The 72,089-nt window shown below is 45.2% G+C and overlaps 1 protein-coding gene and 1 long non-coding RNA gene across 5 annotated transcripts; both read left to right on the top strand.

Moving 5' to 3' along the window:
* Positions 1 to 815: 815 nt before the first annotated feature.
* Positions 816 to 42,053, top strand: WIPF2 (WAS/WASL interacting protein family member 2). Of its 4 annotated transcripts, none has more exons than XM_073572610.1 (8): positions 816 to 940; positions 14,696 to 14,833; positions 15,672 to 15,804; positions 19,973 to 20,104; positions 20,286 to 20,906; positions 21,022 to 21,222; positions 37,845 to 37,946; positions 38,862 to 42,053. In XM_073572610.1, the coding sequence occupies exons 2-8, from the start codon at positions 14,771 to 14,773 to the stop codon at positions 38,900 to 38,902; spliced, it is 1,293 nt and encodes a 430-aa protein (XP_073428711.1). In that variant the 5' UTR covers positions 816 to 940; positions 14,696 to 14,770; the 3' UTR covers positions 38,903 to 42,053. The 4 variants fall into 4 exon arrangements, with proteins under 4 accessions (XP_073428711.1, XP_073428712.1, XP_073428714.1 ...); XM_073572611.1 differs by having other exon boundaries at positions 940 to 968; XM_073572613.1 differs by lacking the exon at positions 816 to 940 and adding an exon at positions 1,150 to 1,263.
* Positions 42,054 to 50,677: 8,624 nt separating this feature from the next.
* Positions 50,678 to 52,228, top strand: LOC141086502 (uncharacterized). The gene is made up of 2 exons (XR_012231601.1): positions 50,678 to 50,771; positions 52,068 to 52,228. It is a non-coding gene; the product is annotated as an uncharacterized lncRNA (long non-coding RNA).
* The last annotated feature ends 19,861 nt before the right edge of the window (positions 52,229 to 72,089 follow it).

The following is a 72,089-nucleotide window of genomic DNA, read 5'->3' on the forward strand; positions in this document are numbered from 1 at the left end:
GGCAGTGATAAATGGCTGATTTTCAGGCCATATAGTCTATGTGTAGAATGGCTAGCTATTAGGATTAATAAATCTTCCTCTCATCTATTTTAAGCTGCGGTCAAACTATCAGTGTTTTACCTCAGTGTCTGTAAGCCAACACCAGGAGTGGGTGATAATAGAGAAGAGGTGACGGGTTTCTATCATACTTTTCCTCTGACTGTTCCACTCTTGGTTTTGTCTAACAAATACTGAGGTAAAATACTCTCTCACATTACAATTGTAAGGGCTCATACCCGCTTGCGAGAAACAAACATTCCGTTTTCATGCGATTTACATGTGATTTTTAATCGCACCATCCATTTTACATCCGTTTTTCATCCGTATGCAATGCGTTTTTTTTCTCTGCAACTATTTTTCTACAGTCATTTACAGGACCATTTACAGTGCTCTACGACACAGAATGGTAATGTATCCGTAAAAAATGGATTGTCCATTTTTCACCCCCATTGACTTGCATTGGCGAGTCTCATCCGAAAATCGCAGCAAATTGCAGCATGCTGCAATTTTTTTTCTCTGTACGATTTCAGTTGAGAAAAAAAATCGCAAATGAGATGTCACCTATTGAATAACAATTTTTTATCGCATTGCACTCGTCTGTTTTTCTCTCCAGTGTGTACGAGCCCTAAGTGTGACCGACTTTAGCCTCCCATTTGCGGAGTCCTGACTTAGCAGCAGCACAACTGACCTTCCCAACATGGCAGCAATCACAAAACACAACCCTGACCTTCCCAACATGGCCGCGCTGGTTACCCGCAGGCAGGAGGCGTGCGACGCGCTGACGTCATTCAGCACAGGGACACGCCCCTTGCGGTGACTCCATTTTGTGCTGGTGGAAGGAGCTGCTGGTTGTATTTCCGGGTTGTCGGAGACCAAAACCGGAGGGAGCGGCGGAGAGCGGGTAAGGGGCGGCTCGGAGCAGGCTATCGGTAGGGCTCGGAGCAGAGGGCTGGTGCCACACCGCAGTGACCCGGAGAGGGGGGCGTGTGCGGGCTGTGGATGACAAGCAGCAAATCACGGCTCCAGAAGCCTCAGCTGCTGAGGAACTACAAATCCCGTCATCGCCTGTCAGCACAGTGAGGAGGGGGCGTGCTGGGACTTGTAGTGCCACCCTCGGATGATGCTAGGGAGCGGGATGTGGACGGCTCCAGCTCTACAGAATGGCAGGGCATGCTGGGAGCTGTGGTGCTTCTGCAGCTGGAGAGTGACCGGTGGCAGAGAAGTGTAATGTTCCCAGTGTCTGCCTGACTTAAAGGGGTGCTCCACTATAAAGGGGAGGTGTTGTGTGAGGCTCAGGCACACATTGCTCCAGTGTGGCCCATTCTCCACTTCTGATCATTTGTTGCAGTGTGTCAGTGCGGGGTCCGGGCTGAGCTGAGGCAGCTGACTGGTCGCTCTGTTCTCCCTTTCGGTGGTCTTGCTTCATGTGATTCCCATTATGACACCTGCCATACCTCAGTATGAGTGGGGAAAAAGAAAAGTTCCCGATCCAGCGCAGGAAGAGACTATGGCTCCACCAAATGTGACTGTATCCCGGATCCTTTCCTTATTCTTCTAGCAGCGCTCCCGCACAGGCATCGATACACAAGCAGAGGGACCGCTGCGGTCTGTGATTGGCTGCAGCTGCCTGGGAACCAGTGCATTCTCAGAGAAGTATCCGATGATGCGCTCTTCAAGTCAGCTGACCGCTGCAGACAATCTCTGGACGCAGCAGTCCCGCTACTGGGGAAACAGTCATGTACAATAATGTCTCCTCCTGTTTCTGAGCTGGATCCAGGTTGATGCCGGTAGGTGAGTATCACTCGCTCACTTTTTTCTTTACAGCTCAAAAAATGTTGTGGGCCTTTTTTTTGGCTCAGACAACCCCCTTAATGTGGGTTCACGCTGGGAAAGCTCCTAATATGATTGTCAGCTGCATGCGGAGGCCGTAGACTACTGAGGGGTCAGGTTAATTGTGCGTTATTTTCTGATGTATCTGTCACACTGATGCCATTGTAGTCTAGGGTGACAAACACCACTGCTGCCATCTGTAACGCAGCCGTCATCCACAGGCTACAGTGGCATCGGGGTAGCAGACCTGTAAAGCCATTGTAGCCCGCACACTCCCTGGACTCTGCGGGAAGCCATACTGCAGTCTACTGCTTCTGTTCCTTACATCTTTTTTTGGGACTGGTCTTCAGCAGGGGTTCCCAGCTCCAGCCCTCAAGGTCTTCACCTAGAAGTCTTGTTCTCGGGCTTCTCTTAATAATGCACGCGTGATAACTCCATTGTCTGCAATACTAAGGAAATCCCGAAACAGAGATGATGTAGTGGAGCACGGGACTACAGATCACACCCTTACTGCCCTCCATCAGTAGAGCCCTATGGGATTGATAAGTAAATACATAACCTATGCTAAGCCTAGGCTACAGATGTCATGTGGACAGGACAACAATGGGGTCTACTGGACTCACGCTGAGGATAATATGAACACGTTGACAGGAAACAGAGGTCTTTAAAAAAAATACTTCCACAAATTTACTATTTGGCGTCTGCCTACAATCTGGCTGAAAATGAAACAAGAGAAATAGTGTCATTGCGGTGCGTCGTACTTATACGGGTTAGTCGTGCCCATTGGAATAGGCTCAGAATTGGCTTAAGACAAACATCTGGAATCAAGGCAAGACTACTCACAGGTGCATGAGGAGAATAAAGTCTGTTCCTTCCTGTTAGTTGCACGGTATCTGCCGATCATGCACATGGCTATAAGAAGTTGTCCACTACTTGGACAACTTTGTCTCATACCCCTCACTTGGCCTTATAACATAAAGCCTATACTCGCCTCCATTGTCGGCGCCATTCCCACAGTGTCGGCACTAACTCTCCCCAGGGCTCTTGTGTGGTGTTGTGACACTTGACCCCAGCACACAGTCAGCGCTGGCGTCACCGGCCCCAACTTTGGACGTTTTGAGCAGGAAGAGGGATCAGGGATCAGCTGCAGCCTGGACTGCCTCTTCATGTTCAGTTTGTCCGACGGTGGGGGTAGTGACGCCAGCACTGATTCGGCATCGGTGTCTCAACACTGCACCAGAGATGAGTACCGACACCGTGGGAGCGGCAAGGACACGGGAGGTGAGTATAGGCTTTATGTTATCAGGGCCAAACATTTCCATCAAAAGGGGGTTGTATGAGTAGTGGACAACCCCTTTAAGGGCTGTATGGCGTCAGAATGTCATGGGGGATTTTGGATGGTGTTTCACACAAAAAAAAGTCAAAGACAAGTCTGTTTTTTGATCTGCACCACAGATCACAATCACCAGTGCATGTCTGTGGGTCCTGAAACGTCACTGACATCACACGGGTGACACCGATCTCCTCTCTCTCCAGCCAGTGATGGACCTCCAGTGGAGGAGGTGGTGGCATGTGTGGTTCGTCTCCATTCGTTGTTATGGGAGTTTTCATTCTACAATAATTGAAACATTCTTCTAGATGTTTTACAAGGTGTTACAAGACAATGAATAGGTGTTGAACAGCTAGGACCCTCTCTTTTTTTTTTTTTTCATTATAGAATTAGAATTCGAGACCGAAAATACAGTCATGTCTGAGTTGCCAGCAGTAGTCAGCGAGCCAAGGGTTGTTACCATAGTATTATAGAGCCGTAGATGTGTCCTGGTGACACGTGTGACATTTGCAGCCGCTGGGGTCTGCGTTGTATCACTCCATCAGGTCATAGGGGAATGGGGGCTGATGGTTCTCTTACCACCACCTCTGCCAGTCTCCTTTTACCTCTATGGAAAGTAAGATGTCGCTTTTACATCTGGGAGCTGTTGCAGGCCACGGAGTTAGAATATTTTAGCATGATGACTCTTGTGTGTGCTACCTCACCCAGCCTTCTAGTAAGGTATGATAGGGGAGCAGGAGCCCCGGGGTGTGACTGCATAGCTCTGCCGCATACCTTTCTGGAAGGAACATACAAAACCTCTAAAAATGTGGATTGTCCAGAAAAAATGATTGTCCCTGCATCTGGATCTGCTGCTGAGGGTTGCCCTAGGGCACACCTTTATATTACATTAATAAACATGGGGGTGGTCTGACTTTCCCCTCAATAGCTTACTATGTTCTCTCCATTTACAATACATACATGCTTAGCCGAGCAACATGTGTAGGAAGTGTCAGAGTTGACAAGTTTATGACCAGCTTAAAGGGGTTGTACACTACTGGCCGCCTTAAAGGGAATCAGAATCAAACCACCTAAGCCATCTATATGGGCATAGGAAGTCGAACAATTTAGTACCTTGATATCTGCAATCTGATGTCTAAAGGTACTGTCACACTTAGCGATGTACCAGCGATCCCGACCAGCGATATGACGCGGTCAGGATCGCTGGTACATCGCTAAGTGGTCGCTAGTGAGCTGCCACACAGGCAAATCTCACCAGCGACATCGCTGGGGACGGGGGTCGCTACTTACCTGTCACACTAGGCGCTCCTGTGTCCTCCCACCCGGCTCCACGCCTCACTCGTCGTCACAGCAGGAGGCGCCGCAGGAAGCTGACGACGAGAAACAGTCCTGGACGTTCTCGCGCGATCAGCGATAAGCAGCGGGGGAGCGGGTTGTAGGTAAGTATCACACACAGTGATATCGCTAGCAATATCGCTATAACGTCACAAGTTATAGCGATATCGCTTAGTGTGACATGCCCTTTATTCCTGAGGAAATCCACCTTTTTCTTATATGTAAATGAGCTGTTCAGGGCTATGGGCGGGCACTGATTTGTATTCCAGAGATATTAACTGACAGGAGTGTTGCCAGTGTGAGACATATAGATCAGGAGAGCAGACTGTCAGTCATTACATGTCACACTGGTAATTCCCCCATTCATTTAAAATAAGCTCCAGAGGCAGATTCTCAGGAAGACCTATGTCCTGCTCATAGATATTAATGTCTCATTTACATATTAAGATGTGGAGTTGTCTGTAATAAGGCATCGGATAGCAGATATCAAGGTATGATTTTATTCAGCTTCCTATGATCTACATGGCCATATAGATGACTTTAGGAGGGTTGATCCTATTGACAGATTCCCTTTAAAGAGTAGCCGATATTTTAATTTTTATTTCATAAATTAACAGTACAGATGAAAATAAACAATTTTGTAATATGTTATCAGAGAAATCTGTTTCACCTCCTGGACTGATCAATCACACTCAATTCAAGGGTAACATGTGGAGACAGACTTTCCCATTACTGAGGTAGATGGCAGCTGCTACTGATGACATTCTGTGTAGACTTGAGAAGATGGGGGCAGACAGACATTCTGCTGCAAGCTCACCTGGTTACAGTTCTCCAGAGAATCTTATGAGCACCAACTGTCATCTCCTATGTCTGTGTAATGAGAGAGTCTATATTTATTAAAGACAGATTTTACCCAAAAATTGAGAAGGAAAGATCATTCCGAGGAGACAGAAACAAATAAGCATAATAACATATATTGCAAAGTTTGATTTTGATGTCTTATTTATTTTCAGATAAAATATTAGACCGTTACGATTTAAAGGGAGTCAGTCACCAGATTTTTGCTACCAGCTTAATGTAGAGAGACCTGTTGCCCAAAGGAGCATTCAGCCAACTGCTCTGTTGGGTGTATGTATGGCTCTCTTAAGGTGTAGTATGCCATTAGATAAACATGGATGGCTTTTCCTTTTATCCAGAGACGACGCCACTCTTGTCCATGGATATTTCTGGTATTGCAGCTTGGTACTATTGAAGAGTATAAGTTGCAATACTAGATAAATCCTATGGACAAGAGGTGCTGCTTATGGAAGAGAACAGCTATGTTTTTTCTTATACCTTAAAGACCCTTATAAAAATTAGCTTAGCCCCTCTTTTGTTATTTGGATTCCTGGATTACAACTCTCAACATTAGTCACCTAACACTGATCACCTCTCCAACGCCTCCATAATCGCTGAACAGGCAATAGTACACACTGCGGCATGTCTTCTGGGCAAATTTGCAGGTCTGAACCCTGGTAAAGTTGGGTGCTACTTAGTAATGAGTGAACGTTCTCGGATAAGGTGTTATCTGAGCATGCTCATGTGCTGAGTGTCATTGGCGTGCTCGTAACATATGTTCGAGTCCCCGGGCCTGCATGTCTCGCAAAAACATGCGGGGATTGCCGAACAAACCGCAATGAGATATGCAGGCACAGGGACTCGAAAATATGTTATGAGCACGCCAAAGACACTGTTAGCACATGAGCATGCTCAGATAACACCTTATCTGAACACGTTTGCACATCACTAGTGCTAAACATATTTGTGTTTACAATAGTAAAAGTTGTCACCAGCATTCCTAGAAATTGAGACGGGTAAAGGAGACTCCAGGACTTTACAGGCTATTTACATAGCCAGAAGATCTGCGAGTTTATGGAGAAGGTGTGATACAGATTTGTGGAATTCATTTTCAGCACTTCCTGAATGTGGAGGTGGTGGAGCAGCAAACAGTGGAGAGATGGAGGTCGGGTTATGTAGGGCGGTATCTGTGCTATGACAGCAATGACTGGCATGGCCGCTTTATCTGTATATAGGTGTAGTGTCGGATGGGATGTGCACCCAGATTGTAAAGGGATGTGTAACACAAAGGTGTCCTGGCACAATCAGGAGGAGCCAAAGGAGGACAGAGATGTGATAAATTTTAATGAAGGTGCAGAGATGAGATGGTTGTAGTGTGGTTCTGCTGAAAATGAAGATATCTAGATGCCATTTTGTTTGTAATTCCGTTTTACCTCTATACCTGCTTAAAGAGGTTGCCCACTACAGAACAGCCACCTCTTAATAGCTCCACAGCCCATCCATACAGTAAAAACCCTGCATACTTACCTCCAGGACTGGCGATGTGTACCCCAATTGTCACGTGGCATAGTGCCACATGACTTCTGCCCTGATGAAATACTGAAGGCTGCAGTCGATCAGCATCCACTGAGTATCTGTAATGGTCATGTGGCGTATTGTCTTGACCACTGGTGGCACATCTTTGGTTGGATGAAATGTGGTGGTTTGGGAGATAAGTGAGCAGTGGTTATATTTTATGTTTGGCTGTGGAGCTATCAAAAGGGTTGTCCAGGCTTCGGACAAAAATCTGCAGACTGCTGAGTCATGACAGTATAAGGCTGGTTTCACATTAGCGCATTTTCAGCGCGCGCACGGCCGGGGGTAGCTCCGCCCCCGATCCGGCTCTCTGCCCGGCGTGCCCGCCCCTTCCTTGTAGCGCCGCCTCCTAGCGGACAGCGGCGCCTGCGATCGGCGCACCCTATCTTTAGCATAGGGTGCGCAGATCGTGCGCAGGCCGTGCGCTAGTTGCGCTTTGACCTGCGCTGCGCACTTTTGACGGTGCGCCGTGCGCGCCAAAATCAAACTTTTCGGATTTTGGCGCGCACGGCGCACCGTCAAAAGTGCGCAGCGCAGGTCAAAGCGCAACTAGCGCACGGCCTGCGCACGATCTGCGCACCCTATGCTAAAGATAGGGTGCGCCGATCGCAGGCGCCGCTGTCCGCTAGGAGGCGGCGCTACAAGGAAGGGGCGGGCACGCCGGGCAGAGAGCCGGATCGGGGGCGGAGCTACCCCCGGCCGTGCGCGCGCTGAAAATGCGCTAATGTGAAACCAGCCTAATAATGATTTTTATTTTACAGTGCCAACATATTCCACAGCACTTGACAATTCAAATGGGACGTGTCAGACAATAAAGACATCACAGAGTAACACATTCATCACCCACCAAGAGGAATGAGGGCCCTGCTCTCAAGCTTACAGTGAGGAAATAGGGGAGACACGAAAGGTGGATGGTAAATGGTTTATATTGTACGGTCCAGCCATAAGTACATAGACGATGTGTAAACGATACACGGGACCAGATTTGGAGGAAAATCTTAGAAGGTCAAAATGGGAATAGTTAAGGGCCTGGTATCCAAGGTAAACAGCGGGTAACTAAGCGCACGCGGTGCTTAGTTACACACTGTTTACCTTGGATACCAGCTCCCATGTCTGCTTACAGCGCTGGGAGCTCGCCGGTCGTTGGTCTCCCGCTGCCACACGGGGGGGGGGGGGGGGGGGCGCGGTTGCTGATGCGTGCCACGCACAGCGAGATCGCTGATGCGTCACAAAATCGGTGACGCATCAGTGATCTCATTAGCGATCTCTCTTAGTGTGAAGTACCCCTAAAGGCCCCGTCACACATAGCGATCTCGCTAGCGAGATCGCTGCTGAGTCACAATTTTTTGACAGTGATCAGCGACCGTCCCCCCTGCCGGTATCGCTGATCGCTTCAGGGAAGGCCAGGAATTTTTTGTTTTGGTCACTGGTCTCCCGCTGGCCAGCACGCATCGCTGCGTGTGACAGGCGGGAGACCAGCGATCTGCTGGTAACTAATGTACACATCGGGTATCCAAGGGACGCACGTCCCTTGGATACCCGATGTGTATGTTAGTTACCAGCTTCCTGCATCAGCGCGCTGGTTACTAACGTGCACAGTGACGCCGCGCGCTCGGCGTCGCTGTGCTGATCGCTGGTGAAGCTGTCTGTTTGACAGCTCACCAGCGATCACATAGCGATTCACCAGCGATCCTGACACATTGATATCGTTGTCAGGATCGCTGGTGAGTCGCTATGTGTGACTTCAGCCTTTCTCTGCATTGACATTTTAGAATGTCGGTGGAGAGTATAGTGTGGACTGACCAGATGTAGTCTAGATAGATAAATGGATTGGCGTGCACACTGTGTAAATTTCTGAGGTGCTGGTGTAATGGACCCAAGGCCCCAAATCAATAGGATTAATGTTCACAGCACACTCAAGTGGAATAACTTGCATAAAGAGTAAATTTATTGTGATACACAAATCAAGACAGGGAGCAAATTTACAAATGCGATTACAGGTGTGACGTTTCGACCATGCCAGGGTTTTAATCATATATCGCTTAAATTTCAGTGCATACACGAGATAAAGCACAATTTTGCAGGGAGGGTACCAAGCGATCCCACAGGCTAATGGAGTGAGGAAGGTGCCAGAGTAACGCTGTTCCAGCACTAAGCTGGTTCTTGGGCGCTTTATGTAGTGCAGGACCTTGTCCCACTGTGTGGCTGAGCGGCGCTCCCGCGCCTGGCTGTGGCAGTGTCAAGTCACACCTGTAATCGCATTTGTAAATTTGCTCCCTGGCTTGATTTGTGTATCACAATAAATGTACTCTTTATGCAAGTTATTCCACTTGTGTGCGGTGAACATTAATCCTACAGATGTAGTCAAGGGCAGTGCAGAAGTAGTTAAAGGGTAAATAAATTTTTATATATGTATGTATATATATATATATATATATATATATATATTACAGCATGTGAAGTTATTAAAAATATCAGTTCACTTTATTAGTAGATTTTGGCTTTTTATCTGGTCAAAAGAAGCCCTAGTGTACCCTCTAAACCTGTTTTTTTTCCCCTGTCTACTTGACTGGCTTCAATTGTTCTTATTCGTTATACATACTTCATCTTTGGAGAGTATACTCACTTTCTAGTGAACTAGTGCAGTCACTTGGTCTTGTGCTTTGTGACTTTATATGAGCCTCAAGTGCTTCTTTCTAGATGATGTGCTCAAGTTATTGAAGGATTTTCCCCTAAATTTTGAGCTTTTCCCATAGCCACAGGATAGGAGAAAACTTTGATTACTTCTCGTCTGAACACTTGATTCTCCCAGCAATCTTCAATTGGTCGCTGGATCCTGAAAACTGAGCTCTGTAGAACTCCTTTATGAGTGGCGCAAAGGTCCACAAGCTCGATGTCCGCTCCATTCAATTTATGGGACTGCTGGAAATAGTGTAGTGCTGTACTTGGCTTTCTACAGCAATGCCATAGTTAATGACTACAGTGGAAGTTGAGCATGCGCACCTCTACTATAGTCAAAGTGCTATGCAGAGCCCAGTTCCCAGGACCTCTGTGGAGTACAAATGTAGGGATCAGTAAGTTATTCCCTACATTGTAGACAGAGGATAACTTACTATTTGCTACAGTGTACTTTTGATCAAGACTCTGATGTAAAATTCAAGTACTGAAGATCTCTCCATTTGAAAGGGGTTGATTGTCAACTTACATGGGTAGAATTTGTCAAATCTTTGCAATCAAACTGTTATTGAACAGTCTTTCATTTCTCAAGAATGAGGGATTTTAAATTTTCATCTGTACTGCTCTGCTGGTTTCCTAGGTTCCCAGCCACTGCTGCTGTCCATCAGCGGTGGTTGGAGTCCAGCATTTAGGCTGTGTGCCCATGTAAGCGTTTTTGAAGCGTTTGTCCCTGTCAAAACGCTTCAAAAACGCATACAAGAAGCATCCCATTCATTTTAAATGAATTCTGCACTTTTTGTGCACATTGATGTTTTTTTCCACGCAAAAACGCTTAGCGGCAAAAAACGCAGCATGCTCATTAATTTTGCGGAAAAGTCAGCGTTTTTAGCTATTTTCTATGAGTCAGAAGACGCACGGAAAAAAACGCATCAAACACGCGGTTTTTCCTCAAAACGAGCGGAAATCACGCACAAAATGCACGGAAATAAAGCGTGCGTTTTCTGGGAAGGAGTCCAGTTTTGTAGCAGAAATTTTCTGCATACGTGGGTACACAGCCTCATGATCTGACTTCTTTGCAATACAGCTGTCTGGATTGCTTGATCTGGTCACCTTCAGTACTCCTTCGATGCAGTGGAGTCATAGCTCCCCTCTCCAGTGCTACAAGCAGAGGTACACTTGTAGACAGTGGTACAACGATACTGCAGGGCTGAACTCTCAATCATTAGGTACACACTGCCCGCAGCAAGCAGGAAACTGAGAGGCTGGGGAGCGGTGTGCTCCTGATGCCAGAACGTGAGACAGCACCTTTGATTTCCAGCTTATTGAACGATAACTTTATGCCTTATAAGGCCATGAGGCTCTTTTGTTTTTATTTTCTTTTTAAAAGTAGACAACTCTTATTATTGAATTATTCATTAGATGGCTCTCACTTTTAGGCTGGTCATTTTTTTTTTTTTCTGCTTTAAGGCCATGTTCCAGATGTAGAGGTATTGTGTTTAGAGAGATTTTCCATCTTTGGGGAGATTTTTTTATTTTTGTATTTGAAGCTAAAAAAAAAAAATCATTTTTTTTGCAATTGTGATGCATTAAAGAGGTTGTCCACTATATTCTATCATTCCTCCAACGCTTTAAAATTTGTAAAGAAGTATTTTTGTAAATGCCTCTTGTTGCCATCTGTGCCTGTGAGTGGCGCTATTGCGTACCGCTCACTCTGCATCACATGACCCCGGCTGCAGCCGCCGCTGCTGCTGACACTTAAAGCTACAGAATCCCTTGCATCACCCAGGCATGACCCAGTCACGTGCACCCCTCCTGATTGACTGGGCTCAGGGCGTAGTTTCACCGCATGTCACAGCCCACTATCCAGCGAGTGCTTTCCCTCTCTCCTCTGCTTTCATTAGCCGCAAGCGCTCGCTGTATGACTGAGCTTTGGGCAGTGTTTCACCGCACGTCACAGCCCAGTAATCAGGAGGGGTGTGTGCAACTGGGTTACGCCCGGGTGATGCAAGGGATTCTGGAACTTGACGTGACATCAGCGGCGGCTGCAGCTGGGATCACATGATGCCGAGTGAGCGATCAGCGATACCGCTCTTCACAGGCACTGATGAAAACAAGAGTTATTTACAAAAATACTTCTTTACAAGGTTTAAGTCCGTGGAGGCATTAGAGTGTAGTGGACAACCCCTTTAAAAAAAAATTGCACAGTTTTGGCTTTTGCAACCTTTTTTCCCTGCACATTCAACTTTGATGTGGTCACAAATAAGCTCAAAGCAGCTCCGAAAAAGGCAGATAAGGGCGCAGTCAGACGGCTGTGTAAATCGGACCAAGTTCGGATTACAGTGCGCGGACTGGCTGGCGGTTCTCCCAACCCAAGTGTGACAGTGGGAGAGCCGCCGGCCAGTCCAGCCCTAAAGGCCCCGTCTCACTAAGCGACTTACCAGCGATCCCGACACCGATATCAAGGTGTCAGGATCGCTAGTAAGTCGCTATGTGATCGCTGGTGAGCTGTCACACAGACAGCTTCACCAGCGATCAGCACAGCGATGCCGAGCGCCCGGCATCGCTGGCCATCCTGTAAAAAATAGAATCAAAATAAAAAATATAGTTATTCTCACCATCCGATGTCCCGCGCAGTCTTCCGGCCTCTCTCCACGCTCCGGTCCCAGTGATCCTTTGCACGAATGACCGCGAGATGTCACGGTCTCGCGGGATAACAAAGTCTCGCGGTCATTCGTGCAAAGGATCACTGGGACCGGAGCGTGGAGAGAGGCGGGATGGCTGAACGGGACATCGGAAGGTGAGAATAACTATATTTTTTATTATTTTTTACACCTGATCGCTGGTCTCCCGCTGTCACACACAGCGATGCGTGCTGGCCAGCGGGAGACCAGCGACCAAAGAAATGTCCAGAGATTTCTTGCAGCGATCAGCGATACCGGCAGGGGGGCCGCTCGCTGATCGCTGTCACACACCGCAATCTCGCTGGTGAGATCGCTGTTACGTCACAAAAGTTGTGACTCAGCAGCGATCTCGCTACCGAGATTGCTTAGTGAGACGGGGCCTTAAGAGTAGCAAACTCCCTGTCAGTCATAGCAGTCTGACTGACAGGTCCTCAGATGACTATACCCAATTGCAGAATACGTTGGTACAACACAAAGGCTACAGGAGGCAAATGGTGCAACATTTTGAATGAAACCCAATTGCAAAATAACTTTTTGCCAAAACTACTTGCATATAAATAATTTAAAAATAATTCTCCAAAGTTGGACAAACCGATCTTATTATAGTGTCAACGTAGTTGCATGCTATTCCCGCTTTCCTTGGTTTTGTTTCTTATTATAAATACATAATAATCGGTTCTCTTTATTACAATTATTTCAGTCATAAGATAATATGCTAATTTTGCAGAAAAAGTAGCATAATTTGCTAAAAACAATGCCCTTTGGCTACATTAATGGTGAGGTGAAGTACAGTAGTGTAGCTGCCCCTTATGGACCGAGCGATCATATGCTCGCCAGTAACCGGATGTCACTGTGGAGTGTGTGGTGGTGTTTTTTTTTTTTTTTTTTTTCTGCAACCTGTCAAGTCACTGCTGGTATGTTCACCTTCCCTGGCACTAGTTTTTACTGTTAAACAGGTAGTTAGCTGGTGCATCCCATTTAGCTTTTTTTCCCACACCATTGTCTAGATATGACAGTGTGCCGGATGAGGTTTCTGTAATTTTGATGACGAGAATAGTGCTTGCTGTCGAGTACCTCTATATAATAAAACCCCTCTACACGCTCAACTTGCCCTTATAGATGCAGTGCCAAGTGGTCGACCCCCCCCCCCCCCCCTCTACTAGCTCAACTTGCCCTTATAGATGCAGTGTCATGTGGCTGACCTCTCTACAAGCTCAGCCTGCCCTTATAGATTCAGTGCCATGTCGCTGACCCCTCTACAAGCTCAACCTGCCCGTATAGATGCAGTGCCATATGGCTAACCCCTATACCAGTTCAGCCTGCCCTTATAGATGCAGTGCCATATGGCTGACCCCTCTACAAGCTCAGCCTGCCCTTATAGATGCAGTGCCATATGGCTGACCCCTCTAAAAGCTCAGCTTGTGCTAACAAGACGTAATGCAGCACATCTGTATCTCTGTTTCCTAGATTTCACTAATGGACGTTATCCAAACATTTTTCATTGCAATGACAAAGGAAGCTCATGACGACACATGCTAACGTTAGAGCTTAAGAGGGAATTCTCATCTCTAATTTGGGCCCTGTATAGAGTGTTATTCCTCCTATGCAAGCCACAGTGTTAAAGGGGTTGTTCATGTCTTTCATATTGATGGCCAACCTTAGAAAGCACTGTATGTGCTTAGCATCAAACTTTACAACATGGTTTTAAACCGGTTGTCCATTCTTAAACTACAAGTCTGCAGTCCCTCTATGTGACGGTAGACTTGTGATTACTTACATCACGCACACTGCGCTCTGTGAGAAGTCTCTGGCGCTAGGAGCAGACGTGCATGTGTGCATTATGCACATTCTGACTAGACATTTTCTGGTCTCGCTGAATGTGCTTGAATTGAGCGAGACCGCGCACATCTAGTTGGAATGTGCCAGGAGTATGCATAATGCATACATGCGCTCACATGACTGCCGTTCCTGGCATCGGAGGTTCCTCACAATGCGTAGTGTGCGCAATGTGAGGATTAACAAATCTGCAGTTATATAATGGCTTAAATTTTAAGACTGGACAACCCTATCAAATTGTTCTCCTTTCAACCGTTGCCGGAATGCATGATCTCCACCATTGCATATGGAAACATTATCTTGTCCTGTAGCCACAATAATTATGGCTACCCGCCAGATCCAAGGTGGCTCGTGGATGGGATCACTGGGGATTGGCCTTGGTGTAGCAGAGCAGAGTTTGATAGGTAACAATAAAGTTGTTGAATTTTATGCACATACAAGACTAATATATCTGTAGCCTTTCCATTCTCATAATACAGACTGCCATAATCCTTGTATTTCATTCACAGAAGCTTGGTCTGAATATTAATGCGACTCTGCTGCTTCTTCCATACAGTATTCGTGTGGTCCCCACCCCATATAGGGGCTGGTTGCAGGAGTCAACAGTGAATTGGTAATATCACTAAGGAAGATGCCTATTCCTCCTCCTCCCCCACCCCCACCGGGACCTCCGCCGCCTCCTACCTTTTCCCAGGTAAATGCATAAAACAAAGCGGGCTTGACTTGAATATTCAGGACTACATACTAGTGATACTAGAGCGGTTTATTCTCGTCTGTGCTACTTCCAACATACAACCTGTATAGATCTGTTGTAAAAGGGCTTGTTAATGGATTTATTCATAGGGTGGGGTACAATGTATGATGTGTTCTTTCTAAGGGTATGTTCAGATCAAGCTAAAATGCGGCAGATTTTCCATCCAGACTTGCAACCAGTGTATCTGCAAAGTCTGACTTTTTACCAAATATTTCTGCAGATTTTTTCTATTGTGTGGATTTTATCTTTTGCACAGCAAATTGGCATGTAATCCATGCAGATGTACAGTATATTGCAATGGTTTTGTTTTGTGAACTTTATGGGTGGGTTCATACTGTGCAGTTGCTGTGCTTCTTTTTTTTTTTTTTTTTTCTTCTTCTTTTCTCTCCAGTGTAAAAAATCTTGAGGCTCTTGCTTTGGTTTGCTGAAGACCTAATTTAGTAAAGTAATACACTTTTATGCTTAATCACTCAATCCACATTCTGGAAAGCAAGAGATGGATATGGGAGGGAGATCTATTCACACTGGGGTGTTTAAAAACTCTCTTGCCTCATTTCTGGATGGAATTTGCATTTAGTTTTCTGTCTGAATTGTGTTGGGATGGTCGTGTCACAGGATTATTCCCCATCTCTTACCAGTCCAGGTATTGCAGGACAGTCAAGGGCTCTCGGTGTTTGTGGCAGTAAGCACATTGTTATGGTTTGATATCATATTGGCAAAATATAATACGATATATGAGAATGTTTGTTACAATGTTCTCTCTAACTTTTGTCTACAGGCCAACACTAAGCCCCCTAAACTTTCCAACGAAGAACAAAGAGGCCGAGGGGCTCTACTCAGCGACATCTGCAAAGGAGCAAATCTAAAGAAGACCTCTGGAGTGAATGACCGGAGTGCTCCCATATTAGAAAGTATGTATTGTGTGACCTGTATGTAGTGAATGTGCGGAGCAGGAAATTGTCATGCAATCTCTAGGCACTCCCTTTCTATATAAATATTGACTGGTATGAGACGACTGGGTTTAGAAGTTATAAAAATTTACTGAACTCTGTACTTTTCCCCTGCCGCTAACATTACAGAAAGGAAGGAAGATGCTTGTTGTTTTGCAAAGGGGATATGTGTAAGTGAATCTGTCATCAGATTGCACTTACCTCACCGCTCCTCAAAATTACTTATATGGTCAGATAGTGCTTGTAAAGATAAGTAAAGCCATACTTTTCTTTACAAATTTTTCTTTTATCCGTAATAAAAAAAAAAAAAAACCCTTTTGTACCAGCATGCAAATGAGGCCGCAAGTGCTTTGGCGGTCACAGATGACTTCCGAGTCCCTGAAGACTGATAAAAACATGAATTATTTTGACTAGAGAGCTGCAGATTGTTACAAAGAACAGTATGGGTCATCTTATCTTTATTATCCTTACAAGGTCCCTAGTTGGCTTCTCCCATCCTCGATCCAGATTACTGGCAGGTCTCTACCTGTGTGTATCATAGGAAGAGACCTGTCAGTCAAAAAGGTTTGGGCAGGGAATAGCTGGCTGGGGTCTTGCTTTGGGCTAGTCACCCGAGATAATTCCCGGACTGCTTTTCAAAGCATGTTTACCCTGAAACAGTGCATCATTTCAGAACACATTTCAGAACAAAATATACAAAGCTGCAATTGCACGGCCAGTGTCTGATTCATTCTGCCCATTTTTCACACAGCATGAATCTGATGGCAAGTCCGCTTTGAAGTGATTAGTGTCTAAACATTTGACATCCTATGGTATATGAGTAGAGGTCCAACGCCTGGCACGGGCTACTGATCTATTGAGTTCTGGTCTAGCAGTCTCCAGGTGTAAGTGTTGTATGGGGCAGAACAAAGCAGATGCCAGTAAACAATCTGTGGAGCTGCTCTGTTCTGCCCGTACATTGTGTGTATCCAGCAACTGCTGGAGCAGAGTTCAGTGGTGGTGCCAGTTGTCGACCCCCTCCAATCTCATCAATTGTGTAGTACTTGACCACAATATCCTTTAAGGAGACTGTCTGGGTTGATAGCCTCTTTCCATGTAATGGCAGGACTGAAGGGCTATATTCAACTCCGTATCCCAGGGGAAATTGTTGTGAATGATTTGTCTGCCAATTTCCCACATTGGCAGTGTAGAATAGCAGTGGTCCAAGATGCTCCCAAGACTGTGGCGACAATGGTAACTGGCTGTCCGCACAGAGTAAGATAACCTGGAAGAAGCTGCTGCAAAACCGAGGCCAAGTGGGATCCATAATGACGATCTAGTCCCTGGACCTGTCCAAGACTGGTATAAAAGGCCTGTGTGTAATAAAGATCCTACTATTAATGTGTTAGGAAAACCAGAAATATGACAAATGGAATAGAAATATGCTTACTCACAAGCATGACACAGGATCTGTTCCTTGAATGTCTTCTCATGGACGCTGTGGGACTTCTATTGCTGCACATCCACATTATGACCGGTGTAGCAGAGCTTTTAGCAACAGTCATTGAATCCTGTAACCGCTACGATTATGTGCTCATGGCAACAGCTCCTGGCGTTGTTCTGGTGACTTTGTATATTAAGAGCAGAGCTGAGGAAATGTAAATGATAAAAGAATGAGAGAGATTTTCATCCACTGACACTTTACCTCCACTGTCTGGAGTGGAGTCATAATTGATACCGATCTTAACTGGGGCACTCCTAGAAATCAATGGACTGTTTATAGGATACTTCCTGTAGGTAATTTAGGCTTCTTTGTATAGACACAGGAAGCCCCCCCCCCTCCTTATTAGTTAACTCTGCACCTACAGATGCCCTTTTTTGGGCCTCCATTCCAGTAAATTTAAGGGGTTGTCCACTTCTAGGACAACCCCTTCTCGACCTGAATGTTTGGCCCCGATAAAATAAAAACACTTTACCGCGTGATTTTGCTGCAAAAAATAAGCATCCCATGCATTCCTGTGGGATTCCGCAATGCTGTGGTTTTTACCGCGGCGGAATTACTTCGTGGTAAAAAACGCAGCATGCTCATTAATTTCGCCGAATCGCGGCGATCCCGCACCCATAGGAATGCATGGTTCTGCTTACTTTCCGCATGTGACTGTGCCCACCATGCGAAAATTAAGCAGAACATTTGCGGATGGTACCCACGGTCCGGAGGAGAGGAGACTGTCCTCCGAGCTTTGGGTACCATATCCTTGTAAAAAATAGAATTTAAAATAAAAAATATTGTTATTCTTACCTTCCGAAGTCCCGTGCAGCCTTCCCGCCTCTCTCCACGCTCCCGGTCCCAGTAAGCCTTTGCGAGCGATGACGTCCGTTCTCCCGGGATCGTGACGTCTTGCGGTCATTCACGCGACGTCGCGATCCCGCGAGAACGGACGTCATCGGGGTAATTGTCGGTGAGAATAACAATATTTTTTATTTTTTTTATTTTTTACATTCTATCTTTTACTATTGAGGCCGCATAGGCGGCCTCAATAGTAAAAAGTTGGTCACACCCGTCAAACACTATGTTTGACGAGTGTGACCAGCCTGTCAATCAGTTCTCCAAGCGATGCTACAGATCGCTTGGAAAACTCTAGCAATTCTGCAAGCTAATTACGCTTGCAAAATGCTAGTTTTTCCGCGAGAAAATCGCGGGAATTTAAAATGCGATTTTCCTGCGGAATGTAATTCCGGAACTCTTGCGGTAATTTCCGCGAGAGTTCCGCTACGTGTGAACCCAGCCTTTTACTCCACTCTCGTTCCAGTGCTGTTCCAGAGGTTTGACACACTTTTTCCTGGGACTCCCATGTGGCATTTATAATACACGAGTCCTTCGCACAATCTGCGCCGCCGTCACTGTCCTCACCTTGAGGCAAATCAAGCATGAAGCGAAAGCCAGGGCTGCAAGCTGCTCTGACTTTTTAATTTTATCAGCACCAAACATTCAGATCAACAAAGGGTTGTCTTAAGGCCTTGTCACACACGGCGATCTCGCTAGCGAGAACGCTGATTGTGAGGCCACAGCGATCTCCCCAGCAAGATCGCTGTGTGTGATGGGGATCAGCGACCGGCCCCCCTGCCGGGTATCGCTGATTGTGCTCGATCGGCCTGGGCCATTTTCTGATCGCTGGTCTCCCGCTGGCCAGAGAGAGACCAGTGATCAGCGACGCTTGTTTCTAATGTAAACATCGGGTATCCATGAGCCGCAGCTCCTGGATACCCGCTGTTTACCTTGGAAACCGGTGTATACGCTGGTTTCCAAGGTAAACAGTGGGTATCCAGGTGTCGCGTGGCTCTTAGATACCCGATGTTTACCTTGGTAACCAGCGTGTATGCCGGTTTCCAAGGTAAACAGCGGGTATCCAAGAGCCGCGGCTCCTGGATACCCGATGTTTACATTAGAAACCAGCTTGCTCGCTGGTCCTGATCGCTGGAGGGGCTGTCTAACGATGTCCGAGCAATCCCATCATGTCGGATCGTTGGTGGGATCGCTGGTACATCGTTATGTGTAACGGGGCCTTTAGTAGTGAACAATCCTTTTTAAAGGATTATTCCCAATGTTATCATACTTGCAGATCTGAGAAGATTCTGCCACCAATCTTGAGAACAGGCTGTGTGATCTGGAGCTGAGGGACTGCCCGATATAGTCAAGTATCATGCACGGCTACCTCTGGCAGTCCTATAGACAATGAATGGAGCATACGTGGCCACCACTTGATTTCAGCACAACATTTCAGAGCACTGTTGTAGAGTGGTTGGACCCTGATCAATGCACAACTTATCACTATGCATACATGATAACTTCTAAAGTTGGGAATAAAACTTTAAAGCTCCATGTACATAATGATAGTTGGTTGCACCCAATGTTTTTGATCGAGCCCCGCCAGCTATCTGTGTATGGATAGCTCCCAACTCCCCCTCTTCCCAACCGAAAGGGTGTTGGGTTAGATCAGGCAATACAGTATGAATTCAGATGCCCCATCCTCTTGTTCTTCATGTAGTGCTGGTCTTATTATTTTGTTTTTTACTTTTACCAATTGTCTTGGAATTGTAGAAATCAATCACTTCCTTTTTGCTGTAATATAAATGCTGTAATATTTTGCAGAATCTAATGGCGGCGGTGGTGGTGGTCCTGGTTTTAGGCCAACAGGCGGAGGAGCGATGCAACCAAGAGGAGGCCTCTTTCAAGGTGGTGTTCCTCAACTTAGGCCAGTAGGAACCAAAGATAGTAACTCAGGTACGTGATGTTTTGGGGAATTTTTGCTGCTGAATAAGAAGTTTAATTGCTGGCCCATGGGAAAGTGTGAATGTCTTCAGCATGTCTTTTGCCATTCTTCCAATGTCTTATCCCTATACACTCTGCTCTGTAGCATTTTTGTACAAATATATCTTGATTTTGTCACTTTTCTTATCTTCAGAAAGCCCATCTGGTCGGTCTCCTCTTCAGGGATCAACAAGATCAGCTGCTCCCCGTCCACCAGTTTCAGGAGGGAGACCCCAGGATGACACTGACAGCAGCAGCAACCGTTCTTCCCCTCCAGAAGTTGGACGAGCCCACAGGCCGTCCTTGCCAGATCTTACCCGTCCCCCTACTACCACTAGTCCAGGAATGAGGCACAGTTCCTCTGCCCCTCCGCCACCTCCTCCTGGGCGACGGCATGCTAGTTCAGCACCTTCTCCTGCTCAGAATGCCAAACCCTACAGTAGGGATAAACCTTTACCGCCAACCCCAGGGCATCGAGCTCCTGCTGCTCCTCCAGTAAAGCCCCCTCCCTCTCCTGTCAACATGCGAACCCCTAATTCTCAGGGACAGCCCCCTCCACCGCCACCTTACAGACAACCCCCTCCTTCTGTGAATGGACCATCTAGCCCTATAAATGAGCCGCCCCCAGACCTACCACTGCGGCTCAACTCTCTCCCTCGCAGACAAGCTTCAAACGTGCGAGGACTGGCTCCTCCTCCACCATCTTCATCAAATCTCTCTCCGGGTGGTAACAGACCACCACCGCCTGTAAGAGACCCTCCTTCTAGGGGGTCAGGTGAGGCAATGCATGCATTACGAAAGTAGTAATTCTGTTTGAATGGAAGTTTTGTTTGTTCATAAAATCCACAAATGTTGCTGTTCTGCATTCTTAAAATGTCCTCATCTTGCAGCTCCTGTAGTACGTAATGGTGGCCGTGATGCACCACCTCCTCCTCCTCCTCCTTACCGAATGCATGGCACAAGTGATACAACACAGAACCGGGCTAAGCCACCCCCGCCTCCCTCTCGAATTCCTGCTGGACCTCCTCCACCACCACCTCCTGTCAGGAACGGACACCGAGACTCTATCTCTGTTGGGAGGTCATTTGCAGGTAAACCTGCATTAATTACTTTTTGCATCACATTTCTTCCCAGCTGCTGTAATAGTTCGGAATGGGTAAGTTACACACTGACTAATATCTCAGTTTAGGGAAGGATACTTGCTTACTGTGATATTAAATGGTAATCCACCTCCCTGATTGATAAGCCCCTGTCTTGGACCTCCACTGCTTTTCTATTCCGAGTGTAAACTTTGGTTATCCAGAAGTATCCATATACAATCCAGTACTCTAGAAATGTGTTCACGGATGTTCCCATAAGTTTTGATTATCCATAGGCTAGATCCCACCAATGATGACAGTTGAGCATGCACACTGCCACTCCATTCAAAGTTTATAGCAGAGATAGCCAAGTACAGGAATTCATCACTTTGTCTAGGGGTCCAGCAGATCCTGACAGTAAAAGTTGGGCATTACTGAATTGGCACTGCAGGCTCTTAATTTTTTTTCCTGCACATGCACAGCAGGGGACTGAGGGCGAGATGACCAGGGAGAACTAAGGGTATGTTCCCATGGTCAGTAACCAGCAGCGCTTTGAACTCGGCACATGTCCGCTGCGTCCAAAGCGCTGATGGTTTTGAATGCAGGTGATTCCGTATGTGTTTGCTGAACCATGCAGAATCATCGTGTCCAGTACATTCCACTGGTGATATTTATCTTGTGGAGGCTCGCGTCTTCGTAAGGGAAACCGCCGGTATCGGAGCACGCATAGTGGGCATGGGATTTTTTGAAATCTCATCCACTATGTTGCAACATCTGGCCTCTGTGGGTTGAACGCTGCGGATGTATGCAGAGTCCAACCCGCAGCGTTTGTTTACTGACCATGGGAACATACCCTTAGGCGTGGGGCAGCCCCAAACCTGCACTGAGGCCCCTTCATTAAAATTGTGGGAGTCATACCTCTACTGATTATAAAGTGATGACCTATCCTAGTGGTAGGAATACACCTTTAGCAGTTGTTTTAAATGTATGCTTTGGTTGTCTGACATTTTTTTTTTACTCTGTCGCCTTATTGGGGGACACAGAACCGTGGGTGTTATGCTGCTGTCCACTAGGAGGCGACACTATGCATAATCTGAAAAAGATTAACTTTGGCTCCTCCTCTGCAGTATACACCCCTGGACGGCGTCAGCCTTCTCCAGTTTTTGCTTAGTGTCGCAAGGAGGCACACCTTTTTTTCTTTTTTTCCTTTCGTCGGAACAGATGAAGAAAAGTGGGTCTCCAGCGAGACTCCCGGCATGGCTCCTTCCTTGGCTCCCTTTTTAGGGGTGCCCAGTTGAAGTAGAGATGGCGGTCCCCCATGTCGCTCCTTCCCCAGTCCCTCGGGTACTGGTCCGAAGTTGAGACCCCCCCCTCCTTCCCCAACCCCCTTCAGGGTCTGGGTTGAGGTTGAGGCAAGGATGAAGACCCCCTGACGGTGACAGACGCACCCTCCCTAATCCCCCGCAGGGGGCATTAGGTTGAGACGCTGCAGGTAGGGTCGGAGTACAGACAGCATTCTGCACCAGGGACCCCAGCCCAGCTGTGGGATCCTGCTGGGGCCGGGGGAGGGTGCAGGCAGACGTGGCACAGCAGAGACAGGGCTTTCTGCGCCCCTGCCTCTGCAGCAGCAGTGGCTCCATGGCGCTCCAGGGACCCCCCACACAGGAACCGCTAGCACTGCTGCCCCCACTGCTAGCCAGTCGCCCATTCTGGGGGGGTCCGGTGCAAATCCGACCCCCTCCCGGACTACCGCGCCGCTCTGGAGCCCTCCTGGGCATCAGGCCTCTAATTTAGACCGCGGCTTCGGCCTAGCCGAAGCCGCCGCCTTTTCCCCGCCCCCCCCGGCCCGCCCCTGGCACGCCCCCCCGGATGACGAAAATGACACTGCAGTGTCATAGAAGGGGCGGATCGAGGCAGGAAGGGCGCGCTTTTACATGGCCCAGCGCGCCCTTTTCCAGCTCTCCGCCCCCTTCCCTCTCCACCTCAGAATCCGGTGGCCATCTTGCTGCACCTGGAGGAAGGCAGCACAGAGTCTCCGGGGGGCACAGGACATGGGGCTTATCAGCGCTGGACCTAAGGGGAGCACCGGTGGGGTAAGATCACAGCTGGGTCCTTGGTACTCAGCTGTGAATTCCTATAACCTATAGCGCTCTCCTACTCCTTTTTCCTCTGCGTAGATACCCCTGTAGGGTCTCTATTAATCAGCCTAGGTACTATGTCGGGCTCAAAGAAAAGAACCAGGCAAGACTGCTTTTATGCAGTCTGCACAGCCTGCAAGGCCACTCTCCCCAGCGGCAGCACGTATCCGCACTGCCGGGACTGTACCCAAACAAACGGAGCAGAACCCCAAGAAGTCCCTACCAACGCTTCTGCGACCGCTACTGCCCTGGAATGGGCAACTCAGATGTCGCAGTCTATGACACAGTCTATAGATAACCTGACCTCCACATTACTGCAGGGTCATGTCTCCGCTATGAACGTTACCCAGCAAAGGGACGTCCGGTCTCATGATCAGGGCGCTTCCGACAGTTCGAGGCGTAAGCGGACCCACAGGTCGCGTTCAGCTGTGTCCTCACATAGCAATAGGTCTTCCCCCTCCAGGGAAAGACACAGTGGCCTCAGGTCACCGAGGCCATCCCCTGATAGAGAAGGACAATGCGGATCTCCACAATGATCCCAGACTACGGGAAACCTCCGCTCTAGTTCGCCCGCTAGGGAGCTCCTTAGCGATGCGCAGGACTCAGAGGGCATATGTGACTCCAATTCAGATAACGAAACAGAGAACGTTTTGCTCCCTAGTCCCCCTAGCAATACTGCGATAGTTGAGGATATCGTCTCTTCCATCCTTCGGGTGCTGGACATTTCAGATCCAACCCCGGAAGCACCAGAACACAACATTTCCTTTGAAAGTGTTCAGAAACCATCGAAGGTCTTCCCTAATCACCCGGAATTCCAAAAAATCCTTTCTAAGCATTTTTCGCAGCCTGAGAAAAAATTCGCCAATCGCAAGTATTTGGAAGCAAAATACCCCTTTCCACAGAAAGACACCAAGGATTGGACAGATCCGCCTGAAGTGGACCCTCCAGTCTCTGGGCTGGCAGCACAAACGCTTCTCTCGCTGCCGGACAGATCAACCCTCAAGGACACGGCAGACAGACAAGTCGAACGCATGGCTCGTTCAATCTTTGAAGCGGCAGGTGCCTCTTTGGCTCCCGCATTTGCTTTAGTCTGGGCAGCCAAGGCCATCATGGCTTGGGCTGCTCTATTGTAAAAGGGCCTTCAAGCTTCAAATCCTCAGATGGCGGACCAGGCGGTGCAAATTGCAGTGGTGGCAGATTACATGGTCCTTGCAGCGTTGGACTCTGCAAGAGGAATAGCGGGAATAGCATCAAACGCCATTACAATCCGGCGTATTCTCTGGCTAAGAGAATGGAAAGCGGATGCGGCCTCAAAAAAGTCCCTAACAAATCTCCCGTACTTCATTGGCCGTCTTTTCGGTGAAAAGCTGGATACAATGATATCCAATGCTACCGGGGGCAAAAGTACTTCCCTCCCTCAACTAAGACCAAAACGCACGTTTAAAAGGCGTAATCAATCTCGTTTCCGATCCTTTCGGAATTCTTCGGGCTGGTCCGTCTCACGCCCAGCACAAAACCGTAATCGTTCCCCCCGCAGGGACAACACACGGCGGCACAGAGGCCGGACAGGAACTGGCAATCAAAGGCAAGCCAGGCAAAACCTAAAGGAGGAAAACCTCAGACTTTTCCCTCGTCCTGACTCATGCCCTCTCGAAGACACCCCACTTGTTGGCGGACGACTGCTACTCTTTCAGCAGGTCTGGCTGCCTATTACAGAAGACAAGTGGGTCAAGGAAATAGTGTCTTCAGGATACAAAATCGAGTTTACTACCAGCCCACCGCACAGGTTTTTTCCATCTGTCCCTCCAAAATCCCCGCTCAAAGCTCAGGCCTTCCGTCAAGCGGTTTCTTCCCTCCTGCGAGCAGGAGTCATAGTGCCAGTCCCAGCAGAAGAGCGCTTCCGAGGGTTCTACTCCAACCTGTTTGTGGTGCCCAAGAAGGGAGGCAGCATTCGACCCATACTAGACCTCAAGCAACTCAACAAGTACGTTCGAGTTCGTCACTTCCGCATGGAATCCCTCCGGTCAATCGTTGCGTTTATGGAAAAAGGAGAATATCTTGCCTCCATAGACATACAGGACGCATACCTGCATATACCAATTGCTCCCGCCCATCAGAGGTTTCTCAGATTCGCAATCAACCAAGACCATTATCAGTTTGTGGCCCTCCCGTTCGGTCTGGCCACGGCCCCCAGAACATTTACAAAGGTCATGGCAGCTACCATGGATGTTCTGCACTCCAGAGGCATAGTAGTCGTTCCATACCTGGACGACCTTCTCATCAAGGCCTCCACCCTCAAGGACTGCGAGGTCAACGTCTCGATCACGATCGACACTCTGACGCGCCTGGGATGGTTAGTCAATTTACAGAAGTCCTCGACTACCCCGAGTCAGTCTCTGACCTTCCTGGGGATGCTATTCGACACCTCCAAGGGTCTGGTGATCCTCCCCAGGGACAAGGCACTGGCTCTCCGTCTGGGAGTTCACACACTCCTCCGCAAGTCCCCCAGATCTCTCCGGTATACCATGAGAGTACTTGGCAGGATGGCAGCAGCAATGGAGGTGGTACCATTTGCCCAGTTTCACCTCAGACCCCTTCAACTGGCCATCCTCAAGTCCTGGGACAGGAATCCGTTCTCCCTCGACAGGGAGTTCCGGTTATCAGCAAACACCAGGAGGTCCCTGCACTGGTGGCTCAAGCCAACCTCGCTTGCAAGGGGAAAATCCTTTCCGGTCAATGGAAGGTTTTGACCACCGACGCAAGCCTTATGGGTTGGGGCGCGGTGCACCTACATCACAGAGCGCAAGGCAGGTGGTCACCAAGGGAATCGACCATGCCCATCAACATCCTGGAAATTCGGGCCATCTTCCTGGCGTTGCAAGCCTTCCATCACTTGCTGGCAGACTTTCATATCAGAGTACAGTCGGACAATGCCACGGCAGTGGCATACGTGAACCATCAAGGCGGCACCCGCAGCATCCAGGCGATGACCGAAGTAACGCGTATCCTACAGTGGGCGGAGGATGCAAGGTCGGTATTCTCCGCGGTCCACATTCCGGGCGTGGACAACTGGGAAGCCGACTATCTCAGCCGACAAGGAATGGACTCTGGGGAATGGTCTCTCCATCCCGAAGTCTTCGGTCAGATCTGTCATCGTTGGGGGACCCTGGACGTGGATCTGATGGCATCCCATCTCAATGCCAAGGTTCCCAATTTCATGGCCAGGACGCGCGATTCGCGATCGCTCGGAGCAGATGCCCTGGTTCAGGACTGGACCCAGTTCCAGCTTCTGTACATTTTTCCACCCCTCCCCCTGATCTCCAGAGTCCTGAGGAAGATCAAACAAGAGGGTGTTCCCACCATTCTGATCGCTCCAGACTGGCCCAGGCGTACATGGTACGCCGACGTCGTGCAACTCACAGCAGACGCTCCCTGGCGTCTCCCCACACGTCCCGACCTCCTGTCACAAGGCCCGTTCTTCCACCAGAACTCAGGGGCTCTCAATTTGACGGAGTGGCCATTGAGACCTGGGTTTTGACCCAAGCAGGTTTTTCACCGGACGTTGTTAAAACCATGATCAGGGCTCGAAAGCCAACTTCAGCCAGGATTTACTATCGTACCTGGAAGGTTTTTCTTCACATGGTGCGACTCTCGTGGGCAGATTCCACTTCCCTATTCTCTTCCAAAGGCCCTCGGGTTCCTTCAGTCAGGCCTGGACGCCGGGCTATCCCTGGGCTCGCTGAAGAGCCAGGTCTCAGCGCTTTCAGTGCTCTTTCAGAGGCGTATTGCTAACAAGCCGCAAGTGTAGACTTTTCTCCAAGGGGTTTCCCGATTGGTTCCCCCCTACAAACGTCCGTTGGAGACGTGGGACCTCAACCTGGTCTTGACAGCACTACAGTCACCTCCTTTTGAACCCCTTAGGGTGGTCTCACTCCGCTTTCTATCGCAGAAAGTGGTTTTTCCTGGTGGCAATCACCTCGCTACGCAGGGTGTCTGAACTTTCAGCTCTTTCCTGCAGACAACCCTTCCTGGTTTTTCATCAGGACAAGGTGGTTCTCCGTACAGTACCATCCTTCCTTCCGAAGGTCGGGTCCAGCTTCCACCTCAATGAGGAAATATCACTACCGTCTCTTTGCCCGGCTCCCGTTCATAGGGTAGAGAAGGCTCTGCATACGCTTGACCTTGTCAGGGCATTGCGTGTTTACGTGTCTAGGACTGCTCCTTTCCGGAAGTCTGATTCACTTTTCCTTCTTCCAGAAGGCGTTCGCAAGGGCCTACCGGCTTCCAAAGTCACCCTTGCTAGGTGGATCAAGTCCACCATTCAAGAGGCTTACCGCCTCAACAATTCTCCTCTTCCGGCCGGTATCACGGCACACTCTACGCGGGCGGTAGGGGCCTCTTGGGCCATTCGGCATCAAGCCTCAGCACATCAAGTGTGTAAGGCAGCCACTTGGACTAACCTGCACACATTTACAAAACACTACAGAGTGCATACCCAGTCCTCAGCGGATGCGAGCCTGGGTAGACGGGTCCTGCAGGCGGCAGTACTCCAAGTCTAGGGGACTGTCGGCACAATATTCGTCCACTGCTTCCCACCCAGGGACTGCTTTAGGACGTCCCACGGTTCTGTGTCCCCCAATAAGGCGACAGAGTAAAGGAGATTTTTGTGTACTCACCGTAAAATCTCTTTCTCTTAGCCTTTAATTGGGGGACACAGCTCCCACCCTGTAGCCCTTGCGGGCCGTTGTTACGGTTGGGTTCTCATATTGTTGTTTGAGCCTGTTTATAGTAGCCTTTTTTTTTTTTTACAGGCATGGTTATGTTTCTGGTATATTCCTCCTAATGCTTTTGCACAAAACTGGAGAAGGCTGACGCCGTCCAGGGGTGTATACTGCAGAGGAGGAGCCAAAGTTAATATTTTTCAGATTATGCATAGTGTCGCCTCCTAGTGGACAGCAGCATAACACCCACGGTTCTGTGTCCCCCAATTAAAGGCTAAGAGAGAGAGATTTTACGGTGAGTACACAAAAATCTCTTTTTTTTTTTTTTTTGCATGTACAGCAGCTGTGCGAATGAGATCGCCTTGGGGTGTTCAGCTAAAATCATGGCTGACACTCGGCACTCACTGCCCACACTGCTCCTTGAAGTTTAACCCACTTAAATGCTGCTATTGATAACTATTGCTAGCAGAGAAAAGAGTCCTGAAACCATGGCGTTGCAAAAATTATATTTGGAAATAAAAAGCGTCTTTTAGTGTGTGACAGCAGCCGAACCTAAAAAAAAAAAAAAAAAGCTACAAATCTGGTATCTCTGTTATCGCAACAACCTGAAGAATGAAGTTGTCTAATCACTTAAACAAATCTAATCGTAAAAAATAAAACCAATTCTTCCCCTGCTGTTGATTATTATTTTTTTTTCTTTTTTTTTTCTTTTCATTCTGCCTCCCAAAGATCGCAGTAAGGCTACTTTCACACATCAGGTTTTTTCCGACAGGCAGGATCCGGCTATTTGTTAAAAAACCAGATCCGGCGAAAGCTGCTGGCCGGATCCAGTTTTCTTTCATTGAATTGTATTAGCGCTGGATGGTGCCGCATGGCCTTCCGTTTCTTCCGGTTTTCGCCGGATCCGGCTAAATGTTTCATTCCGACGTCTGTAAAAAACGTCTCAAGTAAGGTGGTTTTTTTTTTTTTTTTTTTTTTATATTTTTTTTTGTCTACGGCGAGAAACCGGACAGCGCCGGAACTGGCGCATCCATTTTTTTTTTTTTTTTGCTATTATGGAAGCCTATGGATTCCGGATCCGTAAAAAGACGGATCCGGCCACCTGATCCTTTTTTTTTCTTTTTATGTCTGCGCATGCTCAGATCCAATTGGCTAGCCCAAGGAAACAGATATAAACCTGCTAGACGGATCCGGCGGAAAAACGGATCAGTTTCTTCAGTTCTCCAAAATTTACGCCGGATCCAGTTTTTTAACAAATAGCCGGATCCTGCCTTTCGAAAAAAAAACCTGATGTGTGAAAGTAGCCTAAGGCTCTACTCACATTTATCCTGCGCTGAGCAATTACACCGAAGTTTGTGTAAATGCGTGATTCAGACGGAACCCCCGGCAGAACAAGAACATTCCCTATATGAGGTAGATGAAGTCACTGTGGATGCTATCTGGCCACCTATGATCCGGCGGTGTCTGTCTTTTTTGGCATGATAAAAGTGCTGTTGCCAACAGTTTTTTTTTTTTTTTTTTGCACCTCTGGGGGGAAAAAAGGACACTGCTGAACAGAGGCCAGATGGAGTCCAGAGTAACTCTGCTGCCTCATTATAGTGAAAGGATTCTTCGAGAGTTTCATCTGCATCACGTCACTTGGAGCTTTAGATGGAAACCCCCAATATAATTGCTCATCGTAGAGCATAGGATACATGTAATCCAAAATGTTCCCAATAAAAGCTTCAACTCAATCCACAAAAAAAGCAAGTCCACACTCAGGTCTGTTATCTGTCAATGGAAATGTAGAGGTTTCCACATTACTATTAGCATAAAGGCTCTGGAAAATCGTTATGGCTCCTCACTAGTGATTGACTATACTCGTTTCTCGGGTGGCCCGAGTATTTTGGCGGGCTTGGAGATTTAGCTTTCATTGCCTCAGCTGCATGATTTGTGACTGCTAGACAGCTTGAATACATGTGTAGAATACCTGTTTGTCAGGCTGAATACATGTGGGAATTCCCTGTCTACAAGTCGCAAATCATGCAGCTGAGACGAAGAAAACTAAATCTCCGTGCACGCCAAAATACTCTGAGATCACTCGAGCATACTCGGGAAGACCGGAGCAACAATGCTACTCGCCCATCACTACTTCTCACCCAACAAAAGAAATCCAACGAACTCGGCGCTCCCAAATCCAAATGCCCCTCCTCCTTTCTGAGCCACGAAGTGTGGCTAAACTACATTTAGCATCCACATGTTTGGCATTTCTGTAGCGATGAGAGTCCGCCCAACTTAGGGTGCATGTCTCCAGAAGCACAAGCTGGAAACTACCATGTACTGGTCACTACAATGTACAGGCACTACAACAGCAGTTTGCAATTTTCACTTGGCATTATCCACTGCTGCTTATTTCTGGAAAACACCCATGGAGTCAAAATGCTCACTATACCTGTATATAAATTCCTAAATGAGATTACTTGATAGGGGATTTTGCTCTTTTTGCACTTAGGGGCTCTGTATACAGAGTCGGCAAACTATCCTAGGAAAATCTGCGCTCCAGGAAGCAAATAGCACTACGTCCCTCCTGAGTCTCGCCGTATGGCTAAGCATTACTGTACAGCCACATATAGGGTATTTCCACGTTCAGCTGAAATTGTGAGACAAATTTTGGTGCCATTTTTACAGATTTCTCTGTGTGAAAATATAAAATATGGAGGTGAAACAAAATTTTGGTGGTTAATTGGAATTCCTTTTTGTTCACTGCTCAATGGTATAAAATTCTGTGACACCACCTGTGATGTCAATATGATAACTGCACCCCTAGATGAATGCATTGAGAGGTTTAGTTTGTAAAATGGGGTCTTATGTGGGGTCCTGCTGTTCTGGCACCGCAGGCTCTTTCCCAGTGGGTCATAGCGCCTGCAAACCGTCATTGCAAAATCTGCACTATAATATGGCGCTCCTTACCTTCTGAGCTTTTCACTGTGCCTGAAAAGCATTTCCAGATTAACGCATATGTAGGGTATTGGTGCACTCAGGAGAAATTTTTGCAACAAACTGAAGTCCATTTTTTCCTATTAACCCTTAGAAAATTAAAAACTTAAGGCTAAAACAACATTTTAGTGGTAAAATATAATTTATTCTTTGTTCACTGCCCAATAATATAAAAACATTTTCACATATCAAAGTTTTAAAATTCTGTGAAGCACCTAGGGTTTCAAGGTGCTCACTGCTCTTCTAGATAAATTCCTTCAGTGGGGTCTAGTTTCCAAAATTAGGTCAATTGTGTGGGGTTTCTACTGCTTGGGCACATCAGGGGCTCTCCAAACGCGACATGTAACCTGCATACCATTCCATCAAAGTCTGCATTCCAAAATGTCATTCCTTTTATGAGCCCTGCTGTGTGCCCAAACAGTAGTTTTCACACACACACATGGTGTATATGCGTACTCGGGAGAAATTGCACGACAAATTGTATGCTGCAGTTTCTCCTGTTACCCTTGTGAAAATGAAAAAAAAAAGTTTGTGGCTAAAGTAACATTTTTTGGGGAAATTTTTTTTCCCCAGAGCTCAACGTTATAAACGTCTGTGAAAGGGGGGGGGGGGGGGTCTTTCAAGGTGCTCACCACTCATCTAAATACAATCTTTGAGGGAGGGTTATAGTTTCCAAAATGGCCTCACTTGTGGGGGTTTTCCACTGTTTAGGCACATTAGGAGTTCTCCAAACGCGACATGGCGTCCGCTAATGAGTCCAGCCAATTATGCATTCAAGAAGTCAAACAGCGCTCCTTGCCTTTTGAGCTCTGCTCTGCCCCAAACAGTAGTTTTCTGCCACATATGGGGTATCGGCATACTCAAGAGAAATTGCACAACAGTTTTTTTGGGTCCATGTTCTCCTATTACCGTTTTGAAAATAAAAAATTTGAGACTAAAAGAACATTTTTTTTTTTTTACACAAAAAGTTAATTTTTGTTCTCCACATTGCAAAAATTCCCTTAAGTTTTAATAAACTCCTTGAGGCTGTGTACCCATGTAGGGATTTTTAAGCGTTTTTGCCGCGATTTTCGGCGCGAAAATGTTTAAAAATCGTGTACAGAACGCCCCCCATGCATTCCTATGGCATTCCGCACATGCTGTGCTAATGCTGCGCTTTTTTCCGCAGCGGAATAGCATCGCGGAAAAAATCGCAGCATGCTCATTCTTTTGTGCGGAATCGCAAAGAATTGCCGCGATTCCGCACCCATAGGAATGCATGAGAATCGCTTACTTCCCGCATGTGGCTATGCCCACCATGCGGGAAGTTAAGCGTCTCATGTGCAGTTGGTACTCACGGTGTGGAGGAGAGGAGACTGTCCTCTAGGCCCTGGGTACCATACCCCTGTAAAAAAAAAAGAATAAAAAATAAAAAATCGGGGTATAATTACCTTCCGGCGTCCCGCGCTGCATTCCCGGCCTAAGCGTTCCCAGTAATGCCTTGCGGCAAGGTCCTGTGATGATGTAGTCTCGCGTGACTCTAGCGGTCTCGTGAGATCGCTATAGTAACGCGAGACCAACGTCATCACAGGTCTCGCAAGGCATTACTGGGAACGCTGAGGCCCGGGATGGCAGCCCGGGACGCCGGAAGGTAAATATACCCCGATTTTTTTTTTTATTTTTTCTTTTTGCATTTTAACATTCTATCTTTTACTACTGATGCTGCATAGGTGGCCTCAATAGTAAAAACCTGTCAATCACTTTCCAAGCGATGCTTCAAATCCCTTGGAAAGTGCTTGAATATCGCACGCGAAAATCGCGGTGAAATCGCGCGGAAAAAAACGCACGATTTCTGGGAAGGAGTCCGGTTTTTAGTGTCCGGAATAAAACGCTACGTGGGCACATAGCCTGAATGTGGCTTTGAGCACCTTTAGGGGTGCAGTTTTTAGAATGGTGTCACTTTTGGGTATTTTCTGTCATATAGACCCCTCAAAGTCACTTCAAATCTGATGTGGTCCCTGGAAAAAAAGAAAAATTTTGTAAATTTTGTTAGAAGAGAAATCCGCTGGTCAACTTTTAACCCTTTTAACTTCCTAACAAAGTGTTTCAAACATTGTTCTAATGTAAAGTTAGACATATGGGAAATGTTATTTATTAACTATTTGGTCATGACATATGTCTGATTTAAGGGCATAAGAATTAAAAGATGAAAATTGCTAAATTTTCATAATTTTCGCCAGGTTTCAGATTTTTTTTTTTCACAAATAAGCACAAGTCTTATCAAGCAAATTTAACCACCATTGTCACGTACAAGAGGTAATGAAAGAACCACTATGCTATGTTTAAGCGAGGATTACCTCATAATTGACACTGGTCAGAATTGTAAAATTTGGACTGATCATGAATGTGAAAACCGGCTTGGGAGAGTGAAGGGGTTAATGGTGGGTTGCTCAACCTCCCCGTTTCATACAAGAAAACAAATTGGGTGCTTGTTCCACTGGAATAAACCTCTTTGCTCCATAATTCATAGACCAATAGTCAGGTTTGGGAGAAATCAAAATTGCTGGATCATGTAATGTCACTAGTGATGAGTGAGTATACTCGTTGCTCGGGTTTTCCTGAGCATGCTCGGGTGACCTCCGAGTATTTTGGCGTGCTCGGAGATTTCGTTTTCGTCGTCTCAGCTGCATGATTTGCGACTTGTAGATAGGCTGAATACATGTGGGAATTCCTTAACAAACAGGCATTCCACACATGTATTCAGGCTGTCCACAAGTCACAAATCATGCAGATGAGACGACGAAAACTAAATGTCCGAGCACGCCAAAATACTCGGAGGACACCCGAGCAACGAGTATACTCGCTCACCACTAAGGCTATGTGCACACATGCAGAAAATTTCAGCATAAAAACCAGACTCCTTACCAGAAAACGTGCGTTTTTGCTGCGATTTTTTTTTTTTTTTTTTTTTTTTTTTTTTTTTTTAATTTATTTTTTTTTTATTTTATATTTTTTCCCCCGCGCGTCCCCAGACACAAAGAAAAGAGCTAGAAATGCGGAATTTTCCGCGAAATTAATGAGCATGCTGCGTTTTCGCGGAAAAAAACGCATCAATATGCACAAAAAGTGCAAAATGCGTTAAAATGAATGGGAAGCTTCTTTTAAGTGTTTTTTTTGAGCGGATATTTTGGTAAATCCGCGGGAAAAAACACAAAAAAAAACGCTGTGTGAACACAGCCTAAATGTCACATCTCTACTTTTTTAGCTCCTGTTGGTGTCCCCCCCCACCTGCCCCACGCAGACACACACACGTTTTTCCGCTACCCTATTTAGACTATACTATGTACCTCTCGTGCAGTGACTGTTTTTTGATTAGAGAACGGGGCCCTGAACCGTCCCCAGGACTGGGGCCCTAACTATCCCTGCTCCCAAAGGTACCTCTAAAGCTGAGGAGGTTTGGGTCACCAGCCTTACTGTTCTGTTATTCCCTAAGCTGTCCCCTTCCCCAAGGGGCATGGGACAGAATGTTAACCCATAAGTCAGACAGGGAGAAAGGAAAGCAATAAATATACAAAAACATTTACTAAAGGTAAAAAGGTATACAGGGAGGGATAGGAATGTACAAACCAAATGGGAATAGGACAATGAGGAAAGCATACACCCCAAAACAGCATGCAGCAATCTCCAGTAGCAACAATAATAGTATTTATTCATATAGCGCCAACATATTCCGCAGCGCTTTATACAATTTTACAGTTCATATACACGTCATCACGTCATAAGTAGCAACGTTAAAGATCATACAAGAATTAAAGCAAAAATGACGACCCTGCCCGTAAGAGCTTACAATCTACAATGAGGTGGGAGGAGACAAAAAGAACAGGTGCTTATTTGCAATGATGGTCCAGCCATCTTGAGGGAATGGGGAATGAGGACAGATAAAGGCTGCATGAGCTGGTCACCAGCCAGAGTGTGTGGTGCTTTTGGGTGCAGTGGAGTTTGATGGAGAGCTATGTTCAGATAAAGTGAGTGGGATATACTGTATATATTATACTAGATGGTGGCCCGATTCTAACGCATCAGGTATTCTAGAATATGGCCAGCGGGAGACTGATGTTCAAAAGATGGTCCAGGACGATCCACCATGATTGGCGATCTCACAGCGGGGGCCTGGCCTCTGCTGCGTGTCACGCTGAGGCTAAGTACCCACGTTGCAGAAATGCTGCGGAAATTTCCGCAGCATTTCCGCAACTCCCACCGTGGGAAAAACGCGTGCGAATTCACATGCGTTTTCCCGCAGAAAACATACGTTTTTCTCATGCGGAATTCAAGCGCATTCCAAGCGATTTGAAGCATCGCTTGGAATGTGATTGACAGGTTGGTCACACTTGTCAAGCATAGTGTTTGACAATTGTGATCAACTTTTTACTATTGATGCTGCCTATGCAACATCAATAGTAAAAGAATGTAAAAAATAATAAAAAAAAAGAAATTTAAAAAAAATTTATTCTCACCTTCCGACGGCCCCCGAACTCTTTCCCTCCTCTCACCACGCGCCCGGCATCTTCCGGTCCCAGTAATGCTTAGCGCGAAGGAGCGGAGATGACGTCACTCTTGCGAGAGCGCGTCGTCATCAGCGGTCTATCGCGCAAAGCATTACTGGGACCGGAAGATGCCGAGCGCGTGGTGAGAGGAGGGAAAGAGTTCGGGGGCCGTCGGAAGGTGAGTATATCACTATTTTTTATTTTAATTCTATTTTTTACAGGTTTATGGTACCCAGGGCCTGGAGGAGAGTCTCCTCTCCTCCGGACCCTGGGTACTATCCGCACATTGAGCGCTGCGCCGGTCAACTCCCTGCTGCGTTGCCGCTAACCTCCGTGCGGCAGGAGATGACCCCACGGCAACCGTCGGGTGATCAGCGGCTAGCGCCGCAGATGTCCCGACGGTTGCGGTGGCGTGCATCGATCGAATGCCGCGCCAATTCGCGGACGGACTGCGCCGGTTGCTGATTGGTCGCGCCGGGGATATGTACGTGTGTGTATGCATCCGCACCGTCGCAGCTACAGCCACAAAATTTGGCACAGTCACACGTCTGGACCCCGAGAGTGTCCTAGGCTATGTTGTAAGGCGAAATTTTAACCCTGCGCGTTCCAATTCACCAGACAATTTTGCCCCTAGCTACATAATGGGGAAAGTGTGTATCAAGCCCCGCCCCTCATGATATCATAATGGTTGCCATGGCGACACTGATGTCGTCATAGGTTGCAAGCCCCGCCGCTCATTATGATGTCATAATGGTTGACCATGGGATGGAGGATGTTTGATGGGTATATGGGCACTGGACTATGGGATGGAGGATATGTATGACGGGTTTATAGGCACGGGACTATGGGGTGGAGGATGTATGATGGGTATATGGGCACGGGACTATGGGATGGAGGATGTATGATGGGTATGTGGGCACTGGACTATGGGATGGAGGATGTGTGATGGGTATATGGGCATGGGACTATGAGATGAAGGATGTGTGATGGGTATATGGGCATTCGACTATGGTTTTGCGAATATGTATGATGGGTACAGTATATGGGCATGGGACTATGGGATGGAGGATGTGTGATGGGTATATGGGCATGGGACTATGGGATGGAGGATGTGTGATGGATATATGGGCACTCGACTATGGGATGGAGGATATGTATGATGGGTATATGGGATCGTGGATATGTATGATGGGTATATGGGCACGGGACTATGGGATGGAGGATAACTATAATTTGCTATAACTAATCACAGTTAGTTACTATGCCCGGGCAGCGCCGGGCTCTTCAGCTAGTGTGTGTGTGTGTGTGTGTGTGTAAAATATATATATGAAGAGAGAAGGAAGATCCGGCACTGGAGACTTGATAAAATCCACGATAAGTTTTATTCACATAATTTCATGATAAAACCATAAAGGGGAAAACAGACCCCCCCACGTCTGACGCGTTTCGAACCTTACACCAGGTTCTTCCTCAGAGACATGAAACAAAACAGTGTTTTTTTTTGTTTTTTTTTGTTGTTTGTCATTTGATAGTTATGTATTTATGCATTTATACGTGTGTATTGCACATGTTTTTATTTATTCTATGTCTTGTCCATTGTTGTATAGGTCTTTTCCTTTTTTTTTTTCTTTCTTCTTGCAAGGGAGTGACTCCACCAGTGATTTGAGGGCTTAGTTGTCTGCCTCTTTGATTATACACATGTGTGGAGTCCCTCTGCTGATTAGGAATGTTTATAATCATTTTGTGAACTGTTTTGTTTCATGTCTCTGAGGAAGAACCTGGTGTAAGGTTCGAAACGCGTCAGGCGTGGGGGGTCTGTTTTCCCCTTTATGGTTTTATCATGAAATTATGTGAATAAAACTTATCGTGGATTTTATCAAGTCTCCAGTGCCGGATCTTCCTTCTCTCCATGTTTGCAACACATGGTGGTCAGCCATTTGATCCCTAGGCACGACCGGCTTACAGGACTATTTTGGTGAGCACAAATTTCCCTTTCCCCTTCCTAATTTTCTAAAATATATATATATTAATCTGCAGAAAAAAAACTTGCGGCATTTGATAGAAAATTAGGTCTCATGCACCTCTATGGCAGACCTGTTATGGGTTTCCTGAAAAGGGCTGTATATGTTCTTGATTGTAGGTGATTCAATGAGCAACTTTGGAGATTGCTACAAACTAAGGTGCATCCTCTATTTAAAAGCCCTTGGTTGAATGTTCTAACCTCTCGTATGTGTTGTGTAACTTACTTGCATGTTTATGTGTAAACTGTATTACAGATGAGTTTGAATCAAAATATTCCTTCCATTCGGTGGATGAGTTTCCTGCTCCAGAGGACTACAGACCCTTCCAAAAAGTCTACCCAAGTAAAACAAACAGAGGTAAAGCATGAGCAATAGCAAAAGTTCCTATCTTTATGAACATTTCTTTTAACACTTTCCCATCAGGACAATTTGGCGCCTCTGTTTCTTTTCTCCCCTTCTTCCAAGAGCCATAACTTTTATTTTTACACTGACATAACCATATGAGGATAATCTTTTTATTGCATATTTTTAGTGAGGTGCTCCATTCAAGGGGATCAAAATGTGGCATAGTATTATGTCACATCTGAAAGGGATTAATGGGGTTTTCTAATGCACTTTTTTCAGGAGCACAAAGCTCTTCTGCATCCTAACTTAATGCATTCCTGGTGGCTGAGTTCTTCTGATCATTGATAGTGTTTTAACCAATGGCCCAAACTGTGCCCTTTCCCATGCTGCAGAGCCGTGCTCATAAGCTCAATAGCAAAAGGTTTGTAAATGTTGCACTCCTTTTCTAAGGATCTTGCTACCTCAGACTGCAGTGTTGGCCTTTTTAAAACCGAGGCAACGATTAGAGAATAGATTTAAAAAAATCCCTGTAGTCTTGAAAACTGAGAGGATTCTTAAAAGGTAAATTCCAAAATTGCTTGGACAATTTCTCCCACAGGATAGGTGAAAAGTGTGTGATTGCTAGGGTTCCTGCTGTGGAGACTCACTAGAATGGAGCCCTTTCCTCAGCCATAGGAGAAGGATCTTGGGGTTGATGTTTATAGACAAGCTGTATCGCTATAATAGGACACATTTGGTCACTGCTCTTTTAACATTCTCTCTAGCTGTCTTGATTGAGAGCATTCTACTTAACGGGGAGTCTCAGTGGAGTGGTTTGAGAATTTAAGACATTTATCATGTGGTTAGTTGATAAATGTCTGGGAACCCCATTTAAGGTCAAGTGTATTTTTGTGCATTTCCTCTGACAGGTATATTGTTGTCTTTTAGCAACCCGTGGAGCTCCTCCGCTGCCGCCAATTCCGAGGTGAGATGACATTGCAAGTCTCTGCTGCCTGGACTCTTCGCCCCAGCCCTTGTCCTCTTTGCCCATTAATGAGTTGGGTCGCTCCCGCATGACAACATTTGTGAACAAAAAGGAGCTGGGTGGCCCCCTGCTGCCTGTCTATGCATTCCATATCCTAGCCACTGACATCGCCCTCTCCACACCTTGCACGGGAGTGGGCATTGTGCGGTTCCAACTCCTGGGTCTAATCAAGAAACTTCTGGTCTTTCTCCTTCCATTGTCTACTTGTCAGACTTAAAAGATGGTTACTTTTGCTAATGCCATGGGAAACTGAATAGTTTAAAATATTTGTAGGAAGAGGTTTTTCGGAGTAAGTAAAACTCCATAACGTAGACACTATAAGGGAGAAGAGTCGTGTTAGACTATAGGATCATATAACCTCCCCAGGAAGACTAGTGATGACCAGCTGCCCTGCACTCCCAGGCCTTGTACTCCACAGAATGCACTTTGTAACGGTTACCCAAAGAGACCTGGCCCAACTCGGGATGTTGACCTCAAATGGTTGAAACTGGGACCATGATTATCGCATACTACATTCTTCAGCAACACTTACAGTACAACATGGCTGGAGAAGCATACGTGGCAACCGAGGGATGCATTGGAATTAGAGACTTTGATTCGTTTTAGTGGAGGTTTGTGTTTAATACGGTGATGGGAACAAGTTTTTTTTGTTTTGTTTTTTTGGGGGGTGGTTATGCACTTCGCTGTCTATGCAGATAGGAGGGTCATAAGTGGTGGTTTTCATTTTTAGGTCACTGGAATCTCCCCCTTCCACCTTTCTTCGTCTTCACATACATTTTATCCCTATACCCTCCATCTCATACCTGTCTTTTTGTTTGCTTTTTCAGTTCTGAAATAGCTATGACTGTAGTATTAATCCCTTGCCGTATATTTCAGGAATGCAATATGGTTACCAGTTTCCTCCCTGGTTATGTGTAGACAAGCTATGACAATACTAAGGTTTCTAATGGACCATACTCTGGGTATTGGACGTTTTTAGAGTGTAGTTAGAAAAGCACATATAGCACCAGTGCAGAGGTACTCTGCATTGTCACAGTGCACCGTATAGAGACATTTACTGTCATTTTCTGTTGCAGCATGTTTATCATCTGTGTATACTGGAGACACTAAGCTGCAGCATGTTTATGACCGCCAACACCCCCAATGCTGCTTGGGTTTGTAGGGAATCATTTTGCCTTATATCAGGGGTTCACATTTGGTGTAAGTGATTGCTGCTTATGAGTTGGACTCATGGAATATCTGTACCCTTGCTCTACAGTTTACGCCAGCTGCTGGTATAGTTGGAGGACTTTCTCCACATTGGTGTCTGCTCTTTGCACATCTGCCATAATAAGCGATTCTCTTATAAAGCTACATTTGCACATCATAGTTTTTTTTGTTTTTTTTTTAATCGGGTAGTACTTGGACTCCATAGAGTAGAATTGCTATTATTTTACAGATCCATTAAAATCATGGGCCTGAGAGTGAGAATCTGTTTGACTCCAAACATATCCTATTATCATTTATTTGTGCCTCATACCTGGCGATTAGTCTGTGGGGATCCTTAAAAGACATTGAAGACAGACTTCATACCTCAGCTTTCCATCCAGTTTTAACTGAGCCATTACGGATCAATGGATAGAAGACAGTTCGGTCTGTCTACTACAGTGAAGAAAAAAACACACCTGAGAACAGTTGATCCGTTTTCTTGGATGGTAACACATGGATGTGTGAATGCAGCATAAGGCTTCCTTCACACACAGTTGTTTTTTTTTCTTGTATTTTACGAAGTATTTCCTGGGTGTGTTTTTTTTTTTTTTTTTTTTTTTTTTTTTAAATAACCTCTCTTCATAGAGAAGCCTATTGAAGAATAACTAAAAAGTCACACCTAGAGCAACCTGTGTTTTGAGAGAGACATCAAGGAGCCAAAAAGAGTCCACCAAAGTGTGAAAAATAGCCCACGGTGAACTGCATTGTACAGCACGTAATAATCCCTGATTGAGGAAAAACCCACACAAATGTCAAAGAAAATAGAATGAAGTCATTGAGACAATAACAAGCACTTGGATAGATATTTAAGATGTGCACATACGTTAAAAAAAATTTTGGGTATTGACATGCGTAGTCTGAGAAGTCCAGTTTATAACTATTGATTCAAATAGCAATATTGGATATTACCTGTTTATATGAAATACCTGGTCTGCCCTTGATATCCAATCATAGGGATGATTGGAGCACTCCTATGTCACTACTAATCAACATAAAGGGATAGAGACGGGACTGTCCAAGGAAGATTAAATTGAAGTGGCTAAAGGGTTTTTCTGCCTGGTTTTAACACCTATGATTGTGGGACTTGCTCCTGGTGTCACCACTAATTGGCAAGGTGCAAGTGGTAGGTCTCCAGGGTTTTTCCCACATTAATGACACATTAGTAGCATAACTGCTGGACATCATTGTGGAAGCTAGGAGACTATACCTTAAAGATGAGCAAAAAGACTTGCCGCACCCTATCCAGTGTCCATTCTGTTTCTATGCAGCAGCTGGACCAGCACAGTCTATACTTGAATGCCATCATCCTTGGTGGCACTAGCGATGTTATCTAATAGCAAGAGGTGCCCAGACTGCCCTGGTCTACTTGCCAAGGAGTACCGAAGTGGACACCGGACCAGGGTGCCAAGAATCTTTGCACATCTGTAAGGTACCACCTTCTCTCCAGCCAAAAGTGAAAACGTTCCCAAGAGCCAAGTCATGAGTGGCAATCAGTGCATGAACTGTGACCCCTTGCTTATACATTACTCCCCCTTTCAGGCTGCTAATAGGACACAAAGCGGTGGATTGCAGAGCATCAGTGGTATGCACACTCCACTACTGTGAAGCCTAGAGTGGTGTGCATACATCTCCCAAGATGCACTACTCTGGCGCACAATGCTTTGCTTCTTCTTGGCAAAAAAGGGTTAAACATTGAGCAGAGTTGGTACTTATTCTTTTCTAATGTATATTTTACTCTAAAATAATCTGAACTTATAGATACTGAAGTCTATTTTGTATGTTGTAAAATAGGGCGACAAGAAAATGGTTGAAAAATACTAAAATATAAATATATCTATATAAAATAATGTATTATCTCTTTTTGTATATTTCACTTCTTGTATCTGAATAGAAATAATGATCAGTACCTGTTAGTGTCATGAAGGAAATATGCAGATGTGTAAGGGAAACGTCCCAGATCCTTACACTTGCCAGTCCTACTACTAAACATCAAAAACTCACTGACACAAAAAGGACTTAAAAAATCCTGCAAAAATATACAAAAATCACTGAAAAATGGCAGAGATGCTTGATAAAGACCTTACGTCGAAACGCGTAGATCTGTTCCCATGCAGTGGTGCCAGACATTATGTGCCTGAGGATATTTTAATGCCATTTTGACAATAAATATTTGTTTTTAACTGTCACCCGACATCGCTGGATCCTTCCATTTTTTTTGTACTGATCTTACCTGCCTAGGCCTCAAAACAAATGCACTGTCAGGGTGCAGTGGACCAAACTTATTTTTGCACCTGTTACTGCCATCTTAACTACATAGACCCGCTGCGCCCTGAGAGTGCATTTGTCTGCAGAGCAGCCCGCCTGCTAATACTATGGGCGTCATTAATAGGCTGTTCAGACACTTTGCACCACACTTATCTGTGTGACTGATGTCCTATGCAAGCCTTATTCGTGTGCATTTTTTCCACTAGGCAGTCAGACCCTTTTGGGTTACTGGCTGTTTTCATCAGTGGGTTACACCTGTGCTGCCCCAGCCTTTATCATCAATGGAGGTCTTCTGCATCCTGCTAGTGCATTAGTCGGGGTTTGTTGAGTTTACCTTTCAAATGTGTTTTTTTTTTTTTTTTTTTAATTTTTTCCTATGTGCGCTTTTGCATTTTTCTGGAGACCTAGGCAGGTAAAAACATCACTGCCTTTTTTCTGGTGTCTTTTGTTTTGCTACCTCGCAACCTGGAATTTCATTTATTTTATTTTTTTTTTTGAGGGTTTGCATAATACTTGTAAACAACATGCCGACAACTGTGAGTATTTGGTTTTAGTTTTTTTTTTTTTTGTGAATCAATCAACTAGAACAAAATAACTGAAAACTTCAGTAATTTGTAGAGCCTCCTTTTGTGCCAATTACAGCTGCATGTCTCTTTGGATAAGTCTCTATGAGCTTTCCTCATTTTGACACTGGGGTTTTTGCCCTTTCCTCAAGGCAAAACTGCTCCAGCTCCTTTAAGTTAGAATGTTTCCTCTGATCAATATCAATCTTCAAGTCTGACCACAGATTCTCAATTGGATTATGGTCTGGGCTTTGAGTAGGCCTCTCCAAAACATTTACACGTTTCCCCTTAACCCCTTTCTGCCATGTGACGTACCATCCCGTCCATGTGCCCTGGGACTTAATTCCCAGGGAAGGGATAGTACGTCACAGCGATCAGCGGCGCCCACGTGGTGAGCGCCGCTGATCACGGCCAGGTGTCAGCTGATTATCACAGCTGACACCCGGCACAATGTGTCAGGGGCGGTCACGGACCGCCCCCTACACGTTTACCCCTTGCACACCGCAATCAAACACAATCGCGGTGTACCAGGGGTTAAAGGGAAGCATCAGCAGGGAGGGGGCTTCCCTGAGCCCCCCACAGCAGCGCAATGTGCAGCGCTGCTGCCGGGGCTCCGTCCCTGCAGGTCCCCGAATCCAAGATGGCGACGGGGGCCTGCAGGGAGCTGGCTTCCTCAGTGCCTGCAAAGCACAGGCACGAGGAAGCCAAGTGCAGTGCCTGTGACAGATCGCTGATCTGTGATGTGACAGATCAGCGATCTGTCACATGACAGTTATGTCCCCCCTGGGACAATGTAATAAAGTTAAAAGTAAATGCACTCAATACTTGGTCAGGGCTCCTTTTGCATCAATGCGGTGTGGCATGGAGGCGATCAGCCTGTGGCACTGCTGAGGTGTTATGGAAGCCCAGGTTGCTTTGATAGCAGCCTTCAGCTCGTCTGCGTTGTTGGGTCTGGTGTCTCTCATATTCCTCTTTACAATAATCCATAGATTCTCTATGGGGTTAAGGTCAGATGACTTTGCTGGCCAATCAAGCACAGTGATACTGTTTTAAAACCAGGTATTGGTACTTTTGGCAGTGTGGACAGCTGCCAAGTCCTGCTAGAGAATGAAATTTCTATCTCGAAAATGCTTTTTGGCAGAGGGAAGCATGAAGTGCCCTAAGATTTCTTTGCAGATTGCTGCGCTGACTTTTGTCTTGAAAAAACACATCACTGATTGTGGAAACTTCACACTAGACCTTAAGCAGCTTGGATTGTGTGCCTCTCCACTCTTCCTCCGGATTCTTGAACCTTGATTTCCAAATGAAATGCAAAATTTGCTTTCATCTGAAAACACCTGGGACCACTGAGCAACAGTCCAGTACTTTTTCTCCTTGGCCCAGGTAAGACGCTTTTGGTGTTGTCTATTGGTCATGAGTGGCTTGACACAGCGGCAGTCCACTCCTTGTGAATCTCCTCCAAATTTTTTAATGACCTTTTCTTAACTGTTCAAGGCTGCGGTTATCGCAGTTGCTTGTGCACCTTTTTTCTACCACACTTTTTCCCTCCACTCCACTTTCTATTAATATGCTTGGATAGAGCACTCTGGGAACAGCCAGCTTCTTTAGCAATGACCTTTTGTGACTTGCCCTCCTTGTGGATTTGTGTCAATGACTGCCTTTTGGATATCTGTCAAGTCAGCAGTCTTTCCCATGATTGTGGAGCCTACTGAAACAGACTAAGGGACCTTATTAAATGCTTAGGTAGCCTTTGCAGGTGTTTGTTAATCTAACTTACTGAGATAATGACTTTTGGGTTTTCATATCCATTTGCCTGTCCTGGAGATCTTGCCAAGGCTTGATCCATCCATGATCTGTTTCCATGAGGTGATAATCTTTGGCTTCATCTTTGGTCCATGCATGCTCCGGGCTCTAGGGGGAAAGGGGTTGAGGTGTGCAGATGAAAAAGGGACTGGACTGGGAACACTGGTGCCATTAATGCCAACTGCATTAGGAGAATAAAAGGTCCTGCTGTCCCAGACAAGAGACTATACAGACCGACTCCTGATAGAACTGTGCTCTCCGTCCTTAGACTTGGAAAAATAGAGCTATGGATCCCCATCTGTTACCTTAGCTGAGGAGATTAGATTAGAAAAGATTAAAAAAATACCACATTTTTACTGAAACCAGACCGGAGCTCCAGAACCCATCTGTCTCCTAGTGACAACAAGCTAAACTGAATAGCTTGTTTGCCAGTAAGTGGGTGGAGCCTGTGGAGGAGGAGCCAACATTTTATCTTGGGTTGTAATTCTTAGTGGCAAAAGCATACACTCATGGTTTCCTGTGTCCCCCCAAATGAAGCATCCAAGAAAAAGATTTGCCAGTAAATCAACAAAAGCGTTTTTTGGTTGAAGATTTTCAGCCAGAGATATCCACGTAAAAAATAAAACCTATGAACAATCCCTTTATACTGCCTTTTCTAAGGTTATCATATACTGGAGTAGTAAAATGATTTCAGCACCAATGCCCACTTATTCCCTTTTGTCTGTTGACCATAGGTTGCATGAATGGGGCAAGATTGGCAGAAGAGTTGAACAGTTGGCTAACCTGGCCAGACACATTAGATCAGTGGTTCCAAACTCCAGTCCTCGCGGACCCCAACAGGTCATGTTTTCAGGATTTCCTTAGTATTTCACAGGTGATGGAAATATCATCAAGGCATCAGGAATTCTCTCACATGTATAACACTATGGAAATCCTGAAAACATGACCTGTTGGGGTCCGCGAGGACTGGGGTCTGGGAACCACTGCATTAGATGGTTGATGTAGGTCAAAGGATCATTTGGCTAACAGATATCTTGCCTGCCTCCCCCATACACAGTAACGCTTGGTCGCATGTTTCTGTGTTCTCTGAGAGATCTGCTACCAGAATTATCTGGAAGTTGCTTACCTCTACCTGAAAGAAAGAAGAAGAAAAAAAAAAAAGGATCAGGTGATTAAATTCTAAATGCGTGATCCTTCTGTCCTCTGACATAATCTGTTGGGAATCTCACATACACATTACATGGTCAGCTGCAATGAGCAATTTCAGCCAACTTGTATCTAAAGTTTTAAATTTTTCTGATCAGTAGATTACTGACACATGATGATGCATGCATTTATCGCATGATTTCAGTTACATAGAAATACATATTTCCTGTGATAGCATGTTTTTTGTGTCCTAGTAGAACAAGGCCCTTGCCATTAGGATGTGAAAATGCAGTCCTGTCTTCCCAAGGTTTATTGTAGTGGAGTCTGCTGACTTCATGAAGATGTTGAGTTTGGATCAGAAGACCTCTGGTCGCCCCAGGCATAACAAGTCTGTGGTATGGACTGTAAACACAAGGACTCTACCGGACTGGTCACTCCCCCTAGAACTACCAAATCTAGTAGTTGTTGTTATTATGCATTTATATAGCGCCATTTATTCCATGGCGCTTTACATGTCAAAAGGGGATTTATAGACAAGTGTAATATATACAAGAATAATAAAGTGTAAGACAAGGGACGCACAAGTGCATAAGGAGAGGGGACCCTGCCCGCGAGGGCTCACAGTCTACAGGGATGGGTGAGGATACAGTAGGAGGGGGTAGAGCAGGTCGTGCGGTGGTTCAGTAGACTGAGGATCATTGCAGGCTGTAGGCTTGTCGTAACAGGTGGGTCTTCAGGTTGTTCTTGAAGGTTTCCGTTGACGGTGAGAGTCTGATGTGTTGCGGCAGGGAGTTCCAGAGTATGGGGGAAGCACGGGAGAAGTCTTGTATGCGGTTGTGGGAAGAGGAGATAAGGGGGGAGTAGAGAAGGAGATCTTGAGATGATGGAAGGTTGCATGCGGGTAGGTACCTAGAGACCATGTCACAGATGTATGGCAGAGACAGGTTGTGGATGGCTTTGTATGTCATGGTTAGGGTTTTGAATTGGATCCTCTGGGCGATAGGAAGCCAGTGAAGGGCCTGGCATAGGGGGGAGGCTGGGGAGTAGCGGGGAGACAGGTGGATTAGTCGGGCAGCAGAGTGTAGGATGGACTGGAGCGGTGCCAGAGTGCTAGAGGGGAGGCCAAAGAGTAGGAGGTTGCAGTAGTCGAGGCGGGAGATAAGAGCGTGCACTAGTGTTTTTGTTGTTTCATTGTTGAGGAATGAGCGGATCCGGGAAATATTTTTGAGTTTGAGGCGGCAGGAGGAGGCGAGAGCTTGGATATGTGGTTTGAAAGAGAGCGCAGAGTCGAGGATCACCCCAAGGCACCGAGCGTGCGGGACTCGGGAAAGAGAGCAGCCGTTGACATTGATGGATAGGTCTGGTGGAGGGGTAGAGTGAGAAGGGGGAAAGATGATAAATTCTGTTTTGTCCATGTTCAGTTTGAGAATGCGAGCAGAGAAGAAGGCTGAAATAGCAGACAGACATTGTGGGATTTCAGTCAGTAAGGAGGCGAGGTCGGGTCCAGATAGGTAGATCTGCGTGTCATCGGCGTAGAGGTTATACTGCAAACCGTGGGATTCTATGAGTTGTCCCAAGCCGAAGGTATAGATGGAGAATAGTAGGGGTCCTAGGACAGAGCCTTGGGGAACACCAACAGACAGGGGGCGAGGTGAGGAGGTGGTGTGTGAGAGGGAGACAGTGAATGTTCTGTCCGTTAGGTATGAGATCCAGGATAGGGCCAAGTCTGTGATGCCAAGAGATGAGAGAATCTGTAGCAGGAGGGAATGGTCTACGGTGTTGAAGGCAGAGGACAGGTCCAGGAGAAGGACAGAGTAGTGTCGCTTGCTCTTGGCGGTTAGTAAGTCGTTAGTGACTTTAGTTAGGGCAGTTTCAGTTGCGTGATGCGGTCTGAAGCCAAATTGTAACCGGTCAAAGAGGGAACAGGAGGAGAGGTGGAAGGACAGTTCAAGATATACAGTGCCTACAAGTATTATTCAACCCCCTGCAGATTTAGCAGGTTTGATAAGATGCAAATAAGTTAGAGCCTTCAAACTTCACACAAGAGCAGGATTTATTAACAGATGCATAAATCTTACAAACCAAAAAGTTATGTTGCTCAGTTAAATTTTAATAAATTTTAAACATACAAGTGTGGGTCAATTATTATTCAACCGCTAGGTTTAATATTTTGTGGAATAACCCTTGTTTGCAATTACAGCTAATAATCGTCTTTTATAAGACCTGATCAGGCCGGCACAGGTCTCTGGAGGTATCTTGGCCCATTCCTCCATGCAGATCTTCTCCAAGTTATCTAGGTTCTTTGGGTGTCTCATGTGGACTTTAATCTTGAGCTCCTTCCACAAGTTTTCAATTGGGTTAAGGTCAGGAGACTGACTAGGCCACTCCAACACCTTGATTTTTTGCCTCTTGAACCAGGCCTTGGTTTTCTTGGCTGTGTGCTTTGGGTCGTTATCTTGTTGAAAGATGAAATGACGACCCATCTTAAGATCCTTGATGGAGGAGCGGGGGTTCTTGGCCAAAATCTCCAGGTAGGCCGTGCTATCCATCTTCCCATGGATGCGGACCAGATGGCCAGGCCCCTTGGCTGAGAAACAGCCCCACAGCATGATGCTGCCACCACCATGCTTGACTGTAGGGATGGTATTCTTGGGGTATGCAGTGCCATCCAGTCTCCAAACGTCACGTGTGTGGTTGGCACCAAAGATCTCGATCTTGGTCTCATCAGACCAGAGAACCTTGAACCAGTCTGTCTCCGAGTCCTCCCAAGTGATCATGAGCAAACTGTAGACGAGCCTTGACATGACGCTTTGAAAGTAAAGGTACCTTATGGGCTCGTCTGGAACGGAGACCATTGCGGTGGAGTACGTTACTTATGGTATTGACTGAAACCAATGTCCCCACTGCCATGAGATCTTCCCGGAGCTCCTTCCTTGTTGTCCTTGGGTTAGCCTTGACTCTTCGGACAAGCCTGGCCTCGGCACGGGAGGAAACTTTCAAAGGCTGTCCAGGCCGTGGAAGGCTAACAGTAGTTCCATAAGCCTTCCACTTCCGGATGATGCTCCCAACAGTGGAGACAGGTAGGCCCAACTCCTTGGAAAGGGTTTTGTACCCCTTGCCAGCCTTGTGACCCTCCACGATCTTGTCTCTGATGGCCTTGGAATGCTCCTTTGTCTTTCCCATGTTGACCATGTATGAGTGCTGTTCACAAGTTTGGGGAGGGTCTTAAATAGTCAGAAAAGGCTGGAAAAAGAGATAATTAATCCAAACATGTGAAGCTCATTGTTCTTTGTGCCTGAAATACTTCTTAATACTTTAGGGGAACCAAACTGAATTCTGGTGGTTTGAGGGGTTGAATAATAAATGACCCTCTGAATAAACTTTTCACAATTTAAAAAAAAATTAAACAAAGAAATAACATTCTTTTTTGCTGCAGTGCATTTCACACTTCCAGGCTGATCTACAGTCCAAATGTCACAATGCCAAGTTAATTCCGAATGTGTAAACCTGCCAAATCTGCAGGGGGTTGAATACTTCTTGTAGGCACTGTACATGCTGTTCCAGTAGTTTTGAGGCATAAGGGAGAAGAGATATTGAGCGATAGTTAGACACAGAGGATGGGTCAACGGAGGGCTTTTTGAGGATGGGTATGATTGAGGCATGTTTGAAGGATGAGGGAAAGACACCAGTTGTAAGTGAAAGGTTTATTCTATTTCATTTTGACTCCAGGCTTGTTTCCATTTATTTTTTAGTTTCTTGCTCCTGGTATTGTTATAACTTTAATTTTATCATTTTTGTTTTACTCTATTACATTTGTGGTTTTTAATGATAATTGTATTTTTTATTATGTGTTTTTATTGCGAGATCCGACAGTAGTGCTTTGGAATTTTTTTTTTTTTTTCTGATTTTCATATTTTTCTACAGGAAATGACAAAAGTAAACTAAGTAAAACAATAAGACGTTTTACAATCATTTATTAATTTTGTAAGATAAAATGCATTTAGTTTTCGCTTTGAATTGACTTTTGAATTACAACTTGGCTGACAAAAGCAATCATTGCGATAAATGCAATTGTATTTGCTTGAAACAATCTGATTTCAAACAATTGACTTATTTTGTAAGTTTCGAAAGTACACACATAGAAACAACAACAAACTTTTGAAGGTGAGTTGACATAAAATGCAGTAAGTACAAACATGTACATTCAAAAGAGACAGTCAAATTCTTACTAAAAAGTACCTAAGAATTGACATACTAAACATTTGTCTAAGTTGTTTCACAGTTCAGGCATCATCGTTCATTTACGGCGGTACATTGCCCACACAAGGATTTACGGCAAGTCATACAACTTCCAACTGATCTATTCTTTTTGCATTTTTGTTTTACCTGGCAAAATTTTGTTTGCAGCATCCCATTAGAAGAATTTGCGACTTCGGACACGCCACGCTTTCGCCTAGATCTAACGTAAGGATCACCCAACTCTGTAACGAGCTTTTGCAAAAACCCCTTGTGTGAAATGCTTTCGGAGGTCGTCTCCTTTTACACTATCCAAGCATTTATACCTACTAAGTCAAGGGTATTTTCAAATGAATGAACAGGTCATCTCAGAGTACATGTTCTTGTGGTGTATTGCGTGCCATTTGATCTACGACATCTACTCCGTATTTAGTTTCATTGTAAAACTTTACGGTTTCAGGTGTTTTTTTAGCAGATTTCGAAACAACGTCGACACTGGGATGAATGGAACTCAAAATTATAACATTCTTGCTTGGTTTACCTTGATACACGGTAAGTGTACTTTGTTTATAAAAAGTTTAGTGTTGTACAAGTTTTCCTTCATTGATTTGATCTCTTTAGGCACTTCTCGTCTTTTTTTTATTTATCGTTCCCACGATGGTCGTTCCCTGGCTTTTTAGTTGTTTAGCAAGTTTGACTGACGTCAAAAGAGCAGAAAGGTTTACCCGTACAAGCCTCCAGACAAATGCACTATCAGGATGCAGTGGACTCATATAGTTAAGATGGTAATACATGTGCAAGAATACCGATGAAACAACCGCTCACAGCCTACCAATACATGGAGGGGGCGGTTGCCTGGTATGTTAATGCACAATAAAAAACTTGTATGCGGCGCTGTTCACACTATGGCAATGCACAACATCCAGGCCAGCCTAAGTGATACCCTTCTATTAGCTCAGGCGGGCTGCCCAGCGCTATTAAAATGCATGCCATGTGAACAGACACCACAGTTTACAAGACCAAATGGGCCCAACTGCACCCTGAATAAAAAGTGCAAAAAACACATTAAAAAATGTGGAGTATTAGCTGATATTTTGACCAAAATACGTGAGCCCGTAACCTGTGCCAAAGGTCTCCGTGTTTACGGGTACCTAACACTAAATCCTAACACTGAAATAGCACAGAAAGAGGACAGGCAACCGCCCCCTCCATGCATAAAATATGGCAATAAATGCCTCTAGCTCCTCATCGGAAAGAGTAAAATCTTCATCATTTTTCCTGCATGCTTCTGTAATTGTACATCTCTTTAAGCGAGTCAAGATGAACGAATCGAAAAATAATCACCATGCACTCAAAAGACTATCACTAATTACATTCCTTCTCATGTATCCTGTAGGGCCAGGTGCTTCTAAGGGTATGTGTACACGTGGATTACCCTGCGGATTTGGCTAAATCTGCAGGTAAAATGACTTACCTGCGGATTTCTCCTGCATTTTGACACCTGCAGATTCCTATAATGGAGCATGTGTCAAAACGCAGTGGATCTGCACAAAGAATTGACATGCTGCAGATTTTTCCGCAGCATGTGCACAGCGTTTTTGATTTTAGCTTGACTTTATTGGTACTGTAATGGATCCGCAGTAGAATCCGCATTGCGTGCACAAACCCTTAGTATGTTTTGGTTTGCACGCCTACCAGGTAAGTGTTCTCCAATCTCGAGAGGTTTCCATCGAATTCCATCGGCTGAAACAAGCATTCCTGGAGAATCATCATTGCCTTCTGTGGTGTTGGTTGCTGCATCGCCTTCGCCGCCACCGTCCTCTGATACATTTTCCCGACGTTTTGCAGATTGTTTCTATCCACGACCTGGAGGATGGTCACGAGGCAACAACGCCGCACGAGCGTGATCCCCAGTTGATGAGCTTGCAACATCTGGAAAAAAGTAGAATATCTTGTATTTTTTGTTTTGTAACTCAGTGTATGGAAGGACAAATAAATATGCATAACTACCTTCTGGATTTGGTCCTTGTGAATCTTCAGATTCACTAGAAACGTTTTGAGGATTGAAATCTTCGTCCGTGTCAGCATCAAATTGTTTTTCCTCCGTTTCGCATTCTGATTCATCCGGTATAGAATGCAAAATAGCAAGAATATCGTTAGGCTTTAGCGCACTTCTTCTAGTAATATTAGCAAAACTGCAGGCCATGTTCTGCAGAAATTATGTAGCCCACTCGAGAGTTCACTGATTGATGTTCTGTGTATGTCAAGTATATCTGCAAAAATGCTAGTTATTATAAGTCTAATGCTAGTTTCACACTAGCGTTTCCGGGCGCAGCGCACGGCCGCCGCTAAGCTCTGTCCCCGGCCGCGCCCCCTCTGGTCAGCTCCTCTGATCGCATGATGCATGCGATCAGCGTACCCTATATTTAGCGTGGGTACACTGGTCGTGCGCTGGCACACTTTTGCCGGCGCATTCGCCCTTTTGGCGCTGCGCCGACGTTCGCCAAACGCACTGTTGCATTTTTGTGCGCTTGGCGCAGCACCAAAAGGGGGTAAGCGCCGGCGAAAGTGTGCCAGCGCACGACCAGCGTACCCAACGCTAAATATAGGGTACGCTGATCGCATGCAGCGTCATGCGATCAGAGGAGGAGCTGACCAGAGGGGGCGGAGCTTAGCGGCGGCCGTGCGCTGCACCCGGAAACGCTAGTGTGAAACCAACATTTATTCTAAACATGCAAGTAAATGAAAACTAAAAGAAATGATAACATTTAGTGACAGACTAGCAAGATATAGTAGGGAGTCAAAATGACTTCCTTTGGTAATTAACCCCTTAATGACCGGAGCTGATTTTTCGTTCCCCTTCTTTCCAGAGCCATAACTTTATTTTTCTGTCAATATGGCCATGTTAGGGCTTATTTTTTGCGGAACGAGTTGTACTTTTGAATGACACCATTGGTTTTAACATGTAGCGTATTCGATAATGGGGAAAAAATTCCAAGTGCGATGAAATTGCAAAAAAGTGCAATCCCACAATTGTATTTTGTTTGGCTTTTTTGCTAGGTTCACTAAATGCTAAAACTGACTTGCCATTATGATTGTCCAGGTCATTACGAGTTCATAGTAAGAAAACGTTGGCACTCAGCTTGTGTCTTAGTCTGTAAATTTTTATTCTGCAGTCCATAAAGAAACATTTCGGTCCCACACGGACCTTCTTCAGTCTTGACATAACAAAATAATTGATAAGTCCCGCTATGATTATACAGTTAAATCAAGAGCCGTGCAGAAACTCTAACATAAAAAATAAAATAAGGACAACAATATTAACTGATTACTACTTGGATGTTCACCATGTTGTGATAACTAGTATCAGTGTACAAGATATCGCAGGCACAATGATAAAATGTTATTCCATTTCAAACAAGACCCGGATAAAAATAGGACTTATAAGGTAAGAGGAATAGGGAAGGAACCATCCTGACTGCTTGAAGTACAAGCGAGGATAGGATTATGAATGGAAAGACAAACTGGTAGAAGATATTCAATAGCCTGTGGTAATATAAAGATGGATATGAGAAACCATAATAACATATGCGTAAGTATAGCAGTGTGTACAAAATGTAGGGAAAGGAATTGCCTTAACGATCAAGCAAAAAACAAGCAGGTATGTATATCAAGTAGAGATTAGATACCTTTGCTGTGGAATAGAAAAAACTTCAATTCTATAGTAATTTTAACATGGCTGATTACCACGGTATCTAGTCAAAAGTATCTTATTAACTTTGTTAGAGAAAAAAATATATACAAAATGTGGGTGGGACTGTATGGCTATAACCCAGTTTAGGAGCTGTGCTTAATGCTATATAAAAGATACAAAAAATATGATAGTTGTAAAGCATGGTATGGTGGGTGAGATAAGTGTCCAAATACAGACAACATACTGTATTGTAACTCAGCAATAGCTGCTGTGTGCTGGCGGCTGTGAAGGGAGAATAAAAGATGTACATTCAGATGCCACTTTATAGCTATATCTGTACGTGGCAGAGATGTTGTAGAATGGTGACTGAACTTACCAGTGGTGGTCAGTGGGTTCCCCCAGTGTGTAACACGGTGTCCACCGCTTGTTAGTGTTAGTCTGCTGTGCTCAGTGGGGGATTTAAATAGAGTGGACGCTGGTAGTGACGTAACCGGAAGTTGTCATTCCATGCGTTCCCCTGAGAGGAATTGCTGTTTGTGTTCCAAACACCGGAAGTGGTGTTGTAAATTTGTACATCTTGCCACTAATTCAGAATTTGTGAGCTTGAATGATTGAGAATGCTGATCAATATTATATTGAGTACAGCAGCAAAAGGCATAAAGGAAAACTACAGTTTAGAAGTAGTGATGGTTCAGGAGAGAGCAGTCAAATCAGTAAATAATGGATGGGTCCAGGGTTGTGGATCAATAAAAGGATTGCCAGTAGGGATCAATATACCGTATATACTCGTGTATAAGCCGACCCGAGCTGAGACCCCTAATTTTGCCACAAAAAATTAGGAAAACTTATTGACTAGAGTATAAGCCGAGGGTGGTGCTGCACAAAGGTTAATGGTGGTCCAAAAAGATGCTCCAAAGATAAATACCCCCCATAAAATGCTGCACAAAGGTTAATTGTAGTCCAAAAAGATGCTCCATAGATCAATCCCGCCCCCAAAATGCTGCACAAGGGTTAATGGTGGCCCAAGAAGATGCTTCATAAATAATCCTTGTGCAGCATTTTATGGGGGGGGGGGTTAATGGTGGACCAAGAAGATGCTCCATAGATAAATACCCCCCATAAAATGCTGCACAAGGGTAAATGGTGGCCCAAGATGATGCTTCATAGATAAATATCCCCCATATATTGCTGCTGCAATTAAAAATAAAATGACACTCCCCTCTCGTCGCTGGGGGCCAGGTGCCGGTGTCCTGAGCAGGTGGGGACACCGGCGTGCTATGTGGGCCAGGTGCCGGTGTCGCCACTGGCTCAGGCCCCCCCGGCACTGTCGATATTCACCTGTCTCCATCGCAGTGCGCCACTCTGCAGTGACGTTCAGCAGAGGGCGTGCACTGACTACGTCCTCTCACCCTCTGACCTGAACGTCACTGCCAATGGACGGAAGACAGCAGAGCGGCACGCAGCGGTGGAACGTGGACAGGTGAATATTGCAAGTGCTGGGGGCCTGAGCTTGCGGCGACACCGGCACCTGACCCCATAGCGCACCGGCACTTGTCCTGCTGCCAACTCCGACCGCCGGCCCTGTCAGCCACTGGGACACTGACAGGCTGCAGGGGACCACGAACATGTACCGGAGACGACGGGGACCTCTTCCCTGCATCAGTAAAATGCAAGTTGCTACCGTGACTCGCGTATAAGCCGAGGGGAGTCTTTTTCAGCCCAAAAAAGGGGCTGAAAAACTCGGCTTATACGCGAGTATATACAGTAATCGACTCTGCAATAAAGAGCAGAGTGTCCATGAACAAAACCCCAATGTATCATACACTACATTGATGAATCAAACCATAGAGATTAACCAGTGTTCAAGAGCCGTGTTGCTCGAAACGCATATGGTCTCAATACACACTACCCCGTCATTGCTGTGCCATCTGAGATGTCTGTTTTGTCACTTTGAATTTTTTAAGGATTATCCAATAAAAATTTTCTAATTTTAAATAAGCCCTGTGAGTGAGCTGGATCCACTTTTATTTTTCCTATTGCCTTGGACGCTGTGCAGCAGTGAGGAAGCCGTGCTCCTTCATGTGCTTGGAATTACATCTCAGGGGTGAGCTGAAATGTTTTTATTTTTAACATAGGTGATCTATGCATCACCTCTATGTAGTAGAATTACAGCGTTGCTATGAGCGCCGACTACAGGGTGGCGCTCATAGCAATCTGCCATCAACAACCATAGAAGTCTCGAGGAGACATCAGGTTGTTATGGCAACGTGTCGCTGAACCCCGATCACGTGACGGGGGGGGGGTTTGCAATGCGCTCATTTCCGGTTGCGCGCCAGAAGCTCTAAAGGCCCGCTGTCAGCATTTGACAGCGGGATTTAACTAGATAATAGGCACAGGCGGATCGTGATTCCACTCGATCCTATTGCGGGCACATGTCAGCTGTTTAAAACAGCTGACATGGCGCGGCTTTGAGGTGGGCTCACCGCTGGAGCCCACCTCAAAGTGGGGAATACTGGCTGCTGACATACTACCCCGGCAGCGGTCCGTAAGGGGTTAAAGGTAAATTTTGAAAAAAGGTACCGCGTTTTTTTTGTTTTTTTTTCCCAAAAAATTATTTGTCATAAAATCTTTTTATCACATCCTAAATGAGTAAAAGTCACCGAGTCTCAAACCCGGAATTCGGAAAAAATGGTCATGGAAGAGACCTAAAAATTGCGAGGAGTCAAAATTACTACAATCTGTTGGTCTAGTGTTGCAATCTGAACCCTGCCTAACACTGCCAAGCTGACAAATTTGGCATAGTCTCATATGTAACGACCCATAATATGTTGTTTATCACACATTGTGAACAGAGCCAAGGACAGGCCAGTATAATTAAAGGGGTTTCCACTATTGGGCAACGCTTTAAAGTGGTCATAATAAAATGGCAGAAAAAAAACAATTCTATTTATATAGAACTCTGCAAGGAGTTTGTATGTTCTCCCCGTGTTTGCGTGGGTTTCCTCCGGGCACTCCGGTTTCCTCCCACACTCCAAAGACATACTGATAGGGAATTTAGATTGTGAGCCCCATCAGGGACAGTGATGATAATGTGTGAAAACTGTAAAGCGCTGCGGAATATGTTAGCGCTATATAAAAATAAAAGATTATTATTATTAACCAGCAAATTTCGTGGTACTTTACAATTAAAGTGAGTCTGTCAGCAGGATTGTGCACAGTAACCTACAGACAGTGTCAGGTCGGCACCATTATACTGATTAAAATGATACCTTGGGTGATGAAATCCGTCTTGTGGTTGTTTAATCTTTATTTGTTGTTTTCAGTTAATGATATGCTCGCTCTCCAGGGTTGCCTGTGTGGGGTTTTTTGTGGTGCTCTGCTTAGGTATTCATCAGTATGGCTTCTGACCTGCCCCCTATTTTACATATTGTATATCTTAATGTTTGGGGAAAAAAAAAGAAATGACATTCGTCATGCTGGCACTGTAGCATGATCGGATCTATAATATCCATATATTCATTTTTTTACTGATAGAAATTTGTTGAGAAAAAAATTCTTCCTCAAAATTGCGTTGGCCATACCTTTGTAGTAGAATAATTTGGAACGCAATAGTGATGAGTCATTTTTTTTTTTCCAAACAATAAGATGTACAGTATATAAAATAGATGGCAGGTCACTGAGGGATACCTGACCCGTCGGATGCCATACAGCAGAGCACCTCATAAAACCCTACTCACAGGCCGCCTCAAAGCACGAGAATCTCATTAACTGAAAATAAAGATTAAACAACAACCACAAGACTGATTCAATCAACCAAGGTATCATTTTAATCAGTATAAGGCCAAATGCTCACATCCAGTATTTGGTGAGTTTTTTACCCCAGTATTCGTAAGCTAAAACCAGGAGTGGGTGAAAAATGCAGAAGTAGTGCAAATGTTTCTATTAGGGCTCACGCACTGGTGCGAAAATCGGATGAGTGTAATCCAATTAAAAATCGGATTGCACTTTGAACAATGTTAGTCAATGGGTGACATCTCATTTGCGATTTTTTTTTTTTTTTTTTTTTTCTCTCAGCCGAAATCTGACTGAGAAAAAAATCACAGCATGCTGCGATGGGTGCGATAAAAAATCTGACAGCACTCGCAACATGCTGTCCGATTTATACGCACCGGTGTCCTTTGAAAAAAGCCGACAATTCATATGCAGCTATACAGTAAAATCACACTGACAACTTAGGAAAGAATAGATATATACACATAGAATACATAGACATATACATGTCAGTGACACACATATATGTATTTATATTAGATAGATAAGCCGGTAATTCATATGCGGCTATACAGTAAAATCACACTGACATGTTCTAATACAAAAGATACATGTTTACACATAGAACAGGTGAATATATGAATATATATATTCAGTGATATATATATGTATATATATATAGTACAGAACAAAAGTTTGGACACACCTCAAAGAGTTTTCTTTACAATTTTCATAGTCATGAAAATAGATTCACTCTGAAGGCATCAAAACTATGAATTAACACATGTGGAATTATATAATTAACAAAATAGTGGAGACTTTGTGCAGCAGGCCTTCATTGTAAAATAGCTGCTAGGAAACAACTGCTAAGGACAGGCAACAAGCAGAAGAGACTTGTTTGGGCTAAAGAACACAAGGAATGAACATTAGACCAGTGGAAATCTGTGCTTTGGTCTGATGAGTCCAAATTTGAGATCTTTGTGCGACGCAGAAAAGGTGAACGGATGGACTCTACATGCCTGGTTCCCACCGTGAAGCATGGAGGAGGAGGTATGATGGTGTGGGGGTGCTTTGCTGGTGACACTGTTGGGGGATTTATTCAAAATTGAAGGCATACTGAACCAGCATGGTTACCACAGCATCTTGCAGAGGCATGCTATTCCATCTGGTTTGCGTTTAGTTGGACCATCATTTATTTTTCAACAGGACAATGACCCCAAACACACTTCCAGGCTGTGTTAGGGCTATTTGACCAAGAAGGAGAGTGATGGGATGCTACGCCAGATGACCTGACCTCCAGTCACCAGACCTGAACCCAATCGAGATGGTTTGGGGTGAGCTGGACCGCAGAGTGAAGGCAAAAGGGCCAACAAATGCTAAGCATCTCTGGGAACTCCTTCAAGACTGTTGGAAGACCATTTCCGGTGACTACCACTTGAAGCTCATCAAGAGAATGCCAAGAGTGTGCAAAGCAGTAATCAAAGCAAAAGGTGGCTACTTTGAAGAACCTAGAATACAAGACATATTTTCATTTGTTGCACACTTTTTTGTTAATTATATAATTCCACATGTGTTAATTCATAGTTTTGATGCCTTCAGAGTGAATCTACAATTTTCATAGTCATGAAAATAAAGAAAACTCTTTGAATGAGGTGTGTCCAAACTTTTGGTCATACATATTTGATTATACATATATTTTATATATATATATATATGTATGTATATTTAATATATAAATATATAATAAATATGTGTGTGTGTATATATGTGTATATGTATGTGTGTGTGTGTATATATATATATATATATATATATATATATATATATAACAAATACAATTAGTCTAGTGTTGTTTCTAAATTGTGGACATGTATTTAATAAATGATTTTTTTCAAGGAACAAAATGGCGTGGAATCCCCCAACAATTTAGAGACCGCAACACTATACTAATTGTATTTGTCAATGACATCTGTGTGTGTGTATATAATATATATATTTTATATTATATTTTATTATATTTATTTGGCATAGTAAGAACAAAAGCCGGTATTTCATTTGCCAGCTTGTCAAATCATTTCAGAACCCGACAGAATGTGAGACATGGTTTACATATAATAAACCATTGCATATCCCTATTATTTTTTATATGTCACTGACTAAAAATTTTAGTAGTGTATGTGCTTAAAATTTCTAAGCTGTAGCTCTTAAATTCAAGGGTTAATTCCCAGAAAAAAATGTGTGGGCTCCCGCGGTAAAATCGTAACCAGAGAGGTAAAGCAGTGATTGAGGGCATATTTTATTAGCCTACAGAGGGACCATTGTTTTTGTCCCCCCTGGCAAAAAAAATCTGCCCCCAGCGACCCCAGAAAAGGCGCATCTATAAGATATGCCTTATCTGGCACTTATCCTCTCTATTCCCATTGCCCTGTAGCGGTGGCGAATGGGATAATATTATTGGTTTAATGTCACCTTGCAATAGGAAGATGACATTAAGCCGATTAATAATGGAAAGGTGTCAATTAGACACTTATCCATTATTAACCCTGACTATTAAATGGTTAAAAAACAGACATTAATTCAAAATTATTTTAATGAAATAGACACCTAGTTTTTGACCACATTTTATTGCTCTGCTAATCCATAAATAAAACCATGATCTGCAAAAAAATAACATAAAAAATCAACAATATCCTTACCTCTCCGCCATTCAGTCATGTCCCACGCTGTAATCCTTCACAAGGGGTTAAATAGTTTACAATGAGGGCCGCTGCTAATGCGACCAGCCCCACTATAAACTACTTCAGAATGAATTAATTCAGCTCTGCGCAGCCTCACTGGCTGCCTAGAAATGAACTAATTAGCGTGGGAAAGTTTCTGACTTTTTCCCACGCTCATCAGTTCACCTCAGGTCAGCCAGGGGACTCCCGCTGACGTCACTGAGGCTACAGGAGTATTATATCTATCTATATCCTGTATATATTATATCCTGGCCACTGCATTCGCACACATCCACCGCCCTGACATTAACGCTCTACACTCCATCCATATTGGCTCCTTGCTCCTTTCCTCTCCTATGTATAGCACTCACGCTCTTCACATTGCTAAATTGCACAGATCCATTCAGTCCCACCATTCAACATCAGACTCTCACAAATCACTTAACCATCTGCTCACTCTATCCTCCTAGTTGCAGGAGACATTGCTCCCAACCCTGGTCCCCCATGTTATAGAAAGTCAAACCCCCCAACTGCTACATTCAGAAACCCCTCTAATCTTAATATTCCCTACATGCCATCTGTCTCTCAATTGTGCCCTTTGGAATTCTCGCTCAGTGTGTAACAAACTCTCCTTCAGTCATGACTTTTTCCTTTCTAATTCTCTTAACCTTCTGGCTCTTACTGAAACTTGGATCCAGCAGTAAGACACTACCGCTGCTGCTGCTCTTTCATATGGTGGACTACACCTCTCATACCCCAAGATCAGACAATAGAGCAGGTGGAGGCGTTGGTCTGCTCCTATCACCAAAATGTACCTTTCAGGTTATCCCTTAACTACCCTCACTTGTCTTCCCTTCTTTTGAGGTCCATGCCGTCAGACTCTACACCCCCTTCTCCATGCGAATGGCTGTGGTGTATCGTCCTCCCGGCGACTCACATAAGTTCCTGGATCATTTTGCCACTTTGCTTCCACATTTTCTCTCCTGTGACATCCCTACCCTCATCATTGGTGATTTCAACATCCCCATTGCTCTTCCCCTCTCCCCATCTGCTACTCACCTTTTATCTCTAACCTCCTCGTTTGGCCTTTCGCAGCTTACTAATTCTCCAATGCATGAAGACGGAGACTCCCTCGACTTGGTCTTCTCTCCGCCTTGTGCAGTGGATGATTTTGCAAACTCCCCTCTCCCGCTCTCTGACGAAAACCTTCTTTCATTCTCTATCAAGAACTGCCAGGCCGCTCAGGTCACCCCCACTGTCCATACTTATAGAAACATACAGGCAATTAACACCCAGAAACTTATGAAGAACTTGCAGTCTTCATTGGCCCCTATCTCCTCCCTCTCATGTCCTGATTCTTCATTGAAGCATTACAATGAAACACTTCAAAGTGCCCTGGATAAATTTGCACCTCCTATAAATAGAACACCACAACACAGACGGCGACAACCCTGGCACACCCTGCAAACACGTTTCCTGCAGCGGTGCTCCAGGTGCGCCGAACGTCTGTGGAGAAAATTCAATCTACACGAAGATTTCATCCATTATAAGTTTATGCTTAGAACATGCAACACTGCCCTTCACCTCTCAAAACCTATTTCAACACCCTCATCACCTCACTGTCCAATAACCCTAAACGTCTCTTTGACACTTTTCATCCTCTACTCAACCCAAGAGCACAGAGCTTCGAGCTGATGATCTGGCCAATTACTTCAAAGAAAAAATTGACCAGATCTGACAGGAAATTATCTCCCAAGCACCTCACACCATGCACTGTGCTCCCTCCCCCACTGCATCTAGCACACTCTCTGATTTTGAACCAGTCACAGAAGAAGCAGGCTCCTTGAATCTTCTTGCCCAACCACTTGCACCAGTGACCCATTTCTGTCACATCTCCAGTGCCTTTCCCCTGTCACCCCTCACCTAACTAAAATATTTAACCTCTCTCTCTTCTGGTATCTCTCCCTCCTCATTTAAGCATGCCATCATACATCCACTACTTAAAAAACATCCCTCGACCAAAACTGTGCCGCTAACTATAGACCTGTCTCTAATCTTCCCTTCATCTCTAAACTCCTGGAATGCCTGGTCCACTCCGTCTTATCCGCTATCTCTTTGATAACTCTCTTCTCGACCCTCTCCAATCCGGTTTCCGCTCTTTACACCCTACTGAAACTTCCCTCACTAAAGTCTCTAATGATCTACTAACAGCTAAATCAAATGATCTTTACTCCATGCTAATTCTCTTGGATCTCTCTGCAGCATTCAACACTGTGGATCATCAGCTCCTCCTCACTATGCTCCGTTCCATTGGCCTCAAGGACACCGTTCTCTCCTGGTTCTCCTATCTCTCTGACCGCTCCTTTACTGTATCTTTTGCTGGTTCCTCCTTTCATCTTCCCCTTACTGTTGGGCCCCCTCCTCATCTCTTTGTACGCTGCCCCTATTGGTCAAACAATCAGTAGATTTGGTTTCCAGTACCATCTCTATGCTGATGACACCCAATTATACGCGTCTTCTCCTGACATCACGCCAGCCTTTCTAGAAAACACCAGTGATTGTCTAAACGCTCTAACATCATGTCCTCACTATATCTGAAACTGAGCCTGTCAAAGACTGAACTTGTGTTTCCTCCCGCTACTAATGTACCTATACCTGACATTGCCATTTCCGTGTGTGGTTCCACTATTACTCCCCAGCAACATGCCCGCTGTCTTGGGGTCATACTTGACTCCGAGCTTTCCTTTGCCCCCCACATTCGATCACTGGCTCGCTCTTGTTATCTGCACCTCAAAAACATTTATAGAATTCGACCTTTTCTTACTTTTGACTCCGCAAAACCTCTTACCGTTTCTCTTATTCATTCTCGTCTCGACTATTGTAACCAGGGCTGTGGAGTCGGAGTTAGTTTTGGTTGGAGTCGGTAGAAATGTACCGACTCCGACTCCAGCTTTAAAAAAAATGTATTAATATTTCATAATTGAACTTTCATATGAATTTTATAAATGTTACTCAAATATATATGGTCTATCAAACTATGAACAACCGTGATAAGCAGTTCTGCTGGAGATAGAGACATTTCTTACTTCTTGTGTGTCACTGTTCTCCACTGCCCTTATCTAATCTTATACTTGGTTAACCTCATGCTGCCCCAACCCCCCTACTTACAATGTATGAAACTGAAAGTGAAAATGTGTTGCAAATTCTTAGTAGTAAAGCTCCTCCTCTAGACTAGATCATACTAGGTGTGCGTCTTCCAAGCATCTCACAGCTGCCTGCTACTCAGAAGAGGAAGACTGTAAGAAGTATTATCCTTTCAACAAACTTTGCATCAGTTAACTGTGAGTACATGAGGAATAATAACAGTATTACTGACCACTATATCAGTTGTACGACCTGGCAATAATTTTGTACAATTGTTTTTCAGAAAAACAATTGTCATTTGGATTGTGAATGCAGGATTAAAAACCTGAGAATGTCAAAGAAGCATCACATTAAATCAGCTGTATTTGAACATTTCACCATCACTCAAGATAGAAAACATTATGTCTGTCAGTGTATGACAAATGATCCAGACGAAAACAAATGCTGTGAAGCCAAGATGAGTGCATATTCAGGCAAAGATAAAAATGCTCCTACCAGAGCTTCTAATCTAAAGAGACATTTACAGCGCTTTCATCCAGAAGTACTGAAAGCAGTGGATGAGAAAGACTGCATCCAAACCAATGAACCAGTGCCCAGCTCTTCCAGCCAAAGGAGCAGAGAACTTTGCAGCCATCAGTTGCAAGATATTTTGTCAGTGACAAAGTTACTGTGACAATGACAGTAGATACATTTAAAAAACAGATCATAGAGCTTGTTGTAAAGGATAGTGTGCCTATTTCATTATTTTCACGACCAGCTTTTATGTGTCTGAATGGGGAAATGGCCCGCAAGCTTGGTGTTTCTCTGGAGAGAGAGAGTATTAGAAAATTAGTAATCGAAGAAGCTTTTAAACAAAAGGAAGAACTTAAAAAAACTCTCAAGGGACGCTTTCTGTTTCTTAAAATGGATGCCTGCACACGTCACAGAGTGAACTATTTTGCCATCAATGTCCGATTTGTTTGTGACAAAAATGAAATAGTTACCAAGACATTGGCAGTAAAAGACACCAAAGCTCATCACACCAGTGAGTTTCTCCAGGTCTTGGTGGAAAAGGTTCTGCAAGACTATGAGCTTAAAAAAGAGCAAGTTCTTTCTGTCGTAACTGACAATGCTTCAAATATGATAAGTACTATTAAGCTAATGAATGAGAGTAATGATGGTGACCAGCAGCTAGAAGAACATTCTGGGTCCACAGACACAGAAATGTTTAAAATAGAGGAACACAGTATTGTAACTGAGGAGCAAACTGAAGTTGCTTCAGATGAACAGCAACATGATAGTTTAGATGATCTTGTTGAAACTGTGTCAATATGTTCTTTCATTCATCACATGCGCTGTGTTGTGCATACGCTACAGCTGGCTATAAGAGACAGTCTGCAAGAAGGACATGCTGCTTCACTGATTGGCAAGGTGAGAAAATTGGCTACTGTTGCCAGAACCCCTAAAGTTGACTCAATTTTGAAGAGACGTGCTGGAAAAGGGGCAATTATTGATCAAGCCACACGATGGGGCAGTACTTACCTAATGATTCAGCGCTTGGTTGAACTGAAAACTTTTCTTGTAGACATGGCTAACCCTCAACTGACGCTAAATGAAAGTCAGTGGAATCAGGTGACTGAGCTGGAAAAATTGCTAGAGCACCCATTTACAGTGACTAAAAAAATTACAAGCAGAGGACTTAACTCCAGGTATTTTCTTAAAGGAGTGGAAGAACCTGATGTTTCGCTTGTCCCAAAGAGGAGGGTTAATTGCAAGTGGCATTGCTACATCAATGAAACGGAGAGAGGAGCTACTATTACAAAATAACATTCTTTTGGCAGCTGTTTATGTAGACCCAATGCATCGGATTCTTCTAGATGATCAACAGCTAAGTAAAGGAAAAGAAGCTCTGTTTGAAATAGCAGTAAGGATGAAAGGGTTGCAGAACAGTCAGGAGGAACAAGAAGAATTTGGTCGTCCTGCCACATATTCACCCTCATCAACTGATGAAGAATTTAATTTCGAAAAATATTTGGATCACAAGGACCGTGCAAAGCGTTCCCGCATAGAAGACGAGTCATCCCCATCAAGGAACACAGCCAGTACATTTCAGCAGAATTTTTCATGTGCACTAAAAGAAATTGAGAAATTTGACCGTTCATCAAAAATAACAGTGCAACAAGCGATTCCTCTGTATCCTGACATTGTCAGAGATGTTGCCCGAGTGGTTACTGCTTTGCCACCAACACAAGTTAGTGTAGAGAGGTTGTTCTCTGCTCTCAAAATAATTAGATCAGATTTGAGGGCATCCATGAAGGAGGATCTGACAGAGGCAATACTTTTTCTGAGGACAAATTTATAGATTTCTTCTTAACTGCATAAAAGTGTTTATTGCATATTTACTTACAGTTTAGAAAAGTTTATAAAAGTTATTTGCTATATTCTAATTGTATTCTAATAAATGTTGTTTTTGCTCTAAGTGGTCTGATTACTTATATGATGGTGAGAAACGGAATAAGCACGATGTTTAATATTTTACAACAGTAAATTTGTTGTTATGAATTGGCCATTTTTGAAGGAGTCGGAGCCTGATAAAATCCAGGAGTCGGAGTCGCAACTGTGGCTTACCGACTCCACAGCCCTGATTGTAACTCTCTTCTAATCGGTCTCCCTCTTACCAAACTCTCCCCTCTCCAATATGTCTTGAATGCTGCAGCCAGGATCATATTCCTCACCAATTGTTACACCGATGCCTCTACCTTGTGCCAGTCATTACACTGGCTACCCATCCACTCCAGAATAAACTTATTACCCTCACCCACATAGCTCTCCATGGCTCAGCACCACCCTACATCTCCCTTGTTTCAGTATACCACCCTACCCGTGCCCTCCGTTCTGCTGATGACCTGAGGTTAGCATCCTCAATAATCAGAACCTCCCACTCCCGTCTCCCAAGACTTTACACGTGCTGCGCCAATTCTTTGGCATGCACTTCCCAGGTCATTACGATTAGTCCCCAATCCCCACAATTTTAAGCGTGCCGTGAAAATGCATTTATTCAGACTGGCCTACCGCCTCAACACATTAACCTAATCTATCCCTGTGTGGCACAGCCAAAGGGTTTACCATCACCAGGTTCCCCGCATCATGTTCCCACATGCTTTATGCATCTATTAGCACTCTGTGCCCGTACTGTTACACACTTAACATTATGGCTGGTCCATACAATCAGGGCAATTACCACCCACCTTTCGTGTCTATCTTTTTCCTCATAGATTGTAAGCTTGCGAGCAGGGCCCTCATTCCTCTTGGTATCTGTTATGATGTATGTGATTATTGTTATTCTGTAATGTCTTATCGCCCATAATTATGGCCCATTTCCCTAATTAATAGCAATATCAAAATCTATGCCAAAATATTGGCAGATCGAATCAAAAAAATGATTCCCAATCTTTTATCAACTGATCAGATAGGATTCACCAAAGGCCGACAGGCATCCGATAGCACGAGGAGGGTGTTAAATTTAATTCATTTAAGCCAAAAAATGAAACTTCAAACAACTTTTTTTATCATTGGATGCCGAAAAGGCCTTTGACAGTCAGTTGGCCTTACCTACAGGCCACTCTGAATAAATTTGGTTTCGACCAAAAATCCATTTTCGCATTCTACTCAAATCCCACCGCAAGAATTTTAGCTAACAACACTGTTGGACCCCTTCGGCATTACCAATGGTACCAGACAGGGGTGCCCCCTGTCCCCTATACTTTGTTTTGGCTATGGAGCCTTTTTTTTTTGCAGAAAGTATCAGGAAAAATGTAGGAATTAGAGGTATAGCATCTCAAAGTGCTGAACATAAAGTAGGCCTATATGCGGATGATTTGATATTTACTCTAACTGATCCCCAAAATTCATTCAAAACATTAATAAGAGAATTAGACAGATTCTACGAAATATCCCATTTCAAAATAAACCCTGAAAAATCAAAATTCACGGCAATTAATATGAATGACAGAAATCTCCAAATTGAAGCAAATGTCCAAATTTAGTTTTGAAGACAACTGTATTGAATACTTTGGTATAATCATTGAACCATATCTACACAAAATCGTCAGAACTAATCTGGACAAAATTTCAAAAACAATCGAATCAGATCTTGCTTATTTCTCCAAATTTGATTTATCTCTGTTTGGCAGAGTGATGACGATCAAATCATTTCTCTTTCCTAAACTGCTTTGTCTTTAGGACACTTCCCATCAACATCCCTTTCCAAACGTTACAGAGATTGCAAAAACTGATGAATTCTTTTGTTTGGTGCAATAAGCGGGCCAGAATCTCATCTGACATTCTATGCAAACTCACGCTTAATAGAAGAATGGGTCTGCCCAATCTTCAAGCCTACTATCATGCCTCACTCATTAAGTTGAGCCGTCCTGGTTTTATGAGGATAATATTCCAGCTTGGGTAGCCTTGGAGAACGAAGAAGCTTAACTGGGTAATGGCAAAGATACTTTCTTTAGACACATAATACATAAACACAAAATTTGTTTGTCCGACCCTATCTTCAATGCCACCTTTAAGGCATGGAAACAACTGCTCAAGTCGACCAGACTTGAACTTAACAAAGCTGAACAAGTAAAAAAGGTTCCATTATCTTTTGTGTCAAAAATTTATAATATCCCACTCCTGCCCGGTTGGTCAGAAAAAGGATTAAAAATAGTAGGTGATGTGTTTACAAGCTCAGGGATTATGTTATATAGTGAGTTGACAAAAATTTGCTTTGGTTTACAGTGATCTAATCCCCTTCCTTATGTTTAAGGAACATATCAAAAAATTAATGAATAACCATACAGTAAATTATTACAAATTAAGCCTGCTGCTGGATAATATCCGTAATGACTCAATGTGGAGTCTGAACAACTTGTACAAAATGTTTAATAAAGATACTGTTGCCAATAAAAATCCATATATGAGAAGGTGGGAAAATGAATTACATCTTAATTACTCTGTGGAACAATGGGACGTAGCTACAAAATACACTTATTCTATTTCTGCCACTTTGCAAGAATCTTATTTCAAAATACTATGCAGGTGGTATTACACACCTACGAGACTCGCTCACGTAAATAAAGACCACTCCCCGCTATGTTGGAGGGAATGTGGTCAAAAGGTTAATTTATACCATCTGTTCTGGAGTTGCCCTAAGGTAAAAGCCCTTTGGCTGGAGGCAACAAAACACATCAACGCATTTGAAAAAGATTTCGCTTTCACTCCACAAAGAGCCCTGCTTTCCTTGGATATGGAGGATGTTTCACCCACCACAAGGTATATCATAATTCATATTTTTCTAGTATTAAAAAACGAGATTGCTTTTTGGTGGAAAAAACAAACCTCACCTAAATTTGCTGACATCTTAGAAAAAATCCACACCCACAATAACATAGAGTGGAGATTTGCTGTTAACAATAACGGAATAAACAAATATTCTAAAAAGTGGAAAGTGTGGAATGAGCAGTTCCAAACCGGTTAAACCTCCTAAATCTTTTGATAAAGTAATAGAATTGAAACCGATTACCGTATTTTTCGCTTTGTAAGATGCACTTTTTCCCCCCCAAATTTGGGGGGAAAATAGGGGTGCGTCTTACAATGCAAATGTACCTTTTATTGTGCCGCCGTGCTGGGTCCCCCGGGTGCTGCTGCCGCCGCCGCGCTGGGTCCCTCGGGTGCTGCTGCCGCCGCGCTGTGTCCCCAGGTGCCTGCTGCCGCCAGGCTCTGTCCCGTGCTGCGTCGGGGGCTCTGCCATTCCATCCATGCATGTGCGGTGGATTGCTTCCTGGAAAATGGCCTCCGCGCAGATGGAGATCTCGGCATTGTAATCTCGGGAGATGAGATTTCAGCGCTGAAATCTCATCTCCTGAGATTACAGTGCCGAGATCTCCATCTGCGCTTGCGCGGCGGCCATTTTCCAGGAAGCAATCCACCGCACAGGCATGGATGGAACGGCAGAGCCCCCCACACAGCATGGGACAGAGCCCGGCGGCAGGCACCGGGGGATACAGCGCGGCGGCGGCAGCACCCCGGGGACAGAGTGTTAAGCAATAAGACGCCTGGATTATAAGAAGCACCACCATTTTATTAAAAAAACGTGTTTTCCTATTTTTCTCCTCAAAATTTGGGGTGCGTCTTATAATCCAGAGCGTCTTATAAAGCGAAAAATATGGTACTTCTTTCTAAGGACGTTATCTCTCTCCCCAACATGAAAAATGTTTGTATAAAACTTATATGTAGTTTTAATTTGCTTTTGACCAACAGGTCTGTTTTGAAAAGTTTTTTGTAATGGTTTTCTAAGTTCTGTCCTCTCTTTTCCTTTCCCCATATCCAACCTTCCCTCTCTGCTCCCCCCCTTCCCCTTGTCTTTCCACCCAATTAAAATATTTAAAACCCTAATAAAACTATTTGAAAAACAAATACTGGATGTGTGCATGTGGCCTAACTGTGCCAATCTGACACTGTAGGCAGGGGCGGACTGGCCCACCGGTAGATCGGGGAAATCCCCGGTGGGCCCCGACCATTGTTGGCCACGCCCCCGAAGCCCCTCCCCCCTACACCCCCTGGGGCCCCCGTCCGGTAATGGCAGTACACACTGTCTCATATCGGCGCACTGCCGATATGATCAGTGAGTCAATGACAAAGCACACAGGGAATGTGATCATGTTCTTCTGTTCCCCCTCTTTGCAGCGGCTTCCGCACAGACTAGTGCTGCTGCTGCTGCTGCCAGGAGCTCTGAGTCTCCTCTGCGCAGCGCGACACTGCCTTGCCCGGCACATGCGCGCAGGAGGAGACAGATGATGAGTCATGACTGTCTGCTTCCTGTGCCGCGGGTGCCGGCGCTCGCTGTGTCGCACTGCGGAGGAAGAACCCGGCTGCCTGAAGGAGAAAAACCATGGCAGCATGATTGATGAGTATGGAAGGCAGGGGGCCGGGTGAAGGGTGAGCGGGGGGGGGGATTGGGGGAGGGTGTTGGTGCTGGTGGTGACTCTGAGTGTGGTGGCCGGTGGGTGAGGGTGACTGAGGGGGCCCATGATCTGTTCTGCCAGTGCCATAAATGATGGGCTCCTCTCAGTCACCTCACCAGCCTGGGGCCAGGGTCAGGGTCCCAGACAGTGCTCCAGCCCCCACATTCCTTCTGTCCTGCTGGCTGGGGGCCTGTAGTGCAGTGGTGACTGAGGGGGCCCATGAGCAGGCCCCAGCAGTGGCCGCCCATCTGTTTTGCCATAAAAGATAGGCTCCTCAGTCACCAGCCTGGGGCCAGGGGTCCAAGACAGTGCTCCAGCCTCCACCATTCCTTCTGTCCTGCTGGCTGGGGGCCTGTAGTGCAACATGTAATGTGATGTGAATACCACACTGGAGATGTTGCTTCAACTACTGCCCCCATTATGGTGTGCCATCAGGGAGCTCCCACAGGGCATTACAGGCCTTAGTATGAAGCAAACACTGTGGGAGCTCCCTGAGGACACCATACTGGGGCAGTGAGATCCTCACTTCACAGGGCACCATGATCTCTATGTACAGTCCCTGCCTGGGCCCCATGATCTCTATGTACGCCACTGACTGGGCCCCGTAATCTCTATGCATGCCCCTGAGTGGGCCCCGGCCATGATCTATATGTACACCCCTGATAGGGACCCATGTCCGTCCCTAATGGGGCCCCTGTAATCTCTTGTGGCCCTCGCCTCCACTTGGAAGTAGTAGAAGCAGCATCTCCTTAGTGTGGCGTTCAAACTTCATGCTACACTGTACATGACTCACAGCCAGCAGCAGGAAGGATGAGGAGGTAATTGCCTGGGCTGGGACCCTTGGCTGAGGCTGGCAGGGCATACTACTGCTCAATGGGCATGATTATCATGCCTATTGGCCAGCATGTCATGCCAGCCTCTGGTGGTACTATCATGCCCATTGCCCAGTATGTCCTGCCAGCGTGTGTGGTACTACCATGCCCACCCAGCATGTCCTGACAGCCACTGGTGGTAGTACTAACAAGATAGTACCACAGAGGCTGGCAGTGGCAGTACATACTGAGCAATGGGCATAATAGTGCCACAAAGGCTGGGAGGACATACTGGGCAATGGGCATGATAGTACCACCAGTTGATTCTCCACAGCTCCATCTCCCCACCTCGCTGCTGTTAGGCTGGGTTAAGATTGCATTTAAGCTGTGCGTTACAACGAATCGGTTGTAAATAAGCACAAATGCAATGTACCGTACACTTGTATTGCAAAAACGCATACTAACACTTGCAAAAATAGGCATGCATTTGAAAGTACCGCATATACTCGAGTATAAGCTGACCCGAGTATAGCGGAGGCCCCTAATTTTACCCTCCAAAACTAGGGAAACTTATTGACTCGAGTATAAGCCTAGGGTAAGAAATACAGCAGACCGCCATCCTGTTATATAGCCCCCAATCCCGGTATACAGCTGCCATAACTGGTATATAGTGCCCATCACTGGTATACAGCAGGCCCCAGCAGTGGTATACATCAGGCCCCAGCAGTGGTATACAGCAG

Source organism: Dendrobates tinctorius, unplaced genomic scaffold (genome assembly GCF_039654945.1).
Source record: "Dendrobates tinctorius isolate UK_male_01 unplaced genomic scaffold, ASM3965494v1 ptg000032l, whole genome shotgun sequence".
NCBI lineage: Eukaryota > Metazoa > Chordata > Amphibia > Anura > Dendrobatidae > Dendrobates > Dendrobates tinctorius.

What these genes read in the sequence shown, in the direction of transcription:
- WIPF2 (XM_073572610.1), top strand. Translation starts at nt 14,771, where the DNA reads ATGCCTATTCCTCCTCCTCCCCCACCCCCACCGGGACCTCCGCCGCCT. An exon ending in CCCTCCTTCTAGGGGGTCAG is followed by an intron (nt 20,907 to 21,021) that starts GTGAGGCAATGC and finishes CTCATCTTGCAG; the next exon opens with CTCCTGTAGTACGTAATGGT. An exon ending in CCCAAGTAAAACAAACAGAG is followed by an intron (nt 37,947 to 38,861) that starts GTAAAGCATGAG and finishes GTTGTCTTTTAG; the next exon opens with CAACCCGTGGAGCTCCTCCG.